General features: G+C 39.5%; 1 protein-coding gene across 5 annotated transcripts; it reads left to right on the top strand.

The window, feature by feature from the left end:
* The first annotated feature begins 22211 nt into the window (after window positions 1-22211).
* CCDC198 (coiled-coil domain containing 198) lies at window positions 22212-46881 on the top strand. Of its 5 annotated transcripts, XM_023229920.3 has the most exons (7): window positions 22212-22576; window positions 25091-25173; window positions 33000-33086; window positions 34491-34589; window positions 35386-35545; window positions 40400-40522; window positions 44595-46881. In XM_023229920.3, the coding sequence occupies exons 1-7, from the start codon at window positions 22354-22356 to the stop codon at window positions 44828-44830; spliced, it is 1011 nt and encodes a 336-aa protein (XP_023085688.2). In that variant the 5' UTR covers window positions 22212-22353; the 3' UTR covers window positions 44831-46881. The 5 variants fall into 5 exon arrangements, with proteins under 5 accessions (XP_023085688.2, XP_023085714.2, XP_023085698.2 ...); XM_023229946.3 differs by lacking the exon at window positions 40400-40522 and having other exon boundaries at window positions 25091-25220; window positions 44595-46305; XM_023229930.3 differs by lacking the exon at window positions 40400-40522 and having other exon boundaries at window positions 34488-34589; window positions 44595-46305.
* The last annotated feature ends 25208 nt before the right edge of the window (window positions 46882-72089 follow it).

Genomic DNA, 72089 nt, shown 5'->3' on the forward strand with positions numbered 1-72089 from the left:
TGACTCTTAGCAAGCACTAATTAATGTTAGCTATTATGAATATTTTGATTTGTTACAGTGATTTGAAATAAAGGAAAAATGTCACATGACAAAAAAATGTTAAAGGAACCACTTCACAAGAAAAAGAAAAGAAAGAAGGAAAAAAAGAGGAGAAAGGAGAATAGCGAAGAGAAGGAGGAAAGCAGCTATTCATTTCATGTTAAAGAAATCTCTCCTTGAGCCTTCTGAATTGGCTCCAGTTTGAATTGGTTGTTCCATGCTTGGTGCACAACTGTTATCTTGGGTTTTTCTTTCATCCTGGGAACTTCTTTTGTCTATCTCTTATGTTGGATTACCTTTTTCTGGGTTTCAGTTTTCTACCTTTCTTCATTTACTCTCTTATTTTGGTAGGCCATATACGCCATTACCTTCTTTAAAAAGGGTAGATGAGATACTGCATGCCTTAAAGGGTCTTTGTTATATTCTCACATTAATTTATGCTAGTTTGGTTAGGTATAACATTCTGGGTTGCAATTCCTATTCCTTTGAATTTTTAAGATATTGTTTCATTGTCTTTGGGCTTCCAACCATCCTGTAGAGAAGTTTGGTGCCATCCTGGATCTTACTTTTGTGTTTGAAACTTGAGTTTTCTCTTTGAAAGATTTTGAAATCTTTTCTTTGTCCCATGTGCTCTGAAAGTTTACAGTAACTGGACTTAGTGCTTTAATCCATCGTGGCACTCAGCAGATCCTTTTAGTCTGGCAACTCATGTCCCTCAGTTCTGGAAAATTTGCAAAAATATTTCTTTGATAACTTTTTCCTCTTTATTTTTGGTACTCTCTCTGTTTTCTGGAATTGCTGGAATTGCTGTTGTTTCCTATTTTCCTTCTTCTGCTTCTTTTTCTTTTTTTTTCACAAATTTATTTTCTAAAATTTTTTTTTTTTTTTTTTTTTGACGGGGTCTCTCGCTCTGTCGCCCAAGCTGGAGTGCAGTGGCCGGATCTCAGCTCACTGCAAGCTCCGCCTCCCGGGTTTACACCATTCTCCTGCCTCAGCCTCCTGAGTAGCTGGGACTACAGGCGCCCGCCACCTCGCCCAGCTAGTTTTTTGTACTTTTTAGTAGAGACGTGATTTCACCGTGTTAGCCAGGATGGTCTCGATCTCCTGACCTTGTGATCCACCCGCCTCGGCCTCCCAAAGTGCTGGGATTACAGGCTTGAGCCACCGCGCCCGGCCATTTTCTAAAATTTCTATTGAGCTTTTACGAATTTCTCCTATGTTATCTTTAATTTCAAACAGCAACTCTTTTACGTTTCTGAATGTTCTTTTTTTTTAACATAGCATCTGTATTCTTCTTTCATAGGTATAAAATATTCTCCTAGATCTTTGAGAATGTTAATAGAAGGTTGAGATTTTCTCCCCCAGTTTTCTTCTTCCTGCATGGCCTCTGTTTTTCCAAGCTATTGTCTCTGATATCAGCATCTCCGGGTCTTTTAGTCAGAGTCCCCAGACATTTCCTGCCTCAGAGAATCTTGAGCTCTGGGGGATAGTGGGGAAAGAGAACCAAAGGTCTCAGCACGCAGTATACAAACTTATAATTGATCACACCATATTTGGTGATCAGCATCCAACTGAAACAGCTACTGATATTCCCAGGCCAGAAATCCACTGTTCTGGAGAATAAACCTCTAGTCTTTTTCTGGAATGAGAAGGACTGTGGAAGGATAATTAGTTTCTAACTTCTTTTAAAAAGATTTTCCAATTCTCCTTCTCATTAGCTCTTTCTTTACTCCCACTTCTTAATGTACCCCCACATAAAAGTGTCTTCAATTTCTAGGCCATTGAGTTATTCAGAGATGTAAAAATTGGGATGGTCCTAATATTTTTTGTTCTTAGTTTATGGTTTAGCTTTTTCAAGTTTGCTAAATCAATTACTGCTCATCCATCTACTTTCCAACTTGAGGTTTTCTCCTTTCCCTTTCTTACACAGATTTTTGCCTTTAAAAATATACCTTTACTGCCATCTTAGTGACTTTTTAGAAAGGAGCAGAGATAAAGGCATGTACACAATCCACTTTTCAACTAGAAGTAACCTACATTATTTTTAAAAGGAAAAAAATAAGCAAGATTCAATGATGGATTGTATATAAGACGTAAAAAAGAGAAATAAATTAGATATTATTCCAAGATTTCTAGTCTGGGTTATTAGGAAAATGTGGTGTCACTTATAGAGATAGGGAAAACTGGAAAAGGAACAGATGGGATGGGATGGTAGCAGATGGTTCTGTTGCATTTAGACATACTGAAACTGAAGTGATGGGAAATATCCCAATGGAGGCATTATGGAGACAATTGGAAATGCAGTGATGGAACGCAGGGAATGGTGAAGGCTGGATATGTAGATTTGGAAATAGACTACATTGAATCTATTAAGGTAAGTAAGATTAGGTAAATATTAAAGAAGTGAGTGCTTAAAAAACAGCAGGGCAGAGACTCAGCCTTGAAGAATATCAAGGAATAAGAAAAAGAAATAGAAAGAAAGTGTTTTTACCAGGGAAAAATCCAGATATATGGTTAGAGATGAAAGATAATCAGTACTGTGTGACAATATGGAACCCCTAATAGTGTGTGAGCTTGGGCAGCCAGCAGATCAAGAAGTGGCTAAGCCCAGACAGAACCTCACGATAAAGCAGGAAGTTCAAAATGGGCCATTTTAGGTCGCTGATCTCACATCTGGAGTTGGGGAATATGGACTCTAATGGGATCTGTGACACCAATACACCAGAGTAAGGGAAAAGGACAAGTGGGATGAGAAGCCTGCAAGTCAAGGTCAGAGACCAAGAGCTGATGGAGTCTATTCAGGTCAGTGTGATGGGGAAAGAGAGAAGAGGAGTAACTGGTGGAGATTCCAACAGGTAGATATTGGATATCTCAGAGGTACAGATATAAGATTCAGAAACATTGGCACAGAGAAAGTCAGGATAAACCAGAGGCAGAAAAGGAAACAAACAAAAGCAGAAGCTCAGACAAATGAATTACTATGGGCAGAGGCCAGGCACCAGCAAAATTTGCTTTTGGTAAGTCATAAACTGAAGTAGGGTCTCATAATAGCTTCCCTATCCAGGAAGGTGTCTTCGTCTTAGATTTGAGCTAGACTGAGCTAAAAGGTGAAAGCCCATCTTGGTATTAATCATAGGAAAATACTTACACCTTGCACAAGAAGTGTATGCAAGGATGTTCATGGCAGCATTGTTTGCAATCAAAGAATTGAAAACAATATTAATGTCCATCCACAGGGGAATAATTATGTGTATCCATACTGAAATAATCCATAGCCATGCAAAAGGATGAGGCAGTTTTCAGTGACTAATATGGGAAGATCTCCAATACATAATGTTGAATCGAGTGAGAGAAATGGCTCGATATCTATATTATAGTATAAACTATATGAAACAGTTTATGTTTTTGAGAGGGATGAACAGGGAGAGAGAAAGAGACCTGCCTAATGCAGAAGTATTCTGGAGGAGAGGGACCTGGAAGACCATTACACATCATTACGTTTTGACACGTTGCGTATGGCAAAGATATTGAGTCAAGAAAACTAAGAAAAGGCAGATGGATTTGGTTAGAAGAAAGTCATCTGATCTTCAGGAAAGGACTCCCAGCTGAGGAGCAGAGGTGAGAAAAACATTGCAGAGGCAGGAAGATGATGGGAGATTGGTGGCAGTGGTCTCTATGCCTATAACTTGGACTTTAAAGATAGAGGAATATCAAAGCTGGCACAGCCCAAAAGGTACAATGAACAATTTTTAGAGTGAGGGAGATCTGGGTATATTTGAAGCTGAAAGGGAAAAAGCCCTTGAAGAGAGATAAGTAATAGATGTCATGGAGAGGGCAGAGATAGACAGTTTGTAGAATGTTTGGATTTGTAAGGAATCTCAGAGCCCACCTTGTCCCATTTTACACTTGAGTAAACTGAGGCCAGGGAAGTGTTGTGTGTAAGATCATGGTTTTGAATCCAGACTCTATCTGTTAGTAGCTTAGAAACTGCTTTGAACCACTATTTCCTCATCTTTGAAATAGGAGTGAAAGCTGACTACTTCATAGAGTTGTTAGGTTTTATTTCCGTTATTATTGTTGTTGTTAATGAACTCAAAACTCTACCATGCCAATCACTCTTCAAAGTTCTTCACAAATATTAACTCACTTAATTTTCAAAATAACTCTATGGGGTAAGAACTATTGTTATTCCCTTTTTTGGAATCCAGAAACTGAGGCATAGAGGGACATAGTTACACAGATAGAAAGTTACAGAACCAGGATTCAAAGCAGAAAGCTGGCCTCTGAGTCCAAGTTCTTCATCACTCAGTCCACTACCTCTAATTTGTTTATGTAAAGTACGTACACGTGGCAAATGGTGAGAAAAAAAGGAACTCTTATTACTAGTTACAGAAAGAGGTAGCACTAGAATTCAGGCTTCCTGGTGACCCCAGGTTCATTCCTTTACACTATCCTGTATTGGTCACCTTGTTCTGAGCTCTTTTGTTCTACTGGAATTAGGCTAACCCAAGTATTGCATAACACAGAGGGATCATGAATCAACATTTGGTAGTCTTTCTGGTCATATGGAGGGTTTTTTAATTCAATTTCCCAGTTGCAACACTATCGATTCATGCATCTTATAGCAGCTCACAATGGATATTCAAAAACAAGATACAATATGTCCAGGCCATGCTGGTGTTCCACTAGGTTCCATCCAGCTCAGAGCATCTAGAAATCATCTTCATTTAATGGATGTGAAATGTACTGGAGCACCCTTTCACCTTCTGAGTGAGGAAGTCTCCACCTTGCCAAAAGGATATCCTCATCAGCAGGCTCAGTACAAGGGCTGAAGATGGCAGTAAGACCACAGGAAGCAGCGTATACTTCCTAGTAAATACTTACAGGAGGTCAGCGTAGCATGGACCAACCATGGGAAGCTTTCACCTTTCTGGGTAAGGAGCATGCCACGTTCTTCATGACACAATTCCCCAGCACATATTATGGATTCTAAAGTGCAGCTTCTGCCTCCAAAGAGATTTTCTTCAAAGGGAGGTACTCAAAAGGCTTCACTTGAATCTTTACAATGTATGCATCAATAAAGACAATTATAGATTAACAGCTACAAGATACAAAATGGCCACTACTTTTCTTCTCTTTATTTGTTCCTATAATAAAACTCATGAGAAGCTTAATGAGAATTTAAAGATTTTTTTTTTCTTTACGTTATTCTAAAGATCTAGCACTAATTAGAAACCCAGGGTTCTGTCCCTGAGCATGAGGCAGAAGAGAAGGGAAGTAGGAGCGAGATATCTATTCTTCCAATAAATACTTACAGGGGCCCATCTACAGAAGGTTCATCATTAAGTGTACGGAGGGTTGGGGTGAGAGACAGTATAAAGATGAGAGTACCATACAATGCTATGCTTCCGGAATGATTTCCTACACAATAAGGCACAGATAGAGCTAGAGTTCCAGACTAGTCAGAGTGCCTGAGTTCATATCCTAGTGAATACATGCTGTGTAACTCTGGGCAAATCGCTTAATCTAAGCTTCCATCACCTTATTGTTAAAATGGGAATAATGACAGGACTGCCATGAGTGCGTTGTTGTAGGAATGAAACAATTACGTATTTAAAAAGTTCTGTATTGCCTAGTGCATAGTTGGAGCTCACTGTATGCTATTTGTTAATATTATTGTAAATAACCAAAAACAGATTAAAATCATGTTAATAATAGATATTCACAAATATGAAAATTAGTTCTTTGAATAGAGACACAACTTTGAAGGGATTTGGCCTCCTGTAAGATTGGAAGTTTTATAAAACATTTGAAAAGAAAGGATAGCTATAAGTCCTCCAAAAATAAGGATTAATCTTCTCTTCCATGATATCTAAACTCCAGCCCTGTTTCTACACCACCACACATCCTAACCCCACTATATCTTTGTGCTGGCCACTCTCTCTGCTCTGCATCTGACTTTATGGCCTTGCATCCATCCAAACACAAGAGCAGTTTTCCTAGAGTTTCCTTTCTACTATGACCACAGGGCTGCCTATGCCAGTTTTTCATTATTCACACTGAATTCTCATTTAGCCTCAAAATTTTTTTTTTCTTTTTTTTTTTTTTTTTGAGACGGAGTCTTGCTCTGTTGCCCGGGCTGGAGTGCAGTGGCCAGATCTCAGCTCACTGCAAGCTCCGCCTCCCAGGTTTAAGCCATTCTCCTGCCTCAGCCTCCTGAGTAGCTGGGACTACAGGTGCCGGCCACCACGCCCAGCTAGTTTTTTGTATTTTTTAGTAGAGACGGGGTTTCACCGTGTTAGCCAGGATGGTCTCGATCTCCTGACCTTGTGATCCGCCCGTCTCGGCCTCCCAAAGTGCTGGGATTACAGGCTTGAGCCACCGTGCCCAGCCCAGCCTCAAAATTTTTATTTAAAACTTGCCTCTTTTAGGCAGAACTGGGCCTGCCCTTCAGGAAGAAAATAAGATCAGAAATTTGACCAAAAGTCTAGAAAAGTGTTTCTCTCTTAGATATGATTCCATGTGCCCTTTGATGACCCAGCAAGGTTTAGAGATGACAGAGAAAAAATATTAGGAATCTCTTGACCCAGCATTTATATGCTCCAAACTCCTGTGCTTGCTGTTTAGGGCAACCACAATTACTATTATTGGTTGCATCTTGCTTTTTCAAATGAAGGGGTCCATGAACTGTTTCCCTAGACCTAGATGTCAAGGAAATGTAGTGATGGTGCAGGGAAAACGACAGGCACTGCCTCAGGGTCCCCAGGGAAGCAGCTGCAGCAATTCAGCTCTGGGCTGTCCCTGCATAGTTTAGACCCCAGAACACACCTGGATATCCTAGAGCAGCTCACCAGGACTGGCAAGGGTTAACGAGAACAGAGTGTGTGTGAATGCCATCAAATCACTTGGTGCTTTGGGGTCTATTTTGAGGCTCAGCCAGAGTTGATTGCATAATTGGCCCATTTGACATAATTGGAAGTGGAAGCTGGCAGTTTCTTTGCTTGTTTGGGACCTGTGGCAGCTGGCATGAGAACCAAAGGGGGCCTAGCATCATCTGGTGTAAATCTGAGTAAGTGTAGGAAAGGAGGGGCTGCACCTAACACTTAGCAGGCCTTGGAAAGAAGGCAAGAGCAATGGCCAGTGTCCCCAGGTAAAGAGCTCTGTGGCAACATCTCCTGTCTTTTCCTCGTTGTTGCTCAACCTTTGCAGCCAGCAAGAGCCTAATTGTTATCTCCACATGGAACCTGAAAAGATAAGATCATAAGGCCTCCACCACGGCCAGGTCTGGGGCAATGTTAAGGGGACATGTGCAGCTGCTGCTTCTTCATGTCTTTGTAAAAGGCCAAGGCTGTCTGAGACCCTTTCAGCTTGGGCTGGGCACCCTGATTACATGACGCACACTTACTGTGAAACATTGGTGTTGAGATAGTTCTAGCATATTATGGTTAAGAGCAGAGGCTTTGACAGTATCACCCCATGGATTACTCACTGACTGTAAAAGGGAAAAAGTACAGTGTAACAATGGAAGGATCAACTGTTACCTCCTGAACCCACTGAGCAATCTTAGCATCGAGCCTCCCCACACCACGCAGTATGACGCATACAGCACCAGCTGGGTTGTAGTATTGCTAAATGACCACATCTAAGAAGCCCTTTAGAGTTAGACTACCTCCCAGTTTAAGAAAATCTAGGAACTAGAGACACAAGGTAAAAAAACGACACGAGGAGGAACTAATAAGACCCTGTATTAGTCCATTTTCACACTGCTCTAAAGAACTGCCCGAGACTGGGTAATTTACAAAGAAAAGAGGTTCAGTTGACTCACAGTTCTGGATGGCTGGGGAGGCCTCAGGAAATTTACCATCATGGCGGAAGGTGAGAAAGAAAGTGAAGCAGGAACAGCCAAACACTTATAAAACCACCAGATCTCATGAGAACTCACTCACTATCACGAGAACAGCCTGGGGGAAACTGCCCCCATGATTCAATCACCTTCCACCTGGTCTCTCCCTTGACACCTGGGGATTATTACACAATTCAAGGTGAGATTTGGGTGAGTACACAGAGCCAAACCACATCAGATGCCAAATCCACAGGATATTCCATCAGATAACAAGTTAGTAGCATGAAAAAGGTGGGAGATTGCTTGAGATTGAAAGATTTGACATTTTCAATATAACAACCCCTCCCCCAAACAACAACAACAATAACAAAAAACAGGTCTGTGGCCTCAGGTTCATAACTTCTGAGCCTTATTTCCTTACCTGCAGAAAGAGAATAATGCCTTCTGCTTCAGGGGGCTGTTGTGAAGGTCCACTGAGAAGTGCTTGAGAGCCTTCAGCACAGTGCATGGTGCATACCAAGCACTCATAAATGGCAGCTATTGGTATCGCCCTAGAGATCCACTGCCTAACAAGCTGTACCTGTGGAACGAGCTGCACCTGTCCCTAAAAGCGTGTTCTGGTGCTGTCCTGGCCTTCCAGCTTACTACTACCAGCTTCTCTGCATAATAATCTCTAACCTATTCTATGGGAAATATCATCTCCCCAACACACATCCCCGTCATATACACCCTCTTCCAGAGTTAAGGCTGGAGAAGCAGCCAGAGGCCTGCTTGTGTAGGAAGATGTAAAAGCACACTTGGCAGATGCTATCTGATCTCCTGGGCCCTTCCCACTTCAGGGCACACCGCCAGCACTCGCATTTCTCTGCCTTAGGACTTTCTTTGACTGTTAGAGCCTGCTCTGACCTAATGCATGTGGTTAGGAAATTCAGACCCGTCTGCGCCCTCCCTCAGCAGTTCTCAGCCAGGCACTGAGAGTTGGGGACAGCTATCCCAGTTCCCTCACTCCTCTGGTGGGATATCTTTGAAGAGTGTATTCTATAGTGTTGCCCAGAATTTTGCAGCAGAATTAAGTTCTACTCACAGTGGAACAAGCTAGAAGACACCCCTTTATCAGTTTTTGTTCTTTCCCCTGAATCACTTCCTCACCTGCTACCTCTCTCTCCTAGGACGATCTCCCAAACAAATCATTTGCACTCAAAGCTATGTCTCAGGGAACCCAAACTGAGATACCACATAAATGAGTTTGGATTTTTCCCTAAGGACAGTGGGAAGCTGTTGAAGTGCTTGTTAAACCATGGCTAATAATGTCATTCTAGAGATCTGAGCTCTGTCCTCCCCCTTTGCCTTTCCATCATTGGAGCTCAATTTTGAATCCAGTAAAGAAAAGTAGGCGCTATGTCTCATTCACCTCAGCTCCTCCCCACATAGTGCTTGGCACCAGGGGCTGCCTTCAGATTCTCCTCGACAGCAGCCTTCCCACCAGGAGCACAGGCAAGAAAGTTGGAGGTACCCACAGAGACCTTGCTTATACAGAGCCTAAGCATCGTAGCCATGTTGGCCGCAAATAATTAAATAGAAAGTAACTGTTGCTTTCTGCTTGAAGATGTCTGAAGTCTAAGTGTAAAATCCTGCAGAAGGAAAAAATGCCAGTAACAGCAGGAGACATCTACATCTAGAAAGCATGAAGGTCTAAGGGGGCGTCTGGCCACTGTGACTCCAGCACCAAGGAGACCTGCCTCCCACATGATAACAGAGAAAGCCCTGAAAAAGACCTATGGAAGACTGCACTGCTCTAATACAGAGACCCCTAAGCCCTCTGTCTCTCTTCAGCAGCCATGCCCATGAGCATGCTTGAGAGGACCCACAACACGCCAGGAAGAAGTAATATCAGACAACTGGCCACACCATTGGCACGGCTTTGCGTACTGTACTTGCATGCTTCAGAAATGGCATGGGTCCAAGTTGGTATTCTTGTGGAAGGTACCCGGGAAAAATCTCCCCAGTAATAACTAAGAATACCTGACATTTCTTTTCCTTCTCCTGAGAAGTAGATGAAATAAACAGACTGAGCCCATTGTTCTGTAATTCTGTTGTTCTAAAGCTAGATACCCCATGATCTACGTCCTTTACCAGGATGCAAATTGGTAGCAAGGAAGTAAGCCTAAGATCAGCAAATCTTTTGACTCTATTCCTTTGTTTAGCAATCAGGCCGATTTGCTTTCTGTTTTTGTTTAAACAACAAAGACAAGCAGAAACTTGCCCTACAGAGTTCCAAAAGAGGTCACAGAGTTAGAATTGGATGTCATCATGGTCATATAATTTCTGCCTCGAGGAAAGTAAGAAATGGGGCCAGAGCAGTCGTCCAGCTGGCCCTGCAGACGCTCAGCCACAGGTAAATGGAAGTCTTCACTGCTTTGCTTAGTGACCTGAGCCAGGTCTAGGGCCCTGAGTCACCTGGACAAATGTGTAATGCCAGGCAGAGGGCCAGAGTAGTGAGGGTGATATCTTGATATTGCTTGGCATTGCATTTGATTGGAAATAGGAGGAATAAAGAAAGAATGAAAAGAAAGGGAAATCTTTTGGATGGGCCTTTTTATTTGGTGTCCTCTAAATTTCATCTCAATGCAATTTTTAAAAAATCTAAGTACAGACTTTCCCAGGGCAGAGAGACAGCCTAATTTGGGCTGGACTCAAAACTGCTGTGTTTTAAAACACGTAACTGAAAACTGAGGTTTCTGGAGCTCAGGCTCTAGCACTGGCCATGAGGGCATTTAGTTCAATGAAAGCAGCTGAAGCTTCACTCCAGCCACTTTAATCCTGACCGTTGGAACATCTGATTTACCATGTTCTTCTCCACCCTGGTTTTATGCTGCCTGGAAGTTGGAAGCTCGGATATCCGCTTCTGGGCCCATAATTTAAAGTTCTCAAAGGAAAAAAAAAAAAGACTCTAAAATTTATTTTTAGTAAGCTAGGCATCAGTAAGAGTAGGTGTTTTGCCCTAGAGGAAAAATGCACATGATTCTATTTAGGCCTGTATTCTGAGTGACTGTTGAGACCGGACAGAGACCATGTATTAAAGATTAAATTTCAGTGTGAATTCTTGAGACAAACATTCATGGACTAACAGTTAAAATATAACCTTGTTTTAAGAAAGGGCAGGGAGGAAAGAAAATGATTTTCTAAAGATGCCTTTAAAAGGATTATGATGAGTGAATTTTTAAAATATGGTATACACACACACACACACACACACACACAATGGGATAATATTCAGCCTTAAAAAACAGGAAATTCTGTCATCTGCAACAATGTGGATGAACCTAGTGAAATAAGCCAGGCATAGAAAGGTAAATGCCGGCCGGGCACAGTGGCTCAGGCCTGTCATCCCAGCACTTTGGGAGGCCGAGGCAGGTGGATCACCTGAGGTCAGGAGTTTGAGATCAGCCTGGCCAACATAGTGAAATCCCATCTCTATTGAAAATACAAAAAATGAGCTGGACATGGTGGCAGGCACCTGTAATTCCAGCTACTTGGGAGGTTGAGGCAGGAGAATTGCTTCAATCTGGGAGGTGGAGGTTGCAGTGAGTGGTAATTGCGCCATTGCACTCCAGCCTGGGCAACAGGAGCGAAACTCTATCTCAAAAAAAAAAAAAAAGAAAGAAAAGCAAATGCCATATGATCTCACTTGTATGTGGAATCTAAAAAGTCAAATTCCTAGAAGTAGAGACTAAAATGGTGGTTGCCGGAGGCTGGGGATGGGGAGGTGGAATTGGGGAATGAGGCGATAGGGAGTGGACAGGGAGAGATGAGACATCAGTCAATGGGTACAAAGTTATAGTTAGGAGAAATAAGTTCTGGTGTTCCATTGTACAACAAGGTGACTACAGCTAATAATGTATATTTCAAAATACCTAAAAGAGAAGACATTAAATGTTCTCACTAAGAAAACATGATAAATATTTGAGGTGATGGATATAATTACCCTGATTTAATCATTTCCAAGGTATACATGTATTGAAACATAACATTATACCCCATAAACATTCACAAGTATTTGTCTATTAAAAATAAAATAAAAATTTTAAAAATAAAAAGGATTATGATAACCAAAGGTTGATGTTCCTTCTAGACATACAGTATACAAATATTATTTTATCTAGGTTAAATCCATTGGCAATACATTTTAAGAAATCCATGTGCTGGCTGTCTTCAGAGTAGTATAGTGTATGAAGGCATGATTTTAGCATCTCATTCAATGATGCACTTGCAGATTGCATTCAGAGGGTAAAGATACAAATCGTATGCAACTGATCTCATGTAAGAGTTTATACAAGACGCTTCAGTTCACACTTTTCCCATTTGTTTTGCTTGAGCACTTCCAAACCCAGGTCTGATTACACTGTCGCCTTTACATCAATATATAAATAAATAGGGAGGAAAATAATCACTGGAAGGGACATACATCAGCTCTGCTTAGTTAGCATCCAAACCTATAATTCACACTGCTGCTGAAAAGCCTCCAGTGATTGCTTATCTATTACAGATCAATTGCAGAAAAAGACTGTAACTTTATTAGAAGCATAATTTAGGAACCTATAAACATTTAGAATTTAAGCCCCACTGACTGAATTAAGTCCAACCGTATGGAATATTTATATACACGTTGATTTAAATCCCTTCTGAAGCCTTTCCAAGAAAACTGTATGCTGAAGGATCAAAAGGCAATTTAACCAACCCGATTCCAGACTACCACCATCCAATCCTAAGGAATATCACCTTAGCCTTTGTCACTTGCTTAATATAAAACATCCAGATGAAATTACCCACAGCTCATTAAAAAAAGAAACTCATTTGTCCGATATGAGGTTGTTTAAACTTTAAGATTACTATTCCTCGAGCATTTGCATGGTTTTCTCTAGGTAGCTGCTCAGAACATAGTGCTACTGCAGTCACGAATTCCTGTTAGCTGGTAAGCTACCTGCAGAAAATAGATAAATTTATTCATCCCAGGCATTTTCCTTATCTCCACGTAGTCATCTTACCAAGGTATGGGGAAGGAGATTGTAGATGACTCTGAGAAATCCATCAAAACCAAGGCAAGAGCTATCACATCACATCTGATGGAAAAAGGTAGGTAATGTTTCCACACAGGAAGAAAAGCTCCTCTCCTGGTGATGGCTCTTAGTAGATATTACAGTGTAAATCAAGCTGTAGGAGGTTGTAAGGAAACTTAGAGAACACCTGCTCTCTTAAGTATGATACCAAATTCACACTTAAAGACCTGGATCTTGCCTCCCATCATTCAAGTGTAAAACTTTCTCTTATTAGAGAGCAGAAAAATCCACATATCTCGTAATGAATTTGTATTGAGTTTCTATAGAACTTATATTCACTAGGGGGCGGAGCAAGATGGCCGAATAGGAACAGCTCCAGTCTCCATCTCCCAGCGCGAGCGACACAGAAGACCGGTGATTTCTGCATTTTCAACTGAGATACTGGGGTCATCTCACTGGGGAGTGCCGGACAATCGGTGCTGGTCAGCTGCTGCAGCCTGACCAGCGAGAGCTGAAACAGGGCGAGGCATCGCCTCACCTGGGAAGCGCAAGGGGGAAGGGAGTCCCTTTTCCTAGCCAGGGGAACTGAGACACACAACACCTGGAAAATCGGGTAACTCCCACCCCAATACTGCGCTGTAACACCGGCACACCGGAGAATATATCCCACACCTGGCCGGGAGGGTCCCACGCCCAGGATGCCTCCCTCCTTGCTAACACAGCAGTCTGCGGCAATCTAACTGCAAGGCAGCAGCGAGGCTGGGGGAGGGGCGCCCGCCATCGCTGAGGCTTAAGTAGGTAAACAAAGCGGCTGGGAAGCTCCAACTGGGTGGAGCTCACAGCAGCTCAAGGAAACCTGCCTGTCTCTGTAGACTCCGCCTCTGGGGACAGGGCACAACTAAAAAATAACAGGGGAAGCAGCAGAGGCCAGTGCAGACGCGAACGACTCTGTCTGACAGTTTTGAAGAGAGCAGTGGATCTCCCAACACGGAGGTTGAGATCTGAGAAGGGGCAGGCTGCCTGCTCAAGTGGGTCCCTGACCCCTGAGTAGCCTAACTGGGAGGCATCTCCCACTAGGGGCAGTCTGACACCCCACACCTCACAGGGTGGAATACACCCCTGAGAGGAAGCTTCCAAAGCAAGAATCAGACAGGTGCACTCGCTGTTCAGCAATATTCTATCTTCTGCAACCTCTGCTGCTGATACCCAGACAAACAGGGTCTGAAGTGGACCTCAAGCAATCTCCAACAGACCTATAGCTGAGGGTCCTGACTGTCAGAAGGAAAACTATCAAACAGGGAGGACACCTATACCAAAACCCCATCAGTACGTCACCATCATCAAAGACCAGAGACAGATAAAACCACAAAGATGGGGAAAAAGCAGGGCAGAAAAGCTGGAAATTCAAAAAATAAGAGCACATCTCCCCCTGCAAAGGAGCACAGCCCATCGCCAGCAACAGATCAAAGTTAGTCAGACAATGACTTTGACGAGATGAGAGAAGAAGGCTTCAGTCCATCAAACCTCTCAGAGCTAAAGGAGGAATTACGTACCCAGTGCAAAGAAACTAAAAATCTTGAAAAAAGAGTGGAACAATTGACAGCTAGACTAATTAATGCAGAGAAGGTCATAAACGAAATGACAGAGATGAAAACCATGACACAAGAAATACGTGACAAATGCACAAGCTTCAGTAACCGACTCGATCAACTGGAAGAAAGAGTATCAGCGATGGAGGATCAAATGAATGAAATGAAGCGAGAAGAGAAACCAAAAGAAAAAAGAAGAAAAAGAAATGAACAAAGCCTGCAAGAAGTATGGGATTATGTAGAAAGACCAAATCTACGTCTGATTGGGGTGCCTGAAAGTGAGGGGGAAAATGGAACCAAATTGGAAAACACTCTACAGGATATCATCCAGGAGAACTTCCCCAACCTAGCAGGGCAGGCCAACATTCAAATTCAGGAAATACAGAGAACGCCACAAAGATACTCCTCCAGAAGAGCAACTCCAAGACACATAATTGCCAGATTCACCAAAGTTGAAATGAAGGAAAAAATCTTAAGGGCAGCCAGAGAGAAAGGTCGGGTTACCCACAAAGGGAAGCCCATCAGACTCACAGCAGATCTCTCGGCAGAAACTCTACAAGCCAGAAGAGAGTGGGGGCCAATATTCAACGTTCTTAAAGAAAAGAATTTTAAACCCAGAATTTCATATCCAGCCAAACTAAGTTTCATAAGTGAAGGAGAAATAAAATTCTTTACAGATAAGCAAATGCTTAGAGATTTTGTCACCACCAGGCCTGCCTTACAAGAGACCCTGAAGGAAGCCCTAAACATGGAAAGGAACAACCGGTACCAGCCATTGCAAAAACATGCCAAAATGTAAAGACCATTGAGGCTAGGAAGAAACTGCATCGACTAATGAGCAAAATAACAAGTTAATATCATAATGGCAGGATCAAGTTCACACATAACAATATTAACCTTAAATGTAAATGGACTAAATGCTCCAATTAAAAGACACAGACTGGCAAACTGGATAAAGAGTCAAGACCCATCAGTCTGCTGTCTTCAGGAGACCCATCTCACATGCAGAGACATACATAGGCTCAAAATAAAGGGATGGAGGAAGATCTACCAAGCAAATGGAGAACAAAAAAAAGCAGGGGTTGCAATCCTAGTCTCTGATAAAACAGACTTTAAACCATCAAAGATCAAAAGAGACAAAGAAGGACATTACATAATGGTAAAGGGATCAATTCAACAGGAAGAGCTAACTATTCTAAATATATATGCACCCAATACAGGAGCACCCAGATTCATAAAGCAAGTCCTTAGAGACTTACAAAAGACTTAGACTCCCACACAATAATAATGGGAGACTTCAACACTCCACTGTCAACATTAGACAGATCAACGAGACAGAAAGTTAACAAGGATATCCAGGAATTGAACTCATCTCTGCACCAAGCGGACCTAACAGACATCTATAGAACTCTCCACCCCAAGTCAACAGAATATACATTCTTCTCAGCACCACATCACACTTATTCCAAAATTGACCACATAATTGGAAGTAAAGCACTCCTCAGCAAATGTAAAACAACAGAAATTATATCAAACTGTCTCTCAGACCACAGTGCAATCAAACTAGAACTCAGGACTAAGAAACTCAATCAAAACCACTCAACTACATGGAAACTGAACAACCTGCTCCTGAATGACTACTGGGTACATAACGAAATGAAAGCAGAAATAAAGATGTTCTTTGAAACAAATGAGAACAAAGATACAACATACCAGAATCTCTGGGACACATTTAAAGCAGTGTGTAGAGGGAAATTTATAGCACTAAATGCCCACAAGAGAAAGCAGGAAAGATCTAAAATTGACACTCTAACATCACAATTTAAAGAACTAGAGAGGCAAGAGCAAACACATTCAAAAGCTAGCAGAAGGCAAGAAATAACTAAGATCGGAGCAGAACTGAAGGAGATAGAGACACAAAAAACCCTCCAAAAAATCAATGAATCCAGAAGCGGGTTTTTTGAAAAGATCAACAAAATTGACAGACCGCTAGCAAGACTAATAAAGAAGAAAAGAGAGAGGAATCAAATAGGCGCATTAAAAAATGATAAAGGGGATATCACCACCGACCCCACAGAAATACAAACTACCATCAGAGAATACTATAAACACCTCTACGCAAATCAACTAGAAAATCTAGAAGAAATGGATAATTTCCTGGACGCGTACACTCTTCCAAGACTAAACCAGGAAGAAGTTGAATCCCTGAATAGACCAATAGCAGCCTCTGAAATTGAGGCAACAATTAATAGCCTGCCCACCAAAAAAAGCCCAGGACCAGATGGATTCACAGCTGAATTCTACCAGAGGTACAAGGAGGAGCTGGTACCATTCCTTCTGAAACTATTCCAATCAATAGAAAAAGAGGGAATCCTCCCTAACTCATTTTATGAGGCCAGCATCATCCTGATACCAAAGCCTGGCAGAGACACAACAAAAAAAGAGAAGTTTAGACCAATCTCCCTGATGAACATCGATGCAAAAATCCTCAATAAAATACTGGCAAACCGGATTCAGCAGCACATCAAAAAGCTTATCCACCATGATCAAGTGGGCTTCATCCCTGGGATGCAAGGCTGGTTCAACATTCGCAAATCAATCAACGTAATCCAGCATATCAACAGAACCAAAGACAAGAACCACATGATTATCTCAATAGATGCAGAAAAGGCTTTTGACAAAATTCAACAGCCCTTCATGCTAAAAACGCTCAACAAATTCGGTATTGATGGAACGTACCTCAAAATAATAAGAGCTATTTATGACAAACCCACAGCTAATATCATACTGAATGGGCAAAAACTGGAAAAGTTCCCTTTGAAAACTGGCACAAGACAGGGATGCCCTCTCTCACCACTCCTATTCAACATAGTGTTGGAAGTTCTGGCTAGGGCAATCAGGCAAGAGAAAGAAATCAAGGGTATTCAGTTAGGAAAAGAAGAAGTCAAATTGTCCCTGTTTGCAGATGACATGATTGTATATTTAGAAAACCCCATCGTCTCAGCCCAAAACCTTCTTAAGCTGATAAGCAACTTCAGCAAAGTCTCAGGATACAAAATTAATGTGCAAAAATCACAAGCATTCTTATACACCAGTAACAGACAAGCAGAGAGCCAAATCAGGAATGAACTTCCATTCACAATTGCTTCAAAGAGAATAAAATACCTAGGAATCCAACTTACAAGGGATGTAAAGGACCTCTTCAAGGAGAACTACAAACCACTGCTCAGTGAAATAAAAGAGGACACAATCAAATGGAATAACATACCATGCTCATGGATAGGAAGAATCAATATCGTGAAAATGGCCATACTGCCCAAGGTTATTTATAGATTCAATGCCATCCCCATCAAGCTACCAATGAGTTTCTTCACCGAATTGGAAAAAACTGCTTTAAAGTTCATATGGAACCAAAAAAGAGCCCGCATTGCCAAGACAATCCTAAGTCAAAAGGACAAAGCTGGAGGCATCACGCTACCTGACTTCAAACTATACTACAAGGCTACAGTAACCAAAACAGCATGGTACTGGTACCAAAACAGAGATATAGACCAATGGAACAGAACAGAGTCCTCAGAAATAATACCACACATCTACAGCCATCTGATCTTTGACAAACCTGACAAAAACAAGAAATGGGGAAAGGATTCCCTATTTAATAAATGGTGCTGGGAAAATTGGCTAGCCATAAGTAGAAAGCTGAAACTGGATCCTTTCCTTACTCCTTATACGAAGATTAATTCAAGATGGATTAGAGACTTAAATGTTAGACCTAATACCATAAAAACCCTAGAAGAAAATCTAGGTAGTACCATTCAGGACATAGGCATGGGCAAGGACTTCATGTCTAAAACACCAAAAGCAACAGCAGCAAAAGCCAAAATTGACAAATGGGATCTAATTAAACTAAAGAGCTTCTGCACAGCAAAAGAAACTACCATCAGAGTGAACAGGCAACCTACAGAATGGGAGAAAATTTTTGCAATCTACTCATCTGACAAAGGGCTAATTTCCAGAATCTATAAAGAACTCAAACAAATATACAAGAAAACAACAAACAACCCCATCCAAAAGTGGGGAAAGGATATGAACAGACATTTCTCAAAAGAAGACATTCATACAGCCAACAGACACATGAAAAAATGCTCATCATCACTCGCCATCAGAGAAATGCAAATCAAAACCACAATGAGATACCATCTCACACCAGTTAGAATGGCAATCATTCAAAAGTCAGGAAACAACAGGTGTTGGAGAGGATGTGGAGAAATAGGAACACTTTTACACTGTTGGTGGGATTGTAAACTAGTTCAACCATTATGGAAAAGAGTATGGCAATTCCTCAAGGATCTAGAACTAGATGTACCATATGACCCAGCCATCCCACTACTGGGTATATACCCGAAGGATTATAAATTATGCTACTACAAAGACACATGCACACGTATGTTTATTGCGGCACTATTCACAATAGCAAAGACTTGGAATCAACCCAAATGTCCATCAGTGACAGACTGGATTAAGAAAATGTGGCACATATACACCATGGAATACTATGCAGCCATAAAAAAGGATGAGTTTGCGTCCTTTGTAGGGACATGGACGCAGCTGGAAACCATTATTCTTAGCAAACTATCACAAGAAGAGAAAACCAAACACCACATGTTCTCACTCATAGGTGGGAACTGAACAATGAGATCACTTGGACTCGGGAAGGGGAACATCACACACTGGGGCCTATCATGGGGAGGGGGGAGGGGGGAGGGATTGCATTGGGGAGTTATACCTGATATAAATGATGAATTGATGGGTGCTGACGAGTTGATGGGTGCAGCACACCAACATGGCACAGATATACATATGTAACAAATCTGCATGTTATGCACATGTACCCTAGAACTTAAAGTATAATAAAAAAAAAAGAAAAAGAAAAAAAGAACTTATATTCACTAAACAAGATTGCTTAATAGTTTCGCCCCCAAGGCTAGTTAGGAGTGAACCCAGAACAAAAGCTAAGATTTTTAACTTTAAAAGGAATGTATATTTTGAAATAGACATTATATTTTGACTTCTTCCTGCTTGGTTCACTCCGTGTCTTGAAGGAAGGCATTTTCTACAGAAGGCAAGAAAGGTCCAAGCACTCGGAGCTTGTAGACGGCTATTTCTTGGGAACTTCAAGGTCACATTGCCTGTGGAGCTGCTCCAGGCTGAGGGCTTTGATTCTTCCTGGCAGAAATAGCACACTTGGCTATGAGTTCCCGCTCCTCCCCATCTCCTCTGGGGCCTCACCACTTTCTCTTAATACATTTTTCTCTGGACACTATCTTCAGCTTTAGAAAACTTTAGTTTATCCCTTCTGAGCTTCATCTTAAGAGTTTTATAAATTAATATTCTCATTCCATGTTCATGAATTCTGACTGTTACAAATAACAGCATATTTTATCATTTTTAAACACAATAATGTATAGTCACGGTCATTCTTGGACTAGGGAGTGGTCATTATAAAGTATCACAAAGTGTTTGGGAAGTAGTCAAGGTTTTCGTTGGGTGAGAGCTTTTTAATGTTTTACAACTCTAGCAATAATAAATTACATCTTATATCTAACTCTATAAGTGAAATTAAACTCTCCTTTTTCTCTTTTCATAAAATTTAAATGTTTCACTATCATTTTAATAAAATCCTTTCAGTGTATGAATATTTTCTCATGATAATCCTTAGACATGGTGGTTTTCCCAGTAACATTGGCCAGATTAATTTACCCTTCCCTCATTGGTCTTTTCTATACCTAGGGGCAAACTCCTTTAGACAGGAATATGTCTATTTTAATTTCTGACCAGTTGGCAACAAGGACTATCCTATGTACATGTAGATATGTAGCAATACTTCCTCAGAGGAGGAGGATACTGGCTAATGATTACTGTGAGCTTACTACATGTCAGGTATTATTCTAAGTGCTATAAATGGAATCAGGTTCGTTTCCCACAAAGTATTATTATTAATCTCATTTCACAGATGAGGAAAGTCACAAAGCTTGATAGTCACTAGTAACGAAAAGAGACAGAAACACAGAAATGCATCTTTATTTCTTTAATCATTCCTTCAACAACTAACCAATTTCCTCAACAAAGGCTCATGTTCTCCACAAATATTGTCTGAAAATTAAATAATAATAAAACAAAACATAAGAGCTGAATCCCTCTTACTGGTCCAGATCCATGAAGTCCACAGTTTTCAGCACAATGTCTAGTTCATTTGTTAGTTTGTAATACATTCCCCTGCCCTTAGAAATACTTAAACTGATTGTACCCAAAAATAAATCTTACTAGAACTTGTTCAAGTATTTTTATCCCTGTAATTAAACTAGTCTGTTTACCAAAAGTTGTTTTGTTTGCAGATACTGTTAATATATTAGTCTTTACTTATGAATCTCTCTGCTGCAGAGAAAATAATGTGGAAAATGCAAAGAGAGTAAGGAAAAAACTAAATTCAGGCATCTTTTTAGATAAATGTGATTGTCTACCAAGACTTTCCAAACACCACCTTAGTCCCTTAGGAAATGGATTCTGCAAAGATGAAAAATAAATTTTCTTTTAATTTCTCTATGGAGATGTGATGAAAAGACAAGTAATCTGTGGTCATGAACAATTAGAGCTTGAAAGTTAGTCCCACTTCTAAGGATAAAGAATAAAATAAAAATCACCCATAATCCCACCATTCAAAAATCACTACTCAATATTTCAGCATATTTCCTTCCAGTCTTTTTTTCTACTTTAAAAATCATAATAGGCCGGGCACTGTGGCTCATGCATGTAATCCCAACACTTTGGGAGGCCAACACAGGTGGATCACTTGAGGTCAGGAGTTTGAGACCAGCTTGGCCAACATGGTGAAACCCCTTCTCTACAAAAAATACAAAAATTAGATGGGTGTGGTGGTAGTAGGTGCCTGTAATCCCAGCTACTTGGGTGGCTGACTCAGGAGAATCACTTGAACTGGAGAGGCAGAGGTTGTGGTGAACCAAGATCATACCACTGCACTCCAGCTTGGGTGACAGAGTGAGACTCTGTCTCAAAAATAAAATAATTAATTAAATTTAATTTAAAAACATAGTAAATAGGCTATCTTTAAAACCTCAAGGTTTACTTAGACCATTTATTCAAGAAGTTTTTCCCCTCATCCCCAGGAAAAAAGTTTCTATTATCCTCCTGTCCTGCAATGTATTCATCCCCTTCAAAGGCAACTCAAGTCATCAACAGAAAAATCAAATGACGCTTTAGCCATTCCGCTGCTTTCTTTCCTACTTGGAGGATAAATTCTTCAATTAAATTAAAGATTAACAAAGCCTTGGTAATTAGTATGCATCCTCTTAATTGCAAAGATCGCTTAGCTATTCTCAGCTGTTAGTATTTTTACAAAGGTACTTGCAATGAAAGCATCAAGTTTAAGACTTCTCTAAACCTCTGCTCTACATCTCTCTCTCTGTTAATAACCTTCCTGGTGTTAGATATTCGTTTAATGATCAATAGTGGCTTCTATTCCTATCACTGAGTATTTCAGAAAGCAGCATAACCAAGTCAATGTTTAACTGGATTCTTTGGGTCTGAAATGGCAAAGTTGAAGGGAAGTCTCCATGGAAACCAGCCTCCCAGGAAGTGGCCAAAAGGGTTAGTGTGCAGTGAAACAGAGCTAGAAGGATGCCATGAAGGAAATGACTGCTTTGTAAAGCCAGGGTAAACTTCTGAAATGCCTTGATTAAAACAAGCTATATTAAAGACCCCAAAACCACTTCCCTCGCAGCTTTCCTCTGAATGTCTTTCACATGAAATGGGCCTGAGTCACTCTAAGACTCACCCGAGGGTGATCAAAGTAGCACCTTTGCAAAACAAAGAGGTAGAGACTCCCTCAGCCGGCCCTGTGGACTTTGCATTCAATCAGAATTTGGAAGAAAAGACTTCACATTCACTGGCAAGACTGCAGGACCAGAATAAAGCCTTGGAAGGGCAGCTGCCACCTTTACAAGAAACCTGGTATGGAAGATACTCTGCAGGTAAACATAAAACCCAGCATGAGATGTGTGTATCTGGACCAAGGAGCATTATTAATAGATTTATCTGACTGTCTCCATGATATCAGAAAGTTTCTAAATTACTGAAATGTAGAGGAATTTAGGCTATCTTTAAAACTCAAACAAATCTTTCAATGAGGATTGAATGTCAATTGAAAGTATTCTGGGTGCATTAGAATGACAGTATAAACTGTACAAAGGGCTTTTCACCATTCCATCTGAGAAGGATAAATCATTTTGTTTCAGCTCAGTTTGTAATGCTTTCAATATTTATACCTAGCTTTGCCAGACCATTAAAATTATATACATACTAATGTGATAAATGATAGCAATCGCATTTCAGTTAGATTCGAAATTTAAATCATTCTCTCCAGTATAGTTTAATGCACCAGGCTTTGTGGTTTTGAAAGCAGCACTTTAAGAGTGAGTTAATTCTAACATGAATTTTGAAACCACCCTAAACAGAATTGATTTATTACAGTACATTGGAGTGGATGAGTCACCCTTTTCCCAACACCACATTCTTCATGGTCATCTGCAGAACTAACAGAATTCTTTCCCATTATGATTGGAAGCTCTGAGCCTGAAGTGGCTATAAATTATCCTGGAATATTTTATAAGCCATGTAAAATGTTTTATCATGACCACAATGATAATTAAACAGACATCCTCACTTAGAAAAACATATGTTTATTTTATATATATATGTATATGTATATGTATATGTATATGTATATGTATATGTATATGTGTATTGTTTTCCCTTTCCTTCACCTTCTGGATCAGTAACACAAATAAGTTTCCCTTATTGGATGCCTTGTTCAGAAAGCCTCACGGTCTATTTTGGTACCTAGCAAATCTTGCCTGGAATGATTTTTCATGTCTACTGTCTGCAGAATTGATAACCTTTGGTTGTTTCTATATGGCCTATTTTTCTGTTCTTTATGGCCTTCAAGTTCTTAAGCACATAGATGGGAATTTTCCCCTTAGGAATTTTTTTATGATAGACGAATAGGTGACAAGACACGATTTAAAAATGGAGCGTGAATGTGCACTAAGAGTATGCAATGCTCCTACTGAGGAATTCCCTTTTTATCCAAATCCCCATCGAGAGTTTTAAGATTTTGGTGATAGAGAGAGACTCTGTCTCAAAAAAAAAAAAGATTTAGGTAACTGAATAAATGGTGAAAGCTGATTCATGTGCTTTAGAGTCCCAACTGGAAAATATGCTTATGTGTGAAGTGACAAAATCACATTGAAAATAAATAACAAGGAGATCATGAGGATTCTCATGATGATCTCCCATATTCTCACCCCAGCTCCATCAAATACCAAATTGAATGACCTTGGGCAAGTTACTTCATCAATTTTTTTCACTTGTAATCAGAGGTAAAAATAAATGCCTGACACAGCCTATGCCATTTGAGGAGAATATAATTAAATAATGGACTAATATCACTAAAATAAAAAAATAAGGATTAGTAAGGCTTCTGAAAAAATAGCTGAAAATACTTACATTTTTAAATCCAATATGTTGGTTGTTTCCATCCTGCTCAACATGCTGGCATCTTTTCAAAAGAAAATAAGGACATAGTTTGCATATCACTAAAAGTCAGAGAGAACAAAGTCGTTAAAGAGGTCATTCACATCTCTTAAAGAGAAAGATGCATAATTATCCATGGATTTTTCCATTTAAAATGCAAAGTGGGACTGTAAAATAGTCTATGAAACAATCTAGAAATCAGAATGGGTCCAGATTATTAAAAGGGAAGGACAAGAACTGCACTGATGCAGCGTTGGTCATGGTAGCACTCCCAAGAGCTCAGGATAATCAAGCTGGAAAATAAAATCCATAATGGATCTGTTGAGCCTCTCTGTTTCCTAATAGAGGCTTAACTCTGTATCCCTGGCTTGTTTCATCAGGAAAGAATATTGATATGCTGTATTACAGTGGCAACCTGTGGAAACTTTTTTCACTAAAGGGGCTATTGAATTGTGTTCACACATACTCCATTTCTTTCTCATCTCTGTATAATCACCTATCTATCTATCTATCTGTCTATCATCTATTTCATCTAAGAAGATTATTTTCATTTTTTAAAGTTATATATTTTTCTGATGTCTTATATTTCGGCGAGGAGATTTTATGGAATTAAAACAAGTCAATAAATTTCTATTTTCCAGGCCAAATTCTGTTTGAAAAATATTTGCAGTCAACATATTGGTTATTTTGTAACTCTTCCCCTAAATATGAACCTGAGTAGGAAGTTAGGAGAGCAGATATTAAATCCCAAGTCTAGACTAAAACAGTGTCATTTGCACTAATGTAGGTTCCCTGCTTTCTGTGTTTCATCTCCACATTCAACCCACAGGTTAGACATATATAACTGGAAAGGTACAAAATTGTGTTGACAAAGTCTAGTAACTAATGATTGCCTGATCTAATTGTAAATTATATTTAATGTTTTATTCTTGTTTCTTCTCCAATCCTTCAAGCATCCAGAGATGTGGATTTTGACATCCCACTGGAATACAGAGAAACAAGTATTATTAAAAGGCATCCACCCCAAAGACTTCAAGTAAGATGAATTTAAAAGGCTTCATAAGGAATTTCTTGGATATAATGGTAACATCCCTTTTTAAAATATAATCATCAAAGAGGGACATTGATAATGACCAAGCTATTAATGAGAATGTTCTTAAAGAAAAATGTCATCAGTCACAAATACTCCATTACTTTAAGATTTTCCTTTAGTAATGATTTTGCTTTTAAGACCGGCCACCAAAAGAAGCAAGTTTAGTAGCAAGGACGTAGGTATGATGCAACTCAAGAGGCTTGAATCTAGCACTAATTAGTTGGGTGACTATGGGAAAACAACTTGTAATAAATAATAACAGCTACTACTATTTAATTATACCTACTATACCTACTACAAGTCAGATACTATAATAGGCAATTCAATCTATGTCATTTATTTAATCTTCTTAGCCACCTATGAAAAGGAAGAATTATCTTTGTTTTATACATGCTAGTCAGAGAGTTCAGTAACTACCCCCAAAGACTCACAGAGGTCAGAGAGCAACCAGGTCTCCAAAATCTGTACTCCTAACTATCAGCATAAGTAATTTCTATAGTCCTTCTATCTTTAACCTTTTATTGTTCTAGATGTTAACTGGTTGTTTAAATTCGGGTCATTGGATTCCAAAGAAGCAAAGCAAGAGCTTTAAACGCATTCACCTTAATAAATATTTAATGGGTTCTCTCTAGATAGCTATACATTTTAAGAACTCTCAACCTAGAAAGGGAATGGGTAGTTTGGAGTGGTCCTTGAAAATGAGCATCATGGGAAGGAGGGTTTGGGGCTCTCTTGTGAGCAGGATCTATCACTGACATTTGAAGCCAAATCCCACCTGCTACACAATTCACCCAGATGCCTGGACCAATCCCAGGGGTACTGGAGCTCATTTGTTGGGGATTATTTCTGTTTCAGTTGGTTTTTATTTACCTGTCTTCCGCAGAAGCTCACAGCCATTATTTGAAGTGATTATATCATTTTGTCTCAAAAGAGTATTTTTTCCCAAAATATTAGAAACTACAAAATTATTCTTTAAAGAAAAATAAAATGAAATATAATAAATTAATATCTAATTTACAAGTTTTTACAAATCCTCTAGGTAAACAGGACAGTTTTAAAATATGTTTTATTCCTAAATCAAATACTTCCTTTCGAAGGAGTGTGTTTAATACATGTTTCCGTGAAGCCTCTAAGCTGATTAGTTCAAATAGAAGATATTACTCTAACTAGTGAAAAATATTTGTCTAGTACTTTATAGCTCACAAGTACTTTTTATATCTATCAATCCTAAACAAAGGAGGTTAGGTTTTGATTTTCTCAACAGTCAAACAAGGTTAAAAAGAGAACATTGGTATTTCAAACACTGCACCACCACCTCCATACACACACACCCTAACCAACCATCTTAAAAACAAAGAATCAAGACAAATGAATTATTTCAGTGCAAAGACTATGCCTTTTTTTCCTTCAACTTTTAAATTCAGGGATACAGGTGCAGGATGTGCACGTTTGTTACATAAATAAATATGTGCCATGGTAGTTTGCTGCACAGATCATCCTATCATCTAGGTCTTAAGCTCAGCATCCATTAGCTGTTCTTCCTGATTCTCTCCCTCTCCACCAACACTGACAGGCCCCAGTGTGTGGTGTTCCCCTCCCTATGTCCATGTGTTCTCATTGTTCAGCTCCCACTTATAGTGAGAACATGTAGTGTTTGGTTTCTGTTCCTGAGTTAGTTTTGCTGAGGATAATGGCTTCTGACTCCATCCATGTCCCTGCAAAGAACATGGTCTCATTCCTTTTTATGGCTGCATAGAATTCCATGGTGTATATGTACTACATTTTCTTTATCCAGTTTATCATTGATGGGCATTTAGGTTGATTCCATGTCTTTGCTATTGTGAATAGTGCTGCAATTAACATATGCATCCATGTATCTTTATAATAGAATGATTTATATTCCTTTGGGTATATACCCTGTAATGGAATTGCTGGGTCAAATGGTATTTCTGCCTCTAGGTCTTTGAGGAATCACCACGCTGTCTTCCACAATAGTTGAACTAATTTACACTTCCATCAATGGTGTAAAAGCGTTCCTTTTTCTCCACAACCTCTCCAGCATCTGTTGTTTTTTGGCTTTTTAATATAGCCATTCTGATTGGTGTGAGGCGGTATCTCATTGTGGTTTCGATTTGCATTTCTCTAATGATCAGTCATGTTGAGCTTTTTTTCATGTTTGTTGACTGCGTGTATGTCTTCTTTTGAGATGTGTCTGTTCATGTCCTTTGCCCACTTTTTAATGGGGTTGTTTTTTTCTGGTAAATGTGTTTAAGTTCCTTGCAGACTCTGAATATTAGACCTTTGTCAGATGGATAGACTGCAAAAATTTTCTCCCATTCTGTAGGTTGCAAATGAATGAGTGAATGAATGACAATGAGACCCATCATCCCTGCTGGAGGTGGGATAAAGCACTCAAAGTGCACTCCCTGCTATTGCAGACCTGTAATCACTGTATTAGAAGTCTGTACCATCACTGTAACATGACTGTATTAGAAGTCTCATTGACTAGCAAAAATAACTAACATGATTAATTAGAAGGATATAGGAATGCTTTATTGAACCAAAGATCTGGGAGACACCTAAGCTTCAGGGAAGAATTATACCTTGGAACCTGAAATGCAGAGCTCTCTCAATCCCTAAGCTCTTCTCTGTGCATTTGCTATACTCTTTCTCACCAAAGATGAGTTTTCTCTGTTCTTCAGGTACACATGAAATATGGCCACCCTGAGCTTGTATCTTATAGTTCCAGTCCAATGGACAGATGGGCCTTCTTGACTCCAATTCCAGATTCCTAGGAGAAAGGACATTGGCTCAGCTTTGCTCATGATTTCAGCTCTGGTACAATGAGCTATGGCCAGAGGATATACTCATGCAGTAGATATGTGGGCAGAGGAGTCTCCCCTGTAGACTCTGGAGCCAGCTCCCAGAGAGGAGGGAAATCACTAGAAACTTGGCAGACACTCCCAAAGAGATCAGCTATAATTATCTTCACAAATGAAGCTCAGCACATTTTCAAGCACAAATGAGTTTTTCAGAGAATAATACATGCTGGGTCCTCATGACATGCTAATTAATAGCCTAATTTCTGCCAAACAAAATTCTAAAAGTATTTTTAATTATTAAACCAAATCTAATTGTATGCTAAATTATTTGAGTTATATTTTTGGTACCTTCTACTTCCTAAACATCTACTCCTCAAATAAAGAGCAAGACATGAACTAGTATTATCCAACCTAGAGCTGAGAGGCTCTGAGAGCCTCTGCCAGGGAACTCTGAATCCAATGGGCCTTTTTATTGAAGAGTTGATTAGCACTGTCCTCTCTGGCCTGCTCACCTTCTTATTCATCCATTTCAGGTCTAGTTTAAATTGGAGGTGTTCCCCCCCCCCCCCAACATATAGTGTGTCCTCAGATGATCTCCTTGGATAACTACCTCATCTTCAAATATTTCTTCAAATCTCACTGTCCCTACAAGACCCACCCCGACCAATCAATTGACATTGCAACCCCCATGTCAGCACTCTTGAGTCCCCTGGCCCTTCACTAGATTCCCAAATCTCCTAGCAGACACTTCAACTGATTATGCTGACCATTTGTTTTGTTTGAGAAGTCAAATAATCCAGAAGTCTTTAAACAAATGATACTTACATTATAAAATGAAAATAAGGTGTCATTCTAACTGATTCTCTAGTAGTTCCTTCCATTGTGTTCTCTTTGAAGATGATGAAGTGAGGCATCTCACTTCCTGGGCAGGGAAAAGGAACATGCATATAAACCCAGAATTCTGAGGCAATTTCATCTGACTGGTTTATTTCGCTGAAGCCAATTTCACCAACAATTTTTTCTGCAGTGCTTCTCAAATCAAGTGGTAAATGATCTAACGAAGAGATCCCAGTTGCAATGTTAGTTGCTGCCATCTAGTGGCTTTTGTGAAGGAATAGTGTGGTTCCTTATGCTCGTCTCAATGGCCAGGGAGAAACTCAACCTGGAGAGAGTTCTTGCAGATATCTACCACTGAACCCTTATTAGAATTGTGTGTTTAAATAGAAAGACTGAAAATAGAAGAAAGAGACCTGTGATAACTACATATTTATACTAGCAAAGCAAAAACTTGGTCTATGAATTTATGGATAGATGAGTTTAATAAAACTAAAAATTCTTGGCTTCTTCAGACTCAATTTTTCAAAAATATTCCACAAAAAAAATCCTCCACAGTCTATTTTGATGTCATTCCTTTATTCACTTAAGGCAATGTGGAAGTCAGTGGCCCCCAACCTAGAAAGAAATCATCAGAATCCCTGGGAGAGTTGTGAAAATATTTATTTCCAGGATATACCCCAGACCTGTTGAATCTCAATCTCTAGTGAATGGGCCAAGAATTTCTTCTTTTTTAATGCCAGAAAAGTCTGAGATAAGCCATTCTGGAGAACATAGTGCAGAAAAGAGCTTTAGATTTGGAGCTGGACACACTTGTGCTTGAATCATGGAGATGCCACTTTCTAACTGTTCAACCTTAGACAAGTCAGCAACCTCTCTGAAATAGGGAATCATCATAATTATCCACGGAGTTCACATGAGTATTGAATGAGATTACATATTTATAACCCTGGGTATGGCATGCAGTAATGGCTGCAAAAGCATATAGACCTAATAAGAAAGAACCAAATCCTGAACACTCTCCATGTCCAGAGGATGGCACAAACACTTGTTCTCCCAGCTTCCAGAAATCCCCCTTGAGTCATTCCTGATTCTTCTTCCCATAGGTACCTTGAGGGGCTCCTCTCCCTTGGCCTCCCCTCCCCTTCCTCTCCTTCCACTTTTCTGACTTGATCAGCAGCTGCCTCTTGTGCCAGCAGGTCCCATTTGCTTTGCATCTTTATGTCCTGCAGAGTTAAGAGCCAGGGGAACAAACTCCTCTTACTAGGATTGATCTCCTCTCATTACATCTTTGCTAAGTTATGTAAAAAAGACCCACTTCCTCCTCTGAGGTGAGAATGGAACAGAGAACCACTTCCTACCACAAATGCAAATTATTACCTGGCACATATCTAACATAAAGATGAGCCCTTTCCCCTTGTTGTCTCTTCTTTGTCTCCACATCCTTTGCCCTTCTTCTCTTCCTTACCAGGTCTACTTTGGGGTGCTCCAGCAGAAAGGACTGCTGGGTGCTCTCCAGTCCAGGACCAGGGACCTAGAAGTGGTTGTACAGGGAAGTAGTGGTGGACACAGGTCATGCTCCCCACTACGAGTACTGAATATCCAGTATTTATCTTCCGTGGTTCCACTCTCTCCTTTTTTCCTGGTCAATTTGAAAGCCAAGTTGACTTCCAAATGTACCTCTTAATAATGCAACAAATCACACCAAAACTAAATCATTTTAAAGTAAATTAGCATGCGCCTTCAGCAGTGGACTCAGGTGGGAGTAGGGCTCACACTCTTTGCTGCAGCATGATGTCCTCATGGTTTTCCTCCTACTTCTTGAGCCATCACTTCCCAGTCTCCTTGGCCAGCTTATTCCTGGCCACCAGCCTCACCACTGGAACTCCTGGAGTCTGCAGTCTTTATCTCTCCTCTTCTCACTCCTGACCTTTACCATGACCTCGGCTTCACTCATGCTCTACTCTGGGATTATTCCCCAAAGTCTCCAGCACAGACCTCTCCTCCCAAGTTCCCTGTATAACTCAACAGCTACACTGGCCTGTCTCAAAGGTGTCTCAAACTCAATCTACTGCACACCAAATTTGTAATTTCCTTCTACATCCCAGCCAAACTAGGTCTTCCTCTGGATTGCCCATCACAGGGTATAACACCCTCCATTCCTTGTGCTGTGGACTGTATTCCCATTTACTAACCATAATGAATCTCATTTGGTCAGCTTTAAACACTTGTAGAGATCATCAATTTCCCTCTCTCAACCCCAGCCCATCATCTTTGTCCTCCTAGCTGATCTCTCCACATCCATAATTATTCCTTTCTAGTTTCCACACTGCAGCCAGAGTGACCTTTTTTTAAAAAGCAAAGTTAATCATGTCACTCCTTTGCTTAACACATGTCAGTGGCTTCTCATTGCTCTTAAGGGACCACCATCTTGATGGCCTATCAGGCCTTACATGACCTGGCTCCTGCCTCACCTCCCCAGCTCATTCCAAGCTGCTGTTTCACTTACTCTAAACTGCAGCCAACTGACTTCATTCCATTCCCTCAACAGATCATGATCACTCCCCACCTCAGGGCTATGGCACACCTTAGTCCCCTAAAAACTCCCAATCTTTCCATTTCTACTGAAAAGATACTACCTTAAAGCACTTTCTTGAACTGCCTCCCTAGCCCTTTCCCTCCTGCCTTAGATTGCTAAGGCTGTAACACAGTACCACAAATTGGGTGGCTTAAATGATACAAACGTGTTGTCTCCCAGTTCTGGAAGCTAGAAGACTGAGGTCAAGGTGTCCATAGGGTTGGTTCCCTCTGACGCCTATGAGGAAGGTCTGCTCCATGACTCTCTCCTAGCTTTCGGTAGTTTTCTGGCACTCTTCGGTGTTGTTCATTGGCTTGAAGAACCATCACCCCAATCTCTCCCTTCATCTTCACATCGTGTCCTGCCTGTGTGTGTCTGTGTCCAGATTTCCCCTTTTTTAATGAGGACATTATCATATTGAATTAGGGGCTTGCCCTACTCCAGTATGACTTCATCTTAACTAATTATATCTGCAATGACCCTATTTCCAAATAAATTCACATTCTGAGGTATGGTGGGCTAGGCTTCAACATACGAATTTTGTGGGGAAGCACAGTTCAACCCCTAACACACCCTATTTTTCAGGTGGAGTCCTTCAGTTATGTAGCATCATAGTTCTGCCCTGCAGATTTTTTCTTCAAAGCACTGACCACAGTTTGTAATTATCACTTGAATAATCACACAAGCAAAAGTACATCTATTATGCATAGATTGTAAGCTCCATGAGGGGCCATGTCCATTTTTGCTGACCATTGCATCCCCATGTCTGGCATGTAGCAGTCATTAAGTACTCACTGAAGGAACAGATAAACTCTGTGGCCCTCCACGTTCCCCATTGCATGTCAATGTGAAGAGACCACCCTTCATCTCCCAAACCTGCTTGATCACTTCTCAGTGCTCAGCTTCTAAGGCAAGAAGGGCTGAGGCAGACTGGCTGACATGAACTGCTGCCCAGTCTTAGTGACCCCCTGAAACTCCAACATGATCTCCCCTATCAAGCCAAGCCCCTGCTAGAAAAGGACATCTCTAAAATGTGTTAGCACACTGCAGTTTCACTTTAAATGTGTCTCATAGTCACCAGTGATTACTACTGAGGAGCTTCTCTAGAGATCTTAAAAACAGATTGCTTCCCTAAGGGCTGGAATAGTTCAGCTGGGTACCTAAGGAACATGTGAAATAAAATAAATTCCTAGTGCCTCTTTTATCTCTAATATTCTAAGATCCTGGTGGTTTGATAACTTTGGACATGGTCCCTCAATGCAGACAGAAGAAGATTCTTAGTCTCCTAACTCTCTGACCAATACTTAGATCAATAAGGCACTGTCTACAGCGCACTAGAATAATAAAGAACCCAGACCGGTTGAAAAGCCTTTTGCACCAATATAACTGTAATGCTGTTGGAACCACCTTTCCTGTATGCTCTCAGAAATAAGTGCCGCTTTTGCAAAGTGTTAAGATAGCTTAATATCTGGCTTTTGTGTTTCATCATCTCATGGCATGAGGAATGCTGACTACTGTAAACGTTGAACTTCTAGAAGCTTGAACCCGTTGACTTGCCACGAGTAATTACTTCAGGAAGACTCCTGAGCCAGCGAGAAGCCAGGACAATGCACAAAGCAAAGGTGAGCTGCAGCAGTAACCTGACAGGGAGGTGAACTAGGGGTGGGCGACACAGGATTGGGGCACTGGAGCACACTGGTCCTTTCATGCACTCTCTGCATGGAGGAGTTCAAAGACAAATCAAACTGTTAAGTCATTCAGAGTGAGAACTTTTCAAAGCTATTTATTCTCTTCTGTGCATGCCTCCAACTGGCAGTGGCTCTTACCTCTTGCATGAGTTCTGCGCCCTTTTCTGTTTTGTGTTGAAAACAGGGCAATGTAGATGAGAAAAGACTTTTACTTAGAAATTGGTGATTCTGAAGTTTTCAAATCTGTGAAAAATTCTGCATAATTCCTGCCTTTCATTCCTCCCCTCAGTTTAAAACATTCTCTTTGTTCTGTTTGCAGGAGAAATCTTATCTACAAGTTATTCCTGACTTATTTGCCACAACCTCACCAAAAATTAATCCTGAGAAATGTCTTCTGTGTATCTTTTCCCTGCTTTGCACTTGTAATGTTCTGTTGACTAGAACTCCCCTCACACAGAACTGAAAGCTGGGAGGCAGAAGCAGATTTTCAACACTTTCCACTCCTAATTTGTTTTGGAGCTAGCTAGGTGCTGCTGTGTGGCTGGCTGACTTGGTAAAGACATCCAGGTGCTGTCAGAATCAAGCCCACGTTTGTGGTGCTGACAGCATCTGCGGAGATGGCCCCTCCCTGAGGTTCACATCAGCTGACAGTCACTATCCACACGGCAACACAAAAGGTATTGTCAAACACATCACCTTTCCTGGCAACAGCAAATGACAAATGAAGGTATATTCACCTCTGGCTGCCCTCAATAACTGTCTGCACTGTCCCACTGGAGTTTATGATGCACCAGCGGGGAGATGTTCAGAGTCACAAATAATCAACCTCAAATCCTCCCTAGACTGCAATATTCTCCAAGGCTTAGGCTGGCGTATGGAAATGCACTTTATAGAAATAGGTTCCATTTCACCATTCAGCAGCTTCCCTCTCATTTCATAGCCAGTCAATTAGTCAATGGTAGAAGAGGCAGGGAGAAAAAGGAAGGTTTCTTCAAACCGAACACATTTCTGGGGAGGTAGTAATAAGCATCTATTTACAAGGAAGTGATATCTTGTCAAAAATGAGATGTGGAAAGATATTCCCATTTAAGGTTTACAAAACTCTATAGCAACCTAAAAAACTACATACATACACATCAAAGAGCCACTTCATTCACTGACAGTGACACAAAGGACTTGTCAGGGACATACAATAGTTCACTTTTGTCATCACAAGATATCTCTACGGGTTATGACTGATTAAGATCTCACTCTGTTTCAAGAAGGATGTAAACCTGTGAATTGCAGAGTCAGTAACAAATTACCCCTTACTAACAAGTGTGTTGTCTTTCATAGCAGGTACTAGAAAAGAAAATGCAAACTCCAATGTATACTTCTGAGAACAGACAATATTTGCATAAGATGCAAATGCTGGAAATGATTCGTAAAAGACAAGAGGTAAATATGAGAAAAGAGTGTCATATTTACCCAATTTTCATCACATAATCATTGCCCTGCCACATGAATATATCAAGCATAGATACCCAGGCTTTACTTAGCATTTTAAATCTAGTCATTGAGGTTGAAAGTTCAACTACTAAAGCTGAGAAGAATCAGGAAGATTCCTTCTGCTGATAACCTTGTTGAGTCTTTTCTAAGTTTTCAGTCCTATCAAGGATGTATCTGTGCCTCAAGTCTCCATTTTTAAAAATAGTTTGCTCCCATGACACTCTGGACATAGGAAAATGGGGTAAGATCATTTTTCTTGGTTTAGTGAAAGGAGGAGGGGATGAGTTGTTCTTTATTCTGATACCTAGGCCTCTCTCTATAATTCTTGCCATAGAATTATCTAACAAGAAAGACTGCTTGTAAAAAAACAAACAAAAACCCTTTACCAGTAATGCCTATAACTGTCATATTCCAAATTCCTCCCTCTAGGAAACAAGCCTTTAGTTACTGCTCTCTGCAACTCCAATTATATCAGCTAGCCTACAGAAACATGCTTTTGTAAGGGTCCTCATCCTAATTGAGCCATACCTTTTTGAGACTGGGCACACTCACCTTTCTCCTAACAAGCTTGTGAATAAAGAAAGTTCCCATACCTTCTAGTAGGAAAAAGAAAACCATATTCTGGTTAGAGGACTGCAGATGTCTACAGATAAGCACACAACTTGCAAAGTGGCTGATCTGTTGATCTCTTCTGGTGAAAGTAGCTTGGGAAGAACATTGATCATTTATGGCTGATGATTTTCAGGCCCAAATGGAGTTAGAGAAAAGTCTTCATGGAGAGGCAAGAATTAATAAGCAAAGTCCAAGGGACCATAAAGCCAAGAGAACCCTTCAAAGCACCCCAAAGAACGATGACCATGGCCTTCTAACCATATTGCCTGATGAAATCTTGAACAGAGGTCCCGGTGAGTCATGTACAATTTTTTAGTAAAATATTTCAAGTATTTTTAAAACTTCATCAAAGAAACTACCAAGGAAGGGGCATGGTGAGAAGACAGCAAACAGCTTTGAGTTCTTGCTGAGAGTTTTACTTCCCAGAATATAGTGGGCATGTTGTCATGTAATTTTGGATGGCTGGGAGGAAAAGACAGAAACTTACGCTTGGTAATTAAATGTCTCTTTCTTTGTACGGGTTTAATATGCTTTGCATGCTTCACTGCAAGCCTTGCCTCATCCCTAGAAGGAGAAAAGGCAAAATAGCCTCATCTTGTGGTTAGAGAGAATGAAGCACATGAAGATATATTGCCTGCAGTCACATGGCAAATTTGCTTCAGCAGGGTTGATACCATATGCAGACACTTATCTCCCCGACTGCACCCTTTTCCGTGCAGGTCAACCCTCTTTGGCACATTCAGAATTTCTAGAATGAATCACTGCCCACCCTGAGCTTGCTGTTCCTGCTGATCTACTGGCTCAGTGGACAAGGTCTCCAATTTCACTCTTCCCTATCTCCCTACAGCTGGTCGGTCACCAAGCCCTGCTGATGTCACCTAGCAGTAAAATCTGCCCTTTCTCTTCCATTCCTGGTAGTATTGCCTTAGGTATGACCCTGGTCCTGTTACACCAGGATTCCAGCTACAGCCTCCTGACTGGGCCCCTCCCATTAGGTCTTACTCTCCATCCATCAACGCTTCACTTCAGTGGTTCTCCATGTGGTCACCAGACCACCAGCATCAGCATCACCCGGGAACCTGTTAGTGCCCAGAGTGACTGAATAAAAAACTGCAGGGGTTACGCCCAGTACTCTGGGTTTAACTACCCCTCCAGGTGATTGTGGTGCTCTTAAAGTTTAAGAAACACTTAACTTTAAGTGATTCCTAACTCTACTCAGTAATTGAAGTATTACCATAGACCAGCAGCATCAGTATCACCTGGGAGTTTATTAAGACAGGCAAAATTGGAGGTCGTACCCCAGACCTACTGAATGAGAACCTGCATTTTATCAAGATTGCCAGATGATTCTCATGCACACTGAAGTTCTAGAAGCACTGCACTAACATCAGAGTAATCCTATAAAATGCAAATCTGACCATGTCATTCTCCTGCTTAGAAAAACAAAAATCCTCCATGATTCTCTGTCAGCCTAAAGACAACGTCTAAGCTCCTTAACATGGAGCTAAGTGTGGTGACTCATGCCTATAGTCCCAGCTACTCAGGAGGCTGAGGTGGGAGGACCACCTGAGGCCAGGATTTCAAAACCTAGCCTAGGCAACATAGCAAGCCCCCTGTCTCAATAAAATAAACTCAACATGGGACTCTAAGCCTTTCAGGATCCAGTCATTGACTACCTAGCCTTTCTAGCTTCACCTTCTGCCACTCTCGCACCCAGCTCCCACATTTCAGCTGGGCCGAATTGTTTATGCTCTCAGATCGCTCTATGCTTTCTAATGGACAGGCTTGTCCACAACTTCTACGCTACATTGACCCACCAATTAGAGCGCCATTAAGTTTTCCTTGTTTGTATTTCCCCAGGGCAAACCCACAGTTGAAATTTCCAATATTGTTCACACACACAGATTGCTGTGCTGTGAGCCAAATTCCCCACATCAGCAGGACTGACCCACCACGGAGAGAGCTGCAGAAAAGCTGGCTACGTCTCTAGAGGTCTTGAACTTCTAAGATGCAAAATCGCCTGCTGAAAGAGACACTGCTCCTACTCGGAGAAACAAGATGCTTAATCAATAAGTTAATTAAATAAGAAAAGGCTGAATAATTGAAAATCTACTTGAGGCACCTATTTAATCTATACTCCCAAGTCTCAGAATGAAATATCCTTTGTAGTCACACAAACGATTTTTACCATTTAAACAATATCTTTTAAAAAATATGCAAAACAACCAAGAAAAAAGCCTCAGCTACAGTTAGATACTTAACAGTCATCACCTGAGAGCACGTCAAGAAAAACCAGCATCAGCGAAGTCCTTAGATGCCTCAGAGCTGGAGGGGACCGACGAGAAACCAGCACAGGAGAAAGGGGTTTTCCTCTGCTCTCCTGATGCTTTTCAAAGCTGCTTCATTTTGTTCAAGCTAAGGTTTGTTGAGTGCTTACTGTAAGCCAGGTACTGTGGTTTGCCTTTAATATGCATTATCTCTTTTAATTCTCACACAACCCAGAAGGTAGGAGCTACCATTCGCGCCAGTGTGACAGAGCCAGGATTCAAGGTCAGGTCTTTTTGACCTGCACTCACACAGCCCCACCAGGACACCAAGGACTTGGAACTCTGTCAAGGACAGCTTTGGAAAAGTTTGCAAATGTAGGGGTTGTGACTCCTTGACCTTATTTTTCAAAGAAGGCCGCACTCTGCAACTTCTGAAAGGAAAGTTAAAGCAGCTGGCAGACTTTGGAGCTCATGTTCTCCTGGAAGTGACGGAGTGTAGAGAAGGGAGCATAGAAGGAGTAACTCAGGCAGGAACCAATTCAAGTGCCAGTCAGAGAGGCGTAGCTGCATCAGTAGTGCGCAAATGCTCAGTTAAGAGCAAAACCACCTGAGGAGCTTCTCAAGAACACCCAGCCCTAGGGCCGATCATGGTGGCTCATGTCTATAATCCCAGCACTTTGGGAGGCCAAGGCGGGCAGATCACACGAGGTCAGGGGTTCAAGACCAGCTTGCCAAAATGATGAAACCCCATCTCTACTGAAAATACAAAAATTAGTCGGGCACAGTGGCGGGCACCTGTAATACCAGCTACTTGGGAGGCTGAGGCAAAAGAATCGCTTGAACCTGGGAAGCAGAGGTTGCAGTGAGCCAAGATCATGCCACTGCACTCCAACCTGAGCAACAGAGCAAGACTCCATCTCGAAACAAACAAAAGAAACACCCAGTCCCGTCTCCCAGTTTCAGCCTACTGAATCTGAATCTCTAGGTTGAAGGTGAAAGAATTTTACGTTTTAAAAGTTCCTCAAGTGATTTTGAACATTAGCCAAACTTAGATGGACCAGATAACCCTTGAGAACTCTTTCAACACTTTAACCTTATGAGAATCTTTTTCTTTGTAACAATGCACGTGTGTGTGTGAGATACACATGACAAAATACGCCTAGAAAATGTAGATTTTGCTAGCATGAAATAGAAAGGGAATTCAAACTCTTCCTATTATAATGATATCATAATTAACTAGACTCTTAGAATGACATGTCTGCATCAACTCACTTGCCTATTGCTGAAGTTGTTGGAAAGAGAAGTAAGGCAAATATCACCGGAAATGTGTTTGATGATGGAGAGATTACGATGCCTACAAAGGGTGTCATTCTGTGCTGTGCTTCAGTGTTCACTGTGCAGCCCTGTACATGTAAAAGTGTAGGATACTGGGATAATAATGGATACAGCTAGTATTTATAAAGTGCTTCTAAGAATTTTAAATGCATCATTTAATCCTCAGATTAACTCTACAAGGTGAAAATTATTACCACCTCTCTTCTACAGATGAAGAGACTGGGTCTAGAGAGGTCCAGTCACACGTGCAAGGTCACAGCCAGCCAGTGAGAGGTGAAGCTGCTCGGGGATGCACTTACAGGGCACCTGACTCCCGAGCCGACAGGCTTCACCTCTGCACTCAGCATTTGTCCTAGCGATGATTCCTTTTCACTTATTCCCAGAGAGCGTCTTTGATTTCTTTCCGTGCCTTCTAAATGTAGTTCACTTTTTCCTACAAATGGAGTGTAGCTAAGATCTTACACTTACATAAGCATTCTACTGTCAGGGTCTGGTCATTAAGGTTCCCCTGTAGCTGTCTCTTCTTACTTAATGACATACTCGACCTTTCTTGTTCCCCTGTTGAAAGGTGAAATGAGGGTTGTGGCTGTCTTGCGAGATAAAAGTCAGTCACTGCTTTCTACTGCATCTTTAAAATGAAATCTCCCATGCTTTACATATATTTTACATACATTCATATAATAAATTACATATACAATCATATGACACAAATTATATATAACATACACATAGTGAATGTCACTCTTTTTGGTGTACAAGCCTATGAGATTTAATGTGTTTCTGTGGCTCCTACCCTTTGCTGAAGCTGTGATATGAATGAACATAGAGGGTGGGAAGAGCACTGGAACTGACCTCAAAGCCCTTCACTGAGTCCCAGTAGTGCATCTACTAAATGGAAGCTCCATGAAGGCAGGGACTTTTTCTTGTTCCTAGAATAGTACCTGACACATGATAGCCTCTCAATAAATATTAACTGTATATTTTTTATATAATTTCATTCTAGAGAGAGAAAGAATATAGCTAAATTCTAGTTATTTAACCTCCAGGAACCTCAGTCTCCACATCTGTAAAATGGGAATAAAGTATTGTATACCACGTAAAGTTTATGTAAAAAATAACATGTATAAAAGCACACATCAAATGTAAAGTGTGGCCAGGCACTTTACAGGCCATAGCTCATGCCTGTAATCCCAGCATTTTGGGAGGCTGAGGAGGGTGGATCACTTGAGGTCAGGAGTTTGAGACCAGCCTAGCCAACATGGCAAAACCCTGTCTCTACTAAAAATACAAAAAATTAGCCAGGAGTGGTGGCACATGCCTGTAATCCCAACTACAGGGGAGGCTGAGACACGAGAATTACTTGAACCTGAGAGGCGGAGGTTGCAGTGAGCCAAGATCACACCACTGCACTCCAACCTGGTCAACAGAGAGAGACTCTGTCTCAAAAAAGAAAAAAAAAATAGAAGAAGAAGTACCATACAAATGTATGGGAACATAGACAAAACTGAAGAAGAATATAATCGATGTCTTTTTCTTTTTTTTAAGATGGAGTTTCTCTCTTGTTGCCCAGGCTGGAGTGTAATGGTGTGATCTTGACTCACTGCAACCCCTGCCTCCCAGGTTCAAATGATTCTCCGGCCTCAGCCTCCCAAGTAGCTGGGATTACAGGCACCTGCCACCACGCCCAGCTAACTTTTGTATTTTTAGTAGAGACAGGGTTTCACCATGTTGGCCAAGCTGGTCTCAAAACCCTGACCTCGTGATCCACCGGCCTTGGCCTCCCATAGTGCTGGGATTGGGATTACAGGCATGAGCAACCGCACCCGGCCAGAATTGATGTCTTATAGTGAAAACAGTCATATGCTTCAGTGATGTGTCACTTTGAATCCGTTATTTGAATGCCAGCTTCAAAATTCTGGTCTTATCTGGCCACCTGCACTCTTCCTATAAAGAATCTTATTTTGTTTTATTCTTCAATATAGCTCTGTATGTGAAATTCTGGGTTTGATATAGTAGTGATACAGTTTTCTGAAACACATATTATAAAATACACAACCATCAAACAGGTTTCATGCTTTATGTGATTCTTCTACTACCTAAATCACTTCCTATTTTTCCCACTGACAGCTGTTGCTTCCCAGTCTCCCTAAATTAATTTTGGAGTAGGATACACTTTCCTTTACTCTGCTCACCCGAAACCCATTTGGGTTTTTAAAGACTGGGTTTTTATTTTTTAAAGTCTATAAACCACAGAGAATCAAACAAGGATTTATAAAAATGTAACAAGTAATAAGAAATCTAGCTCAGAAGTGCTCAAATTTTAATGCCGTATACACAAAACTATATATGTAATACTTTATGAGTGACAAAGGATTGATTTTCAAGGATGAAACTGAATATTTGAATTTTGTCGCATACACTAACATTAGACCTGAATTTTCATAACATCAAGGGTGTTGTAGGACTTAGGCTATCATTAATATTTCATTAGATCCCAACACAAACCAACATTCCCCTTCTGTTTCAGATCTCCTGCCGATAGCTGGATGTTCTAGAAAATTCCTGTTCCCAGTCTGACTGGTGCCTCTAGTAGTTCTTGACTACTTTGCAGAACAGAGATGACTGACACTCCTGAGCCCCAATGAATGGGGCCTTTTTTAGGTCCTAGTTACCAATACTTCCCATCTCCCAAAATTCTCTGATTGCTCATTTGTTTTTTCATTTACTCATCTATTTGTTCACCAAATATTTATTTAGCACATACCAAGTGCCAGGCATTGTGTGGTCGTTTCATTGTATGGTGATGAGCCAGGCAGATATGGTTCCTGGTTTGTGGATCTTGCATAGAGATGTTTAACAAAGAGTTGTTTAACAAGAGTATACTGGGTAGACCTGGTATCTGCGGAGTCAGGGAAAGTTTCCATGAGGAAGGGACATTTAAACCGTGATAAGAAGTAGCTGGATGAAGCGAGGAGGAGGGCATGTGAGTGTGAGGACCATGGGTACTGGAATGTTCAAAATGGTAATCAACCCCAGCATGTGCAAAAGTCCTGCAGTGGGAAGGAACACGATGGACTCCAGGTGAATGAGAGATTCAGAGAGTAACTGGAGATGGCTCTGGAGATATGGACAGGGCCAAATCACACAGGGTCTTGTAAGCCATGTTAGATAAGAATTTTAAACTCTATCTTAAGGTCACTGGGAAGCCACTGATAGGGCAGGAGAGTGGCATAAGCAGGTTCATATTTTTAAATATCACTCTGTCTACACTGTAGAGAATGGGTGGGAGGGGAAAGTAAAAGGATGAAGTAAGACCAATTATAAGTACACAGGAAAAGCGCAAGTGAGAGATGATGTTGAGACCAGGAGAGTAGGGTCTCAATGAGGATGGACAGAAGCAGCCAGATATGAGATCTTTAGGAGACAAAATAATCAGAATTATCAGGTGATAGGTTAGATGTGAGTGCATGGAGAGGGTAAGGAGACCAGGTAGATTCCTGGGTTTCTCTTGAAGAATTAGGCAGACAATGGGGTAAAGGTAGTACCGTTTGCTGAATTAGGGTAGCCAGGAGCAGAAGCAGGTTTGTGAGAGAAAGAGAAGGTAGCGCTGCATTATTGCCAAGCAGATATCAAAGTGGAGGTGTCCAGTTCTACAAAAACATCCTTTGTAGCTTAGGAGAGAGACCAGGGCTGCAGACATTAATTAACATGGTTATCTGCCAGTGCTATCTAAATAGGCAACAACAATCATTATAATAGTATTCAAGGGGAAAAACTGATAGCCTCTCACTGAGGCCCAACAAATCACAAGGCACAAATTCTCACATTAAAACGCTTGTTTCCAACTCACCACGCTGTATACATTAAATATGTATAGCTTTTGTATGTCAATCATAGTTCAATAAAGTAGTTTTTAAAAATATGGTGCACAAGGTAAAAAGAAATATTTGATTTTCTTATATAATAGTACACAACTTCAGGTATCAAGGGCTTACATAAACTGCCAAAAGATTTAATAAACAATTATCATTAAGACAACATTCAAAAATTATGGTCGTTTCAACCAGTCTAGTGGGAAACTCTGGGCTTTGACCTAAGATTTTTGTTTTAGCTCCAAAGTGGTTGGGAAGATTTTGTTTGCTTAAAAGCCAGCTTCCCTTGAACAAAGCTCCTGTTGCTTTCTGGAGTGCATTATAAAGAATGCTGGGAACTGCTTAAATAAAAAGCTAAGGTAAATACATATGCACATAAATAAAATCCCAAACTAAAAATAAATTGACTCTTTTAATAAAAAATATAAAATAAAACAGAATGCCAGATTCATTGAACTTCCCAGTACTATGGGTCTGGAGTACAGTTTAGACATCTGTTCCTAAAAGGCTGCAACAGGTGATTCTGCTATGTCAGAAGTATATATTACGTGTCTAGCACATAGTAGATGTTCAATATAAAGCACTAGACAATGTCACCTGTGCAATATTCTTGCCCAAAATGTTTAACCTCAATTTAATTGCAAGGAAATAATAAGGGAAGCTAAAATTTAGGATCATTCTGTAAAATAATTGACCTGGATTCTTCAAAATGTCATCATTACATTAGGAAAAGTGAAACAGACAATGAAGATGGAAGAGGAGACAAAAGAGGAGAAAGAGGAGGAATGGTGATGAGGTGTAGAGACTGTGGGAGAGAGAAAGAGAAGAAAAGCATAGAAGAGTATTCTTGAATTAAAGGATACTGAGACAAGAAAATAAAATGCAATGTATGATCCTAGATTGGATCCTGGAACTAAAAATTAAAACTCAAACAGGAAATAAAAAGTAGCTATAATGGGCATTATTGTGACAACCATGAATATTTGAACATAGACCATATATTAGAAAATAGTATTATATCAATGTTAAATTTCTAAAGTGTAATAATTGTTTTGTTACGTAGAGACAACGCCCTTGGTCTTAAGAGATTTGTAGTGATATATTTAGGGGAGAGGTGACTCTGCAACTAATTTTCATATGGTTCAGCTGAAAAGCATGTATAGATAGATAGATGATAGATAGATGATTGATGGAGAGATAGATAGCTGGATAGATAGATGCATACATATGATGTAAGCAATATTGTGGCAAAATGTTGATGGTTGTGGTATATAGGTGTGTGTTGCATTATTGTGACTTTTGGAAGATTTAAATCATTTTAAAAATAACAACTAGGCCGGGCATGGTGGCTCACGCCTGTAATCCCAGCATTTTGGGAGGCCAAGGCAGGTGGATCACAAGGTCAGAAGATCGAGACCATCCTGGCTAACATGGTGAAACCCTGTCTCTACTAAAAATACAAAAAAGTAGCCAGGCATGGTGGCAGGTGACTAATCCCAGCTACTCGGGAGGCTGAGGTAGGAGAATGGCGTGAACCTGGGAGGCGGAGCTTGCAGTGAGCCGAGATGGCGCCACTGCACTCCAGCCTGGGCGACGGAGCAAGACTCCGCCTCAAAAAAATAAATAAATAGACTAAAAAATAACAACTAAAAAAAAGTTTAATCCTTACAGAGACACCAGTTGAAATTGTTATATATATAATGTATATATTTATATATACCTCGTTACATATATATAATTTTTCAAACTATGTATATATAGTTTGAAAAATCACCAAGCAGATTGTTTATTAAGCTAGGCACTTAATAAACAAATGAATCATTGCTAAAGGAAAAAATTAAATTAAAGAAACTTAATTTTTTTTGTAGGTAATTCACAGAATACAGAATTTTTGAAACATCAAGCAGTGAATAACTACTGTCCCTGGAAAACTGGCACAATGGAAACATGGCTTCATGAACAAGAGGCCCAGAGACAGCTTCTCTGGGACAGTTCCAGCTCTGACTCAGATGAGTTGGGGAAAGATGAGAAGAAGCCACGAGCACTGGTGAGGACCAGGACAGAGAGAATCCCACTTTTTGATGAGTTTTTTGATCGAGAATAAGAATACTATTCACTAACCTAGATACTGAGTGCACTGAAAGCTTGTTTTACTCTAGAAATCTTTCACGCTGATATATGAAGTATTTTGAAGAAAGCAAATCACTTTGGTAAAAAGAAATGATATATTTAGAGTCTTATGATTAACAAGTCTGTCATATGTGCTGTTAACTATTGCTGCATAACTAAATGCCTCAAAACACAGGGGCTAACCAACAGCCATTTTATTGTCTCACTTTCCTGTGGGTTGTTGAGTTCAGCTAGGTGGTTCTTCTGCTGTTCCCTTTTGAAATCTTTCATGTCATTGAAATTGGACTACGTTTGGACTACTAGGACTGGAGTCATCTGGAGGCGCCATTAGGGCACTGAGACAGGGGGAGCTTGCCCCCTATCCATATAGTCTCAGAGCATCTTCACATGATCTCTTCAGCAGGACACTGAAGAGATTTCTCTCATATGAGCCCAGGGCTCCCAAAAGCAATTGTCCCAAGAGGAGGAAACAGAAGTTGCCAGTCTTTTTAAAAGCTAGTCACAGAACTGGCTTTGCATCACTTCCACTATGTTCTGTTGGTTAAAGTCATAAGCCAGCTTGGAGTTAATGCAGAAGAGGATTACACGAGGGCGTGAATGCCGAAGTGTGGTCCTTTGGGGTTCATCTTTGAGACTTTCCACCTCACCATGTTTTTAAAAAGAAAATTAGATTATATAAAACAAATAGATGGGCTGGATGTGGTGGCTCACAGCTGTAATCCCAGCACTTTGGGAGGCCGAGGTGGGCAGATCACTTGAGGTTAGGAGTTCAAGACCAGCCTAGCCAACATGGTGAGACCCCGTCTCTACTAAAAATACAAAAATTAGCCAGGCATGGTGGCGTTCGTTCATCTGTAATTCCAGCTACTTGGTGGGGAGGCGGAGGCAAGAGAATTGCTTGAACCCGGGAGACGGAGTTTGCAGTGAGCCGAGACCACTCCACTGCACTCCAGCCTGGGCGACAGAATGAGACTCTGTCTCAAAAGTAAAAAATAAAAAACCAAAAACAAATAGACGAAAAAGTAGACTGGAGACAAATAAAAGTGAATTTCTAAAGGAAAGTCACAGTAATGCTACATTAAACACTAAGCTCACTTAGGTCACTTTCTAAGCTAACCATAACAGAGAGCCTACAGGATACAGGTGAAATAATATCAAGTGTAGAAGATCACGGTGAGTTAAAGTTCAACATTAAGACTTCTTAGATTATGATGCAGATTTTAGAGCTTCTTAAAAAATAAAAGGAATCTTATAAATGTTCAATTCAAAAGTTATTCCACTTAGAAAAATTAGCTTTTGGGACAATTTTTAAGAACTTTTGTGTACAATGCAGCTCCATGTTTAGCATAATCTAAAAATAATTTTAAGCAATCCAGAATCTTTCAAGAATTTAGTAAAGCTTTAAAACAAAGCAAAACAAAAAGACCCTTTTATGCCTTATACGGGAAGCTTCCAAAAAGGGAAAAAAATAAAGGAAAACACCACTTCAATTTGACATTCAATGCATTCACATCAGGAACTAAGAAGATAACAAGCCTGAAATGTCAGGCGATAAAAATTCATGTTTCTTCCAAGGACAGAAGGCTATTAAATTGTCCCTGGCCATATCTACTCCCAGTTCTTGTGAGAACTCTTCTTACTTTTTCTGTGGTAGGTAAGAGGCATATTTCCACCAAAAGAATACATACATTGTTTGACTAGCCAGCCTTCTAGAAAAAATGAGATCCTTGAGAGGATAAACAAATCCAACCTATTCATGGTGTCCTCACTTATTGTGGTCAATCTGAAAGGCTTAAAACACAAAAAGTGGGATGGACAACTTTGAACACTAAAAATAGTGGAGCCAAAGGTACATCTTCACCATTCTCCTCTGTGACTTGAAATTCAATTTCACGAAACCTGCTTCCATAAGCTTAATGAACTGTGAGCTACATGAGGGCACAAACCATGTCTTCTTCCTATGGTATTCCTGCTTCCTAGCATGACAACTGGCAAAGAGTTTATCATTAAAGGTTTTTGGAATTACTGAATGTGTTGAGTTGACTAGTCAATTAGAGAAACACTTGTTTCTCTCCAGCTATGCACTTGCTCACCCTCATTTCCATCATTTCCCAGGAGTCTTGGATAGACAAGGTTGATTATACAGTAAAGAAAATGGCTTTTTCTTCCCAAAGCTGTTGGCATTTATACATCTAAATGAATGGCCAAAATCAAGCATTGCCTTGGGATACAGGAACTATGTGTATATGCCAATAAGGATGCCATAGCTCAAAATACTTTTTGAAACTATCAGAGTGTGTTAGCTTCAAAAGAAAATCCATCCTAATGCCTTCTCTATTTGCCAGCTCCATGTAGAACTCCTTATAATGCAGTTATGAATTCAAGGATTTTAAAGGAGTAATAATCATAGTAATAATTGCCAACATGCATGGTCTGTTTATTGTGGGCCAGGTACTCTTCAAATCTTTTATCTAAATAATCCTCACAGTGATTTTATAGGTCAGTATTAATATCATCCCTATCTTAAAGATGAGGAAATTGGGTCACAGAAAGGTTAAGTAAGTTGCCGGAGTCATCTAGCAGAACTTCCCTTTGGAGTAGACGATTGTTTACCAAAAGTGACCTGATAGAAGCCAAGGACTCTTCCCTCCTTTCCTCAATTTTACTTCCAACTCACCAGCTACATTACACGTCACTCTGTATTTCTTTTGCATCACATGGTGTGGTTCCTTTTGGGAGGAGCAGGGAAGAGGTAATAGTTCACTAGAAAGGGTGAGAGCTTTGTGGAATTATGTTTTAGGAAGGACTAGCTTAACTGATAGCCGAACTGCAGGCAAAGGGAGGATAAACGCACAGGATAAAGGCAGATGAGAGAGTAAAGGAAACCTTAACTGTCTTCCCAATTTGGCCTAGGGAATCAGTCCCCAGCCTTTCGGCACCAGGGACCAGTTTTGTGGAAGACAATTTTTCCACAGATGGGTGAGGCGGGGGATGGTTTCTGGACAAAACTGTTCCACCTCAGATCATCAGGCATTAGATTCCTGTAAGGAGCATGTAGCGTAGATCCCTTGCCTGAGTAGTTCACAACAGGGTTCACACTCCTGTGAGAATCTAATGCCTCTGCTGACCTGACAGGAGGGGGAGCTCAGGCAGCAATGTTCCCTCGCCCACCACTCACCTCTTGTGTATGGCCCAGTTCCTAACAGGTCATGGACCGGACCAGCACCTGCCCACGGCCCAGGGGTTGGAGACCCCTGGCCAGGGGGCAGCATAGGTGAGCATCCCCACCAGAAAGCCCAATCCAGGGTGGATCAGTTGCACACTGTGACAAGGACTCAAGGGTAGCGGTTCTTAATGCTGGTGACAGGTTAGAATCACCTGTCAAAGGATCAAAAACTACTAACAACCAAGATTTCTGGTCCCCGCCTTTTGATTTAATTGGGTTGGAGTAGAGCTCTGGCATTGGGTTGTTGGAGTTTTTTTTAGTTTTTGTTTTTAAGCTTCCAGATGAATCTATCACGCAGCTAAGGTAGAAAATTACAGCTTTAGCAATATGAACATTCTATTTCACCAGATTATATCACCTTCTATCTATAAAAGAAAGAATTTCTGAGGTAATTTTTTAAGGTTAAGGACATTAGGCCTGGAGCTTCACAAAACAGTAGAGAAATGTTCATTTTGTAAGTAATTTTCTGAGAACACCAATCCTACAGTTAATCTCGAATTTGTTCAGGGCAATGTACGGCCATCATAAACACAGCTGTTGTTGATAAAAACTATAAAATTCAGCCTGGAGGCTAAGTTGTCAATTTTCTTCAGTTGAAAAATCTCTCCAGCTTTGGAAAGAAAAAAGGCTTGTCTAGGATGAGAAGCATATTTTCTCTTGTGAAAATAATATTTTCGTTCTTGCTCTGAATTTTTCATGAGAAAGAAAAATATCTTTTTTTCCTTATTGGAAAAATATATTGGAAATATATTTTTCTCAATTTTTTTTTCAGGAAGAGCACTGTTTTTCATCACATACTTATTTTGATGATAATTCAGAGTTACTGTACTGGGGTTTAATTAAAGATAACTTTCCTAGGAGTCACCTATGACATAGCCTTGTGAACAAATGGATAATGTTTGCTGCTTACATAGAGACTTTAAAAACAGAAACTAGAACCCCACTCTGTGTGCCCCTCCCTTTCTTATCACAGAAACATAATGGTCATCATATTATAATTAACATCAACTATTTCTTGCCTTGAATAAACAATAAAAGCCTATTTCCACATACTACTGCAAAACCTCACCAGTTTAGAATGCTACAGGGAAGTCTTCAGAGAAAGTATGCTAAAGAGTAGGTTATGGAAGGTCAGACCATTAAAACTCTGAATTACATCTCATTTTAAGAGAAATGCTATTTCATTCCAGTACAGAATACACAATAACACAATTGGAAACTAAGTCAATAGTTAAGGATTTTTTAAGATACATACTTTATAATAAGTCTGCAATTCATTCATTCATTCATCATGCGTTCAACGAGTGAGTTTGAGTATCTCCTACATGCCAAGTATTGTTGCAGATGCTGAGAATACAGCCATCAATAAGACAAAGTCCCTGCACCCATGGGTTACATTCCAGTGAGGGAGATCACGAGCAGATAGTCAAGTACAAGATAATACAACTTCATGTAATAAGCATGATTAAGAAAAATAAAGCAGGTAACAGGGTGGGCAGGGATGGAGTGAACTGCTTGAGGCGGGATGCTCAGGGAGGCATTCTAAGGAAGAACCATGAATGGAGGGAAGGTGTGAATCACGAGAAGATCCATGGAACAGGCTTTCCAAACACCGGAAGAGCAGGTGCAAAGGTCCTGAGACGACAATGAGCTTATAAGGTTCAAGGGCCAAGAAGAAGGCCAGAATGACAGAGCGACCAAAGGAGAGACAAACAGGGATGATGTCAGAAAGCTGGTCAGGGCCCAGATGTCAGGAGCCCAGAGGAGCATAGCATGACAATGGGTTTGAAGTGTAGTACAGTTTTAGAGTCAGAAGGGAGTACTTGTGGTCTAGATTGATATCTCCAATAGGGTCATGAACAAAGGTAAACAGACCCACTAAAGCCATATGGCTATAGCTAGCTGACCTGGGGCTGACCCTGGACCCACTGAGCTAATCAGAGAGGGCATTGGTTTCTGCTGGTGGCAGGAAGTTCAGCGAGGAAGCTCAGTAGCAATGGGTGGCAGTGCTCTGCCCTGTAGGCCAGAGATGCAGAGAATGCTGACCTGTAGCAGATGAAGAACCAGAGACCCATTGAGGCCTGACAGTACATCTGTTCCTCATTCCCAGCCCTGCCCAAGGCCCTGCTGCCTCCTGCCCTTCATTCTGAGACTGTATCCCTATCATAAATTGCAGTTTCTACTTGGGCCAGCTCCAGCTGATTTCTGGTTCTTAAAATCAAACAACTTCGGCCGGGCGCGGTGGCTCATGCCTGTAATAACAGCACTTTGGGAGGCCGAGTCAGGTGGATCACGAGGTCTGGAGATCGAGACCATCCAGGCTAACATGGTGAAACCCCGTCTCTATTAAAAATACAAAAAATTAGCCAGGCGTGGTGACAGGCGCCTGTAGTCCCAGCTACTCGGGAGGCTGAGGCAGGAGAATGGCGTGAACCTGGGAGGCGGAGCTTGCAGTGAGCCGAGAGTTTGTCACTGCACTCCAGCCTGGGCGACAGAGTGAGACTCTGTCTCAAAAACAAAATAGATATCTTAAGCAGCAGCCACCTCCTTGCCTCGTGGCACAACACCAGAAGCTGTGGTGTGCCGGAATCGGCATGAGTGTTCAGCACCGGTTCTCAAAAGGAACTATGAGGATCTCTTCCAAATCTGTGTTCCATGATGCCATGCCGGCCATGGTGGGAATATTTACACCAGAAAAATTAGTGAATGTTGCAGATCAGGTTTTTTTTCAGAGTTGATATTAAGCATTTACTGACACACCTGGCTAGAAGTAAGGCCCACCAGGCTCTGGAGCCAGAGGTCACATCCCAGCTTGGCCACTCCCTCTCTTAAGTAGTTATTTCACTTGTCTGGCCAGCACCCTCACTGTAAAATAGGGATTAGGATAATGCCTACCTCACAGCGTGTTTTGGCAATGAAATAAGATAACACACACAAAATGCTTAGAACAATGCCTGACACATAATAACTGCTCAATACATGCTAGTTACCGAACAATGTTATTACCATGACATCAGGAATAAAATAAGATTTTGTGTGTGAAAGTGGTTCCTGAAGTCTAATCAGTTCAACAAGACATGGAACAAAAGCCAGAAGTACATAACTATGGAACCATGAAAATAAATGCATCACGATTAGCAGAGGAAGTAATTATATGGCTGAACTACCCAAGGGAATCAACCGAAATATTTTTTGAATTAATAATGGAATTAAATGGGTGTTGGATAAAAGAAATACATTTTAAAATCATCAGCTTTTGCAAACCATTTCTCAGAATTTATCCAACAGAATAAAAATACCACTGCGCAAAGACAAATGCTCAAGGGTAATAGTGAGTTCACCGATCACAAGGGAGATGCCTCAGGGTACACTATCTTGGAATATTCTTTCTCTGTAACGCCAGGTCTCAAGCTCCCCTTTCCATTACTATTCAAAACTGTCCTTTTGCCAATCCAAGGTATGTTTGTCACTCCTGGCTTAAAGTCCACCCTCAGGATTCTCTCCCACTCTCCCTTTTTCCTCCCCAGCCAGGGTCCATGTCTGGGGGAAGACACACAGGCTTTGATTATGGTGCTATCCTAGGGGCATGTGGGGAATAGCTCATTGGTGCCATCCTTTGTCCAAGCTGGCCTTGACTGAATGATCCCCATCGTGATGATCTTGGGCATCGGCCTTCCTCTCCTGAGCATCTACCCCCACCTCCCTGGCCGATGTCACTTCCCACCATACTCTCAGCACTAGCCTGGTTTAATGATTGCTCAGGAAGAAGCCCAGTGGTTTTCTCCTGCTGAGGTGGTCACCACCTCAGTCTAGAGGGTGTGACTCGTCCTTCAGTAATCAACTGTATCTTCTATGCAGTCCCTAGGGTAGGCTGTCCATGCCTCATGCCGTGCTAAGAAATCCCAGTGGCTCTCAATTTTCAGCTCCCCTCCCCCTACTCTGCTTTGGAAGCCTTGAAAACTTCTTAAATATTCTCCATAACCTATGGGGTGGGGAGGTGGGGGACCTATCTCAGGCACTTTCTACCAAAACATGTCTTGCTGCCATTATTACTGTGCTGCAGTCCACAGATGTTGCCCTCCTGATGTAGCAAACGGGTGGAGGCAATGTACCATGAAGCTCAGGAAACTTAAGCTTCAAGGCCCGTCATGCACACAGCCCTCTGCCCTGGAAGGGGCATCAGCAAATCACTTACATGAGTTTTCATTACGGTTCTCCAGGAGCAGACAAGAATGAAGTGCAAGCAGTTTATGTTGGAGCCAATGCCACAAAATACCAGTAGAGGAGTAAAGTGAGAAAGGGAAAGCTGCCAATCAAGCGGCATAATCAAGGAAGTTACTATTCTGGGTACCAGGCTTAATCCTGTTGGGGAATTCTGTGCCTCAAAGTTATCTCATCTGCAGAGGAAGTATGCTGGGGTCTGATACACCACCTTTAGTCAATCATTGGTTGGTGGCTGCTGGAGCACAAGGGAAGAAGAATTAATTCTCTGATACTTCTTAAATGCCGTGTGTCCTCAGGTCTATCTGCGGAAAGAAGTTCTCAGGCTCAGAGATACAGATGTTGGTAAAAGCCAAGCCAAATTAAGGCCTGTGGGGATATGGATGGGGCGCCAAGAGCTTACTAAAACTTGGTTACATGTTTTTGTAAAATGCGCAAAAGTGGCCGGGCGCAGTGGCTCACACCTGTAATTCCAGCACTTTGGGAGGCCGAGGCGGGCAGATCACGAGGTCAGGAGATGGAGACCATCCTAGCTAACACAGTGAAACCCCATCTCTACTAAAAATACAAAAAAGTTAGCCAAGCATGGTGGCGGGCACCTGTAGTCTGTAGTGCCAGCTACTCTGGAGGCTGAGGCAGGAGAATGGTGTGAACCCGGGAGGCGGAGCTTGCAGTGAGCCGAGATTGCGCCACTGCACTCCAGCCTGGGTGACAGAGCAAGACTCTATCTCAAAAAAAAAAAAAAAGAAAAGAAAATCAGTGGTTGTCAGGGATTAGGCGAGAGAAAGAGATGAATAGGTGGAACACAGAGGATTTTTAGGGCAATGAAACTACTCTAGAAGATACTGCAATGGTGGATACATGTCATTATACATTTGTCAAAAACCCATAGAATGCACAACACTAAGAGTGAGCCCTCATGTAAACTATGGACTTTGGGTGAGCATTATGTGTCAACATAGGCTCATCAGTTGTAACCAATATGCCAATCTGGTGGGAGATGTTGGTAACAGGGGAGGCTGCACATATGTGGGGGCAGGGATATTTGGGAAATCTCTGTATCTTTGTCTCAAATTTTCTATAAAACCAAAACTACTCCAAAAAAGGTTTAATAAAAATAAACAATTTTAGTTTATAAAGGCTGTCATGTTTTCCCCTCCAATTTCCCCTCTGTCACACTTCCCTCCCCTTGGGTAGTATGTGAAAATACCAGCAGCTCTCAGAATCTGGCCAAAGGGAAGTCCAGTTGGGGCTATACTCAGCTGGGGCTATAGTGGGATATATTATGTGATTCCAAGTCCCTGTCATGTGTAGTTGTTATCTGTAACCATTGTGATGAAGAAATGGCTTGGAGGCACACCCCAGCTGCCCACTGACTCACCCAGAGATGTGGGACCAGGGGTTGTGTTGCAATATGAAGGCACCCTGCAGCATCTGGAACCGGAAGTATGGAAGTAGTGGAGGGGAGATGAAGTTTTACATATGCAATGCCAAAAGCTAGTCAGTCTGTGGTACATCGGGCAGTTAATTAATAGAAATACTACATTGTTTTTCTGCTTTCTGTGACATTTGTGGTATTTATCAACTTCGTAAAATTTATAATTAAAACTTTTTTCTCATAATAAATACGTGCTTTCAGTTCTAATTTTATATTCAGAATTTTTATTCTTTTTTCCTTTTTTTTTTTTTTTACTCTTGTAGAGATGGGGTCTCACTATGTTGCCCAGGCTAGTCTTGAACCCCTGGGCTCAAGCAATCCTCCTGCCTCAGCCTTCCAAAGTGCTGGGACTACAAGCATGAGTCATCATGCCTGGCTTACACTTTTTCTTAAAGAAGACACTCAAAAACATACGTTTCTGTCCAGCTTGCAGTCAGAGACATAAACTTTTCTGCTGTTAGATCAACAAATATTCCTGAGGGCAGGAGTGATATTCAAAATATTTATGCTCATAGCATGGGCGGCAACCAATCAATGGCTCCAGCATGGTCCTTTAAACTTAACTTACTGAATCAGGATATGCTCCTCCTCTTGGACTTTGAACCAAAGGAAAGGCCAGGAAGAAGGTTCCACATTAGTTTTAAAGCTCTCTTGCTTTCTTCTCTCAGTTTCTTCCAACCCGAGAAGAAATCATTTCTTCTTGGTGTGGTAGGAAATCTACCTGAGTCATCATCTTGCCACCACTTAGCCCTATGTTCAGAACATAAACACTATGTCCTCTGTATTCTCAGACTTCCAGGCTGTGGCTCTTAATATCTAAAGAGAAGGTTTTAAAATGTAAAAGCCTCCTTCTCTCTCAAGAGTCTGAATTTTGTTATTGGAAACTAGGGTTGCAAGTTAATTACAGCAGCATAAATGTTAACCTATAGCAATGATTGAAAAATGATAGGATATCTATACTATAGCACCTCAATAAAGTTGATTCAACTTTTTTATCGATAAATAAAAGTTGTACATATTTATGGGGTACACATATATCCATACAACGTGCAGTGGTCAAATCAAAGTAACTGGGATATTCATTAGCTTACACACTTGTTATTTCTTTGTGTCGTGATCATTCTAAATTTTCTCTTCTGGCTATTTTGAAATATACAATAAATTATTGTTATCTAATACTCACCCTACTGTGCTGTCAAACACTAGAACTTGTTTCTTCTATCTAACTGTAATTTTGTACCCATTAACCAGCCTCTCTTCATCCCCCTCCCACCTTTCCTAGTCTCTGGTAACCACTATTCTACTCTCAGCCTCCATGAGATCAACTTTTTAAACTTCCACATATGAGTGAAAACATACAATATTTGTCTTTCTAAGCCTGGCTTATTGCACTTAACATAACGTCTTCCAGTCCTATACATGTTGCTGCAAAATGACAGAATTTACTTCTTTTCATGGCTGAATAGTATTCCATTGTGTATATATACCATATTTTCTTTATCCATTCATCCACTGATGGGCACTTAGGTTTGGACTGAACACAAGCCCACAAATCAAGTAACCATCTCAAAGAAAGATGTGTCTGAATTTCCAATGCATAAGATAGCAAAAAGATGCACAAAAATGGCCCACAATAATCAGTCATATGAAAAAGCATAAAATGGCCAGGTGTGGTGGTTGACACCTGTAATACTAGCACTTTGGCAGGCCAAGGTGGGTGGATCATGAGGTCAGGAGATCAAGACCAGCCTGGTCAACATAGTGAAACCCCATCTCTACTAAAAATACAAAAAAAAAGGGGGGGGTGGTGTAGTGGCGCACATCTGTAGTCTCACTGACTCAGGAGGCTGAGGCAGGAGAATCACTTGAACCCGGGAGGTGGAGGTTGCAGTGAGCTGAGATCAGGCCACCGCACTCTAGCCTGGGTGACAGAGTGAGACTCTGTCTCAAAAGAAAAAAAAGCATAAAATACATCCTACATAATAACAACAAAGAACATAAACTTTTTAGGACTGATCCTAACAAAAATGTATAAAACCTATGTGAAGAAAACTACAAAACATTGTTAAGAAAGACAAATAAATATTAAAATAAATGAAAGAAAGACTAGTTCCTGAGTTTTGAAATTTAGAATATTTGCAGGATATTAATTCCCAGTGGGACTGGAGAGAGGGTGAAGCTTGAAAAAAAGAATTCCAAATTTATCTAGGAGCATACACAGGTAGATTAATAAAAAAATTATAGAAAGAGATAATGATGAGGGGACTTGACCCACCTATTGGAACTACATAAATGTGCTAATCCTCTATGGAAAATATTTTGAAATAGCTCTCAAAATTTTAAGGGCAATTACTCTTTGCCCCAGTAATTCTGCTTTTGGAATTTGTCCTACAGATATATCCACATGAACAAAACGACATTTATTCAAAGATATGTGTTGCAGTATTTTTTGTAATCATAAAATATTGGTAATAATCTTAATATCTATCAATAGGAAACAAGTTAAATAAACAACTATACAATGGAATACAATACAGCCATGAAAAATAAAACAATGCAGATGAGCAAAGATATTTTTGAGTGAAACAACAACATGCAGAGAATATATATGGTATAGTATATACTTTTGCATAAAAGAAAGAGGAAAAGAGAAATAATCTATATGATCTATAAAATATATGACATATATGGTTGTTTACACATAGAATTTTCCCAAAGGAATATACAAGAAAATGGTAACAGTGATTGGCTCCAAGGAGGAAAACTGGGAAGTCAGGGGAGAAGGAGGGAGATTATGTTTTCATACTAAATCCTTCTGTGCCTTTGAGTTTTGTATCATGTGCAGGAATTGCCTATGTATCAGACAAAATAATTTTAAATGAATTAATGAAAATAATTTTTGATATTAAGACAAGAACTAAAAGATAGCTTAATACTAGGAACAACTGGCCGGGTATGGTGGCTCACACCTGTAATTCCAACACTTTGGGAGGCCAAGGCAGGCACATCACCTGAGGTCAGGAGTTTGAGACCAGACCTAACCAACATGGAGAAACCCTGTCTCTACTAAAAATACAAAATTAGCTGGGCGTGGTGGCGGGCGCCTGTACTCCCAGCTACTCAGGAGGCTGAGGCAGGATAATCGCTTGAACCCGGGAGGTGGAGGTTGCAGGGAGCCGAGATGGTGCCATTGCACTCCAGCCTGGGCAACAAGAGTGAAACTCCGTCAAAAAAAAAAAAGAAAAAAGAAACTAAGAATAACTAACTGTAAAATAGAATTTTATATGCATAAAATGATAATATGAGTTAGAAGAACCACAAATAGTTTAAGAAATGTATTTGTCAAAAAAGAACCAATAGATGTTTTGAAAATGAAAAATATAATTTTAAAGTAGAAACTTCATCTTAGCTTGCAAAACGAACTCCGAATAAATTACTGAGTTAAATGCAAGGAATAAAATAAAAATCCTAGAGAACTATATTGGAGAATAATTAAATACTATAGCATGTAATGACTTTTTAAAAAATTAGTAATATTCAGTGATTAAGAAAAGGTATAGCAAAACAGATATTCCTGCCATATGCCAGATGCAACATAAACTCAATTACTATTGTTTTAAATGAAGGGATAGATGGGTGATTGCAAGAGTAATTTTACTTTTTGGGGAAGTAAACTAAGGAGTAATTAATGAGCTGAAAAACTTATCTGAGGAAATCTCTAAGAATTTGAAAGAAAGGAGTAAACCATGAAAATCTGATCTAATAATTCCCTCCTTTAGAAAACTGACATTATATACAGAAAAACAAAGAGAATGATGGCAGCAGGCTTTTCAACAAGACAGACGGCAATAGGGCAATATCCTTAAAGTACTGAAAAAAAAAAAAAGAAACTGTCGACCTAGAATTTTACACGTAGAGAAAATATGTTTTGTAAATGAAGGCAAAGTGAAGACTTTTTTAAACGTACAAAATCTAAAGTAATTCACAGCCAACCAGCATTAGAAATAATGTTACACAAAGTTCTTTAGACAGAATGAAAATGATATCAGAAAAAGTAAAGTATGCTAGAAATAATAAATATGTGGGTAAATACTTTCTTATTTTAAAAGTCTCTGTAAAATCTAATTAACTGTGTAAAGCAAACTAACAATTTATTATGAGTTTTAGAATATACATGTGGAAGTAACATGTATGTCAATAGCATAAGGGCCAGGAAGAGGGAAATGGAAGTATACTGGTATAAGATTTTTATACCACACATCAGTAGTATAATCTTTTTAACATTTATTTTTTAATTGACAAATTTAAAATGTATGTATATATTGTACACATGATGTTTTGAAATATGTACACAACATGGAATTGCTAAATCAAGCTCATTAACATATGCATTATTACCTCACATCATTTTTTGTGGTGAGAACACTTAAAACCTACAATCAGCAATCTTCAAGAAGGCAGTATATTGTTATTAATTGTAGTCATCATGTTGTACAATAGATCTCTTGAACTTATTCCTCCTATCTAACTGAAATGTTTTATCTCTTGTCCAACATCTCCTCAACCCCTATCCTCCACCCAGCCCCTGGCCACCACCATTCTACTCTATGCTTTTAGGAGTTTAACCTTTTTAGATTCCACATGTAAGTGAGATCATGCAGTGTTTGTCTCTCTGTGCTTGGCTTATTTCACATAACATAATGTCTTTTCAGGATTTCCTTCAGTTTTGAGATTCAATAGTATTCCATTGTGTATATATACCACATTTTCTTTATACATCTATCCATTGATGAACACTTAGGTGGATTCTGTATTTTGGTTACTGTGAATAATTCTGCTGTGAACATGGGAGTGCAGATATCTTTTCAACATACTGATTTCAGATACTTTGGATATATACCCAGTAGTAGCATTGCTGGATCATAAGGTAGTTCTATTTTTAAATTTTTGAGGAACCGCCATACTGTTTTCCATAATGGCTATACTAATTTACATTCTCACCAATAGTGTGCAAGGGTTCCCTTTTCACCAGATCCTTGCCAGCACTTGTTATCTCTTGTCTTTTTGTTAATAACCTTTCTAACAGGTATAGGGTAATATCTCATTTTAGTTTTAATTTGCATTTCACTGATAATTTGTGATATGGAGCATTTTTTCATATACCTGTTAGCAATTTACATGTCTTCTTCTGAGAAATGTCTACTCATGTTCTTTTCTCATTTTTTAATCAGGTTATTGTTTTCTTGCTATTGAGTTTATTGAGTCCCTTATATACTTTGGCTATTAACTCCTTATCTGATATACATTTGCAAGTATTTTCTCCCATTATGCAGGTTGCCTCTTTCATGAGTGATATAATATTACTTGAACATAGACTGTAACACACTAAAGAAGTATACTACAGATGCTATAGCAACCACTTATAAAAAGACATAGCTAATAACTAGTAAGCTAATAAGAGGAGACAAAATCAAATCATAAAAAATACTCACTCCAAAAAAAGGCAGAAAAAGCAGAAGAGACTGGAAAAAAGAGAAGAAATAAAAATAAATAAATAAACCCAAATAGTAAGATGACAGATTTAAACCCAACTATATCAGCCAGGCACAATGGCTCAGCCTATAATCCCAGCACTTTGGAAAGCTGAGGCAGGAGGATCACTTGAGCTCAGGAGTTCGAGATCAGCCTGGGCAACATGGTAAGACTCTGTCTCTATTAAAATAAAAAAATTTAAAACAAAATAAAATAAAACCCCAAACTATCTAAATAATCATATTAAATGTAAATGGTCAACAACAGAATTTAAATGCAGAGATGGCTGAATTGGGGAAAAAAAGCAAGAAGCAGCTACATGCGATCTATGAGAAACACACTTTAAATGTAAAAACGCAAATAGGTTAAAAGAAAAAAAACAGAAAAAGATACAACATGCCAACACTAATCCAAAAAAAGCAGCAGAGAGCATATTAAAACTAGATAAAATAGACTTAAGAGCATATAGCAGGCATGATTGTCATTAGCAGCCAAAGTTATATATCCTTCCAATTTAGGAAGAACAAAAATAAAAGATACATTTCATGTCCCCGACCCCCAGCATGAAAATAAATCCCTGTGATGAGTCACATCCCCACCCTTTGCAATGGCAGGACCACGTGATTGAGTCTGGCCAGAATCACATGGATTTAGGAATGGTCATTTCTCAAAGAAGGGATTCAAGGCCACTGACTAAAGACAGATGTCCACTAACAAGTGGATAATAAGGGACTGGCTACCTCTCTAACACATCACACATGTGAAGCACAGTCATGGTGTGGTCCTATTCAAGAACAATGTGACAATGATGGACGAGATTGACAGGAGAACATTTACAGGGCTTATTAGCTCTGGAGATAATTTATTTTACTTTCTAAGAGAATAAATGAGGAATTGCCTGAGAATTTATCAGCATAAACTCTACATTTTGGGATTCCTTGAATAAAAAAAAAGATGTCAATGTCAAATCTAGGTTTTCAGTAAAGACACAGAAGGTGATTTTACAGTATTATATTATTTGTGCTCCAATGGGCTTACTCAAATGCTCCTGTTATCCTTCAATATTTTCCCCGAATAATTTCTTCCAAAAATAAAATTCAAGCATTACCGCACCAGCGTAAAGCTGGGAACCTTCTAAATCTACTTCCAGTTCATAACGCATTGGGAGGCTTATTAAGGAAAAGTAAGACTCAGGATCAAGATGGAACACCTCAAATCACAGACTAGTAGGACTGAAAAGGAATATAAGAAGCTTCTATTTCAACCTCCCTTCCACAGGGACTGAGCTAACCACGGCACTTATATGTGATCTTCAAGAAAGATTAACTGACCAGCTGATTTTCATGCATACTTATTTCGCTTAATTGTTAAATGTCTTCATAGTTATTTGAAAAAGGACTTATTTTTTCATTCAGTGTGTTTTGCAACATACCACACATACACACACATAAGTCAACCACCACTGATACCCCAAAAGAAACAAGAACCCCCAGTACATATTACAGGCCTTCTTCAACCTAAGAGTTGAAGAAGTTTGCCACCTACTTTTTGCTGAAGTGTTTTGTTCTCCATGAAATATTGCTAATAATTATAAATCAATGCCAGTACACAGATTGAGGTCTGTAGCCTTTTGCAACTATTTTCCAATAAGATATAAATTTTTCCTTTTTTCTTAAAAAAAACTATAGGTAAAACAGCAACTCAAAGTACTTTATATATATGTGTGTGTGTATGTGTATATATATTTATATGTGTGTATATATGTATATGTATATATATGAAAGAAAACCAAAAGCTCAAAGATCCTACATGAAATATTTAACAGCATTCATATTCATTTGAAGTCCCTCTGTTGATCATTGTCATTATATGTGCTTCTAGGTTTTAAAAAATAATAATGATAAAATTAATCACAAAAATTTGGGAACAGTGAATACATTTTTTCTAACATTTCTGCTTCTAGTTCTCTCCCCCACTCTAGCATTTCTTTTCCTGCCTGCTTTCTTTCCTGGGGTTTGAGTCAGATGCCAGGCATTCCTTATTATCCTTTCTCAGAAAACACTTTGGCAAATCTGGCCCTGACCTGTCTAGTTCTGAGCTGGCTTCAAAATTTTCCATTATTATTTGCAAAGTTCCTGTTACCTAGTTTATGACATATTTCTTGACTTAATGTTTCACAGGGGGTCTGAAACATAGGCTATAAAAGGCATACCAAGTCTTCAAAACAATGCCTAATTACTAACAGAGTAATTAGAGGTAGGCACCAAAAGCCATGCCTACTTATTACATGGGGATCCTCTACAGACTAGGTTGTGAATGTATCAGCACAAGATATATTGTCCACTAAATTCTGATAGCAGAGTCTATCCCCACAACTAATTCTTCCTTCCTTACTCCCATTTTAAATCTTTTTGCCTTTCCTATTTCCTCTGCAGAATCTGTTGGGCTACTCTGCATCTCTTTCACTTTATCCTGTAGGCTAGAATCCTTCCTGTAAATATTGGAAAATATTAAAATATCTCTCCATATATCAAGGATGGGGTCATAACAGAACTACTAGGGTGGGGCAAGGGCAAGACTAGAGGATTTGTGAAATCCTTTGTGATCATCTGATTCTATGGTGATAAATCAACCCAACTGTAGAGTTTATTTAAAACATTATCACAGGTATAAATGAGTTGAAAGGCTTTTGATAAATGAAACCTAGTTAATAAAGATTGGCCTATAAGAACTATCACTTGTGGAGGCGTAAAACTGTGATAATAAAACTACATTAGCAAAACTACATCGAGTCTCATAGGCCAGGAATAGGGAGATAGAAACAGATTTGGAGAAGAAAAATATTGTCAAAGCCAGAAATTTTCGAATATAGGTGATTCTCTGCCAAAGTTTCTTAGTCTAACTGGTAAGGCAACAGAAATCCTTGATGAAACACAGCTACATGAAACCCTAAACAGAAACCCACTGTCTCTGGTCAGAGATTTAAGATTAATATATATTTGTCATATATATAAATATATACACAGTTGACCCTTGAACAACACAAGTTTGAACTGCAAGGGTCCACTTATACACAATTTTTTTCAACTAAATGCAGATGGAAAAGACAGTATTTGCAGGATACAAAACCAGAGTATCTGAGGGCTGATTTTTCCTATAAGCTCCTTCCACAGGGCCAACTGAGAGACTTGACTATATGAGGATTCAGGTATGTGTGGGAGCAGAGGGGAAGTCCTAGAACCAACCCCTCACATATACCAGGGCATGGCATGTATGTAATTTACTTCTCAAAATTCTCTGAAGTAGTAGTTATTTTTTCTATTTCTAAAAAGTTCCCCTACTTTTTAATATGTGAAGAATCAGCTTCAGAGATTAAGCAACTTGACCAATATAATGTGGATATTGAGAAATTAGAAAAAGACGCTGGAGGTAGTTTTCGTTTTTCTTAACCACCCAAGACCAATTTTAACTTCTGCTTCACAGAGAAGTCCATGAACAAGAGGAGAAAAACAAAAACGTACAGGAGGAAAAGAGTAAGGGAGACCTGCAGAGATTGTCGAGAGAGTTGTATGTCCAAACATCCCAATGAAATGCAAGCTCCATGAGGATGAAGATTTCTGTCCTGTAGGTTCAATATTATAGGCCCAGCACTGGCCTAGCACAGGTATTTCACAAACATCTGTTGAATAAATGAATGAATGAATATGTGGTATGAATATGCTACTTCAAGTTTTGATTAAGCTTAGCATATAAGGCAGAGCTTTTGAAATTGTATTAATGTTTTATACATTTTAAAAATGAAATTAAATCAAAATTAAAAAGTAATCTTGAGAATTACAGTTTCGAGTTTCACATGTAAAGAGCATAGAATTCCTTACCCTGTCCTAACAACAAGTAAAACACTGATGAAACTGAAATATTAATAACTTTTCTTGGATCCATCAGAGAAGTGAGGTCACAGGACAAATCATTGTCTTGAAAATTGGAGAGACAGACAAAATAATTACAGAAACTTATGACACCAGAGCAGAAACTTCTGCAGGAACCAGTGCCAAGGTAAGAGAACCTAAACTACAATTGACAAATTGCTGGAGGCTCAGTGTAGACAAGTCCGAGAGATAAAAACTCCAGAGGGGACACAGTCATAACGACATACCCACATTATTGTGAGTTTTACCTATAAAACTCCATAAGGTCTTCACAAGAAATATCAGAGAAAAATCTCATGTTTCCAGTTGGAGGATAGAAAAAGTAATCATTTGCAAAATGTATTTCTGATGTATTTCAATACACCAGAGCATTCTGTTATTCTTATTAATGCCTGCTCTTAGGATAAACTATTTTACTAGAGGCTAACCTAATGGGGTTTTATCAACCTTAGGGAAAAGAAACACGTAACTCTAGCCTCCTATAGCCATCCTGTGCCAACTAAGGGGGACACACATCCTGTCCCACATAAGGGGTGGAGGGGACTGCAAAGTGCTGGTGAAGTTCACAGTCCAGAGATACAGGCTTATCAAAAGATGGAGACCTAATGTTAGGACTATAAAATGCTTTCCCTCCCCCCTACAATTTACCACTACATTACTAACGGCCTATTTAGTGTAGTTCCTTTCACCCATTATATCATGTCCGCTTTTCAACAAAAATTACAAAGGCATACTAAAAGGTAAAAAAATACAGTTTGAAAAGATTAAACAAGCATCCAGAACCAGAGTCATATATGGCAGAAAATTAGAATTATTAGACCAGGAATTTTTAAGGATTATAATTAACATAGGCAAAGCCAGATGAATAATGTCAGCAGAAATATGAAAATTCTAAGAAAGAATAAAAAAGGAATGCCAGAGATGAAAATCACTGTAACAGAAATGAAGGACTCTGATGTGCTCATTAGCAAACTGAAAAGCTAAGGAAAGAATTTCTGAGTTTGAGGATATGACAATAGAAATTTCCTAAACTGAAAAGCAAAGAGAAAAAGGACTGAAAAAAAAAATGGAACACAGCATCCAAAAACTGTGGAACAGCTACACAGGGTGTCAGTATATGTAATGAAAATGCCAAAAGGAGAAGAAAGAGACAAAGAAACTGAGCAATATTTGAAGCAATAATGACTTTCCCCAAAATCAATGTCAAACACAAAACCACAGATTCAGGAAGCTTAGAGAACACCAAGCAGAATAAATGCAAAAAACAAAACACAAACAAACAAACAAAACACCCTACACCAACAAAAAGCATACCTTGCCTACCTATAGAGTAGCATAGATAAGAATTATATCCAATGTCTTCTCAGAAGCCATGAAAGGAAGAAGGGAGTGGAATGAAATATTTAAAGTGTTTAGAGAAAACCACCACCAGTCTAGAATTCTATACTCTGAAATTATCCTTCAAAGGTTAAGGAGAAACAAAAACCTCACACCAACAAACTTGGAAGGAATTTGTTGCCAGTAGACAAACCTTGCAAAAATAAGTTTAAAAGTTTTTGAGAGAGAAGAAAAATGATATAGGTCAGAAATTTGGGTCTACATAAAGAAAGCAAAGGCATCACAGAATGAATAAAATACAGAACCATTTATTTTTCTTATTCTTAATTAATCTAAATTAATTAATTAATCTTAATCTAAATGAAAACAAAATAAAAAGAGCAATAATGTATTTGATTACTTGGATAGATAGATATGCACATGTATGTGTATATATAAGTAAAATGAATGACAGTAATGATATATGGGACATGAAGAAGGAATTAGAATGATTTTTTATTATAAGATACTCAATACATTTGAAGAAGTAGGAAGTATTATTTTAAAGTGGACTTGGATTAGTTATAAATGTATATTGCAAACTTTAGGGCAACCACTTGAAAAATGAAAAAAGAGGTATAACTTGATCGGCTAAGAAAAAAGAGAAAATAGATCATATAAAATGCTCAACTGAAAACTACAAAAGTTGGAAAAAGAGTGGAAGACAAAAATGGGAACAAAGAATAATGGCAACAAATAGAAAACAGTAACAATATAGTATATCTTAATCCAACTATATCAATAATCACTTTGAATGTCAGTGGTCGAAATGGACAAATTAAAAGACACAGATTGTCAGAGTGGATCATAAAACAAGATCCAATTATATGTTGCCTACATAAAACAAACTTTAAACATAAAGACACATATAGATTAAAAGTAAATGGATGAAGAAAAATATACTATGCTAACATTAATTTTAAAAAGTAGTAGTTATATTAATTTCAGAAAGAGGAAATTGCAGAGCAAGGAAAGTTATCAGGGACAAAAAAAGGCATTACATAATGATAAAGGGGTCAATTCTTCAAGAAGACATAACAACTCTTAATGTGTATCTGCCTAATAACAGAAAATGCATGAGGCAAAAACTGATGGAACTTCAAGAAGAAGTAGAGGAATCCACTATTACAGTTGGAGACATCAGGACCCCTCTATCATAAATGGACAGGTCCAGGAAGCAGAAAATCAGCAAGGACATAATTGGACTCAATGGCATGATAAATCAATAGGATACAATGGACATCTAAGATTATTTCATCCAACAACAGCAAAATACATAATCTTCCGAAGCTCACATGAAACATTCACTAAAATAGAAGACATTCTGGGTGATAAAACACAAAAAATTTAAAAGGATAGAAATTATACAGTGCATGCTCTCAGACCATATGGAATTGAACTAGAAGCCGATAAAACAATAGCTGGAAAATCCCAAAATACTTGGAGATGAAACAGCACACTTCTAAATAACACATGAGGAAAAAATACTTCAAGAAAAAATTTTAAATATTTTGAACTAAATAAGAATAAAAACACAACATATCAAAATTTGGGGGATGCCATGAGGAAAATTGCTAGCATTAAAAGCCTATGTTAGAAAAGGAGAAAAATCTAAACTCGATGGTCTAAGTTTCCACTTTAGAAAACTATAAAAAGAGGAGCAAATTAAATCCAAAGTAAGCAGAAGAAAAGAAATAATAGAAATTAGAGCAACAATTATTAAAATTAAAAACAGAAAATCAATACAGAAAATCAATAAAACCAAAAGCTAGTTCTTTGAAAAAATAAATGAAATGGATAAGCCTCTAGCTGGTCTAAGCAAGGAAAAAAAAAGAGACAGAGAGAGAGAGGACACAAATTAATATTATCAGAAACAAAAGAGGAGACATCACTGCAAATCATGGACATTAAAAGGAGAAAAAAGAAATAATATACACAATTCTATGCCTACAGATTTGATAACCTAGCTGAAATGGACCAATTCCTTTGAAGACATAATCTGTCAAAACTCACATAAGAAATAGGCTATCTGAGGCTGGGTGTGGTGGCTCGTGCCTGTTATCCAAGCACTTTGGGAGGCCAAAACAGATGGATCACTTGAGGTCAGGAGTTTGAGACCAGCCTGGCCAACATGGCGAAACCCTGTCTCTACCAAATACAAAAGAAAATTAGCCAGGCATGGTGGTGGACATCTGTAATCCCAGCTACTTGGGAGTCTGAGGCAGGAGAATCACTTGAGCCCAGGAGGCAGAGGTTGCAGTGAGCCGGGATCACACCACTCCACTCCAACCTGGGCAACAGAACGAGACTTCATCTCAAAAAAATAAATAAATAAAATAAAAAAGAAAGAAAGAAAAGAAAAGAAATAGGCTATTTGAATAGCACTACTTCTATTAAATTAATTGAAACACTAATTAATAACCCCCCAAGACAGAAAGCAGAAGGTTCAGATGGGTTAGCTTGTGAATTCTACCAAACATTTAAGAGAGAGATTACATCAATTCTCTATAATCTTTCCAAAGATAGAATCTGAGGGAACACTTCTTAACTCATCCTATGAAGCCATCATTACCCTAAGAAAAAAACCACACTAAGACATTCCAAGAAAACTACAGAGCAATATCTCTCATGATTATAGATTCAAAAATTCTCAACAAATTATTATCAAATTGAATACAACAATGCATAAAAATAATTATACTTCATGACCAAGTGGGATCTATCCCAGGTATGCAAGATTGGTTCAGCATTCAAAAATCAATAGGTTAAAAAATCACATGAATATATCAATAGCTGCAGGAAAAGCATTTGACAAAACTCAATATCCTTTCATGAAATAACCTCTCAGCAATTTAGGAGTGAAGGGAAACTTCCCGACTGGGTGCGGTGACTCACACCTGTAATCCCAGCACTTTGGAGGCCGAGGGGGGCAGATCACTTGAGGTCAGGAGTTCAAGACCAACCTGGTCAACATGTTGAAACCCCATCTCTACAAAAAATACAAAACTTAGCCAGGCATGGTGTTGGGCACCTGTAGTCCCAGCTACTCGGGAAGCTGAGGCACGAGATCGCTTCCCGGGAGGCAGAGGCTGCAGTGAGCCAAGATCACACCACTGCACTCTAGCCTGGCAACAGAGCAAGACCCTGTCTCAAAAAAAAAAAAAGGTGTGAGGGGTAATTTCCCATCAAGGTTAGGAATAAGACAAGAATGTCCCTTCTCATCATTCCTTTTCAACATAATACTAGAAATCTTAGCTAATGTAGAAAAAGTATATAGCTTGGGAAAGAAGAACTAAAACTGTGTTTGTTCATAGGTGACATGATCATCAATGTAAAAAATCCGAAAGAATTGATTAAAAATTTCTGAAATTCATAAGCAATTATAGCAGGATTGCAAGATACAAGGTTAATAATGTACCAAAGTCAATCATATTCCTATATACCAGCAATAAACAAGTGGAATTTGAAATAAAAATAACATCAGCCAGGCACAGTGGCTCACGCCTGTAATCCCAGCACTTTGGGAGGCTGAGGCAGGCAGATCACGAGGTCAGGAGTTTGAGACCAGCCTGGCCAACATGGTGAAACCACGTCTCTACTAAAAATACAAAAATTAGACAGATGTGGTGACACATGCCTGTAATCCTAGCTACTCAGGAGGCTGAGGTAGGAGAATTGCTTGAATCCTGGAGGCAGAGGTTGCAGTGAGCTGAGATCACGCCACTGCACTCCAGCCTGGACGACATAGTGAGACTCCATCTCAGAAAATAAATAAATAAATAAATAAATAACATTATTATTTACATTAGCACCCCAAAAATGAAATACTTAGGAATAAATGTAACAAAATATATACAAGATCTATACAAGGAAAACTACAGAATTCTTTTGAACGACAGCAAAGCAGAACTAAATAAATGGAGAGATCGTTCATGTTCATAAATAGTAATACTCAATATTGTCAAGATGTCAGTTCTTCTAAACTTGATCTATAGAGTCAGTAAAATATCAATCAAAATCCCAGAAGAACAGAGTTGGAGGACTCACCCTACCCAACTTCAAGACTTATTATAAAACTACAGTAATCAAAATGATTTGGCATAGGCAAAAAGAAAAATAGATTGACAAATAGATAAATATAACAGAATAGAGATATTAGAAATAGATTCAACTAAATATAGTCAACTGATCTTTGACAAAGGAGAAAAGGCAATACAATGAAGCAAAGATGGTCTTTTCAACAAATAGTGCTGGAACAACTGGACATCCACATGCAACAAAATGAATTTAGACACAGATTTTACACCCTTCAAAAAATTAACTCAAACTGGATCACAGATCTAAATGTGAAATGCAAAACTATAAAACTCCTAGAAGATAACATAGGAGAAAATCTAGATGACCCCGGATATGCCATTGACTTTTTAGATACAAAACAAAAGGCATGATCCATAAAAGAAATAATTGATAAGCTGGACTTATTCAAATTAAAAACTTCTGCTCTGTGAAAGACAATGCCAAGTGAATGAGAAGAAAAGTCACAGACTGGGAGAAAATATTTGAAAAATATACATCTGATAGAGTGCTATTACCCAAAATACACAAAGAACTCTTAAAACTCAATAGTAAGAAAATGAACAACTTGATTTATAAGTGTTTTACACTTTACAGACACTTAACCAAAGAAAATACATGGATGGCAAGTAAACATATGAAAACATGTTCAGTGTAATATGTCAATAGGGAATTGCAAATTAAAAACACCTATTACAACAGCCAAATTCCAAAACACTGACAACAGCAAATGCCTGTAAGGATGCAGAACAATAGAAACTCTCATTCATCGCTGGTGAAAAAGCAAAATGGAACAGACACATTGTAAGCCAGTTTGGCAGTTTTAAAAAACTAAACATATTCTTACCATACAATCCAGCAGTCTCCCTCCTTAGTATTTACCCAAATGAACTGAAAACTTACATCTACACAAAAATCTGCACACAAATGTTCATGGCAGCTTTATTTTTAATTCCCAAAACTTGTAAGCAACCAACACGTTCTTCAGTAGGTAAACAAATAAGTAAACTGCTTTGCTGGGTGCAGTGGCTCACACCTGTAATCCCCCAACACTTTGGGAGGCCGAGACGGGTGGATCGCTTAAGCCCAGGAGTTCGAGACCAGCCTGGGCAATGTGGTGAAACCCTGTCTCTACAAAAATAAAAATAAAAAATTAGCCAGATGTGGTCGCACACACCTGTAGTCCCAGCTACTCAGGAGGCTGAGGTGGGAGGACTGCTCCAGCCCGGGAGGTCGAGGCTGCAGTGAGCCAAAATAATGCCACTGCACTCCAGCCTGGTTGACAGAGCAAGATGCTGTCTAAAATAAAATAAAACAAACTGTGCTTCATCCAGACAATAAAATATTCTGCACTAAAAAGAAATGAGCTATGAAGCCATGAAAAGACATTTAAATCCATATTACTAAGTGAAAGAGGCTAATCCGAAAAGGCTACATGCTGTACAATTTCAACCATATGACATTCTAGAAAAGGTAAAACTATAAACACAATGAAAAGATAAGTGCTTGCCAGGGACTAGGGCTTGGGGAAAGGATGAATAATACAAGGCACAGATGATTTTTAGGGCAATAAAACTATTCTGTATGATACTACAATGGTGGATACACGTCATTATACATTTGTCAAGCCTGTAGAATTTACAACACCATGAATGAATCCTAATGTAAACTATGGGTTTGAGCTGATAGTGATGTGCTGATATAGGCTCATCAATTGTAGTAAATGTACCACTGTGGTGCAGGATGTCAGCAGCAGAGGAGGTCGTGCATGTATGGGGACAGGAGGTATATGGAAACTCGCTTACTTTCCGCTCAATTTTACTGACAAACTAAACCCACTCTAAAAAAATAAAGTTTATTAATTTAAAAAATCAGTTACTAAATATTAAAAAATTAACCTATCAGATTGGTGACATAACTACAGAGAATAATTATTTCAGTAACTTTTAAATACAATATTTGACTTTCTAAATAGATAGATAAATAGATAATATAAAAAGATACAGGTATGAACATAGGTATAGATATATGATACATATAGATATATCCTATTGGTTCTGCTTTTCTGGAGAACCCAAACTAAGATACAGAGACCAAAGACAGTTTATTACTCATAGCAATAGCAGTAGCCAGAGTATCATAATTTCTGCACCGGTTTCTCAAGGCTCAGTTCTAACAGAGCAACACAAAGAGGGACAGATGACCCTGCACATGTAATGGGTTGCATTTGAGCAAAGAAACTCTGCGTTTAGGTAATTCTAATACTTTTATACTCCAAGAAGCTTGCCTGCCCTTTGCTCCAGAGGGAGACACTATCACTTTCTTCCAACACCATTGACTATACAAACATCGTTGAAAATACAATACAGACAGCAGGCAGTTAGAGCCTTGACTTGTAAGATCAAGAGAAACACAAAATCCCCACGGAGAATTGTCTTCTAATGATCTAATTAGCTGACCAATCTTAAAATTGGTAAAAATGGAACAAGCAGACGTCATATGTCTCCTGATGTGCTAAACAAGAAGTCCACATAACCACCCAGAGGTTGTTCTTGCCAGAGGCTCAATCTGAATCTAATCAAGTCTAGAAATCTAGCTACCAGCTTATAGAAAATGGAGGGGATAAAGAATAACTTGAACAGAAATTGTATCGGATAAATGATTCAGTTCCTCCATCCAAAAGGTGAAATTTAAAAAGATGGGAGAAGAAAGGACAGTTATGGCTTAAAAGAGACTTGAGAATGCAATGTCCAGTCTTTGTCTGATTCTAACCTAAAACAGTCAATTTAGGACAAGTTTTAAACAAAAGAAAAGATTCAACATGGGCAGGGAATCAGGTAATATTAAAATTATATGAGAGAATTAATATTATTATTATTATTATATTATTAGGTTTTATAATGGTATTAGGGTTATATGTTTTTGAAAATCCTGTGTGTTCAAGTTAGTTACTGAACTATTTATGAATAAAATATGACATTAACATTTGCTTTAAATTACTTCAGTACCACCAACAGCAACCAAAGGAGAAGCAGAAAGATAAAACAAACTTTACAAAATGTTATTAATTATTAAAACTGGGTGATTAATACATAAAAGTTTATAATACTATTTTCTTCTATATAATTTTGAAATTTCCTGTTAAAAAGTTTCATAAATAAATAAAACTGTAGAGGAATTTGTTTAAAGAACCAAATGAAAGTGAGAGAAGTTAATTATAAACATAGGGATCCGAGGGCCCCTGATGGAGTTGCTTTAATTCAGACTCTAGTGGAGCATCTCAGATCTTCCAAAGCCTTACCTTCAAAAGAGAATAACTTCCATTTCCCTTTGTTACATTTTTCACTGAGATGATAGAGCTTCTATTTTTTGTGTGTGGGGGGGTATCTTCCTGTCTTTGTTTATATATTTTATTATACTTTAAGTTCTGGGATAC

The sequence above is a fragment of the Piliocolobus tephrosceles genome, chromosome 6, assembly GCF_002776525.5.
Source record: "Piliocolobus tephrosceles isolate RC106 chromosome 6, ASM277652v3, whole genome shotgun sequence".
Classification (NCBI taxonomy): domain Eukaryota; kingdom Metazoa; phylum Chordata; class Mammalia; order Primates; family Cercopithecidae; genus Piliocolobus; species Piliocolobus tephrosceles.

Coding starts and splice junctions, on each gene's coding strand:
- CCDC198 (XM_023229920.3), top strand. CDS start 22,354: ATGGGCCTGAGTCACTCTAAGACTCACCCGAGGGTGATCAAAGTAGCA. Junction 34,590..35,385: donor TGATTCGTAAAAGACAAGAG/GTAAATATGAGA, acceptor GATGATTTTCAG/GCCCAAATGGAGTTAGAGAA. Junction 40,523..44,594: donor CCAAGTAGCTGGGATTACAG/GCACCTGCCACC, acceptor TTTTTTTTGTAG/GTAATTCACAGAATACAGAA.